This window comes from Mugil cephalus, chromosome 12 (genome assembly GCF_022458985.1).
Source record: "Mugil cephalus isolate CIBA_MC_2020 chromosome 12, CIBA_Mcephalus_1.1, whole genome shotgun sequence".
Taxonomy (NCBI): Eukaryota; Metazoa; Chordata; class Actinopteri; order Mugiliformes; family Mugilidae; genus Mugil; species Mugil cephalus.
In genome coordinates this window covers 2,589,084-2,661,172 of record NC_061781.1, presented here as the reverse complement: position 1 = coordinate 2,661,172, position 72,089 = coordinate 2,589,084, and the positions used below count along the sequence as shown (strand labels likewise).

The 72,089-nt window shown below is 40.0% G+C and overlaps 6 protein-coding genes and 1 pseudogene across 6 annotated transcripts; all 7 read left to right on the top strand.

Annotated features, from left to right (window-relative positions):
- Window positions 1–150: 150 nt before the first annotated feature.
- LOC125017883 lies at window positions 151–1,445 on the top strand (annotated as a pseudogene).
- Window positions 1,446–5,180: 3,735 nt separating this feature from the next.
- Window positions 5,181–6,433, top strand: LOC125017963 (trace amine-associated receptor 13c-like). The gene is made up of 2 exons (XM_047601537.1): window positions 5,181–5,353; window positions 5,623–6,433. Exons 1-2 carry the CDS (start codon window positions 5,181–5,183, stop codon window positions 6,431–6,433), a joined length of 984 nt encoding a protein of 327 aa, XP_047457493.1.
- Window positions 6,434–16,614: 10,181 nt separating this feature from the next.
- On the top strand, window positions 16,615–17,871 carry LOC125017926 (trace amine-associated receptor 13c-like). The gene is made up of 2 exons (XM_047601497.1): window positions 16,615–16,787; window positions 17,061–17,871. The coding sequence occupies exons 1-2, from the start codon at window positions 16,615–16,617 to the stop codon at window positions 17,869–17,871; spliced, it is 984 nt and encodes a 327-aa protein (XP_047457453.1).
- Window positions 17,872–23,183: 5,312 nt separating this feature from the next.
- LOC125017872 (trace amine-associated receptor 13c-like) lies at window positions 23,184–24,441 on the top strand. The gene is made up of 2 exons (XM_047601398.1): window positions 23,184–23,356; window positions 23,631–24,441. Exons 1-2 carry the CDS (start codon window positions 23,184–23,186, stop codon window positions 24,439–24,441), a joined length of 984 nt encoding a protein of 327 aa, XP_047457354.1.
- A 5,631-nt stretch (window positions 24,442–30,072) lies between these two features.
- Window positions 30,073–37,424, top strand: LOC125018167 (trace amine-associated receptor 13c-like). Its single transcript, XM_047601913.1, has 2 exons — window positions 30,073–30,245; window positions 36,457–37,424. Exons 1-2 carry the CDS (start codon window positions 30,073–30,075, stop codon window positions 37,283–37,285), a joined length of 1,002 nt encoding a protein of 333 aa, XP_047457869.1. The 3' UTR covers window positions 37,286–37,424.
- Window positions 37,425–47,584: 10,160 nt separating this feature from the next.
- On the top strand, window positions 47,585–48,696 carry LOC125017824 (trace amine-associated receptor 13c-like). Its single transcript, XM_047601337.1, has 2 exons — window positions 47,585–47,757; window positions 47,880–48,696. The coding sequence occupies exons 1-2, from the start codon at window positions 47,585–47,587 to the stop codon at window positions 48,694–48,696; spliced, it is 990 nt and encodes a 329-aa protein (XP_047457293.1).
- A 7,445-nt stretch (window positions 48,697–56,141) lies between these two features.
- On the top strand, window positions 56,142–57,253 carry LOC125017839 (trace amine-associated receptor 13c-like). The gene is made up of 2 exons (XM_047601353.1): window positions 56,142–56,314; window positions 56,437–57,253. The coding sequence occupies exons 1-2, from the start codon at window positions 56,142–56,144 to the stop codon at window positions 57,251–57,253; spliced, it is 990 nt and encodes a 329-aa protein (XP_047457309.1).
- The last annotated feature ends 14,836 nt before the right edge of the window (window positions 57,254–72,089 follow it).

Sequence of the window (72,089 nt, the reverse complement as noted above, 5' to 3'; positions counted from 1 at the left end):
TGGTGTGGTTAGCTGAGTATGGGAAGGAGGACTGTCTTTTGTGTCCAATAGATGGCGAAAGAAAGGAGGGGAGTGGTTAAAGTGAGAGAGTTCCAAGTTATATGGGTTATTTTATGTTCAGAAAACTGACAGAGCTGCAGGTCTCTGAAGATGGAGACACGTGACAAAGCTGAGCTCTGCTTTCCACAACTCCTCAACACCTCCTGCACGAAGCCTGCTTCTCCACCGTCTGAACTTGTGTTTCTTTACATCATGCTGTCATGCATGTCTGTGATCACTGTGGCTCTCAACCTGCTTGTCATCATCTCAGTCTCCCATTTCAGGTAATGGTACATTGCTCTTGATTCTTTTTTACAGCTATTTTTGGGTTTGAGCCGGTAATTAAAGACTTCGTACTTGGACCCACTGTTTTTGCAGAAAAAAAAAAAAGGTCAAATGATTGGCACCAGAGACCACTGATCATTTTGTCATTGAGATGTGAGGGTTCCCTGGTTTATTGATTTGTCTTCTTTATTTTATCTATGCAGGACGCTGCACACTCCCACGAACATCCTCCTCCTCTCCCTGGCTGTCTCAGATTTCCTTGTCGGTGTCCTGTTGATGCCAGGAGAAATCCTCCAACAAACAGCTTGCTGGTTTCTTGGTGATATGATGTGTTCTCTGTATAATTATGTGTCCTATATCATTACTTCTGCCTCAGTAGGAGATATGGTGCTCATATCAGTTGACCGCTATGTGGCTATTTGTGACCCTTTGCATTACCCCACTAGAGTCACTGAGAAGAGAGTTCAACTACTGTATGTGTTTGTCTTTGTTGGCTCTGTTCTGTTTTCTACACAACTTTCATTTTAAAGGATGATTTGATTCAACCAGGCAAGCACAATTCCTGCTATGGAGAATGTGCTATTGTAATCAGCTACACTGCAGGAATTATTGACCTGATTTTCACCTTTATTGTTCCCATCTCTCTCATCATAGTTGTATACATGAGAGTTTTTGTGGTGGCTGTGTCTCAGGCTCGTGCCATGCGCTCTCACATTGCAGCCGTCACTGTTGAGGTTTCATTGACTCTAGCAACAAAGAAATCTGAGTTGAAGGCTGGCAGGACTCTTGGTGTTCTAATAGTTGTATTTCTAATGTGTTTCTGCCCATATTATTGTGTTGCACTTGTTGGGAACAACTCAATCAGTAGCTCTTCTTTGACTTTTGTCCTGTATCTGTTCTATTTTAACTCCTGTATAAACCCTCTAATCTATGCACTGTTTTACCCCTGGTTTAGAAAAGCTATGAAACCCATTGTCACTCTACAGATTCTGCAGCCTGGCTCCCGTGACACCAACATACAGTAGCAAGTCTTTAAAATGAGATGTGCTTTATAGACTTAGACTTAGACAGACTTTAATGATCCACGAGGGAAATTACTTTGTCACCATATATTTATTGCAATAAAAGTAAACACTCAAAACCACAAGAAAGATAAATAAAATAAAAAATAAAATGACTTTAAATTAAAATAAAATAAAAATGAGCAGTGTAATCAAAAAATGCCGGGCACAGACATACTGTGGTCCTATGAACCAGGTCTCCAAAGTACTTCTCACGACACACTCCATCTGGGTCCCATCAGTACACATAGACATACCGTACATTTTGCTAAAAGCTGATGAGGTAATGTTGTTGTGTGAAAGAATGACAAGTTTGGACTCCATCTCATGTAGAGACCCTGTGGTGCATTCAGGTACCACCGGCTTGATGCCACGGACCACAACATCTGCCTGAATGTAGCACATTTTGGTATGAGATGGATGGATCACAGTTGTCCGTTCTTTTCTGTCCACATACTGTCCCACTCCTGTTCAGTCCAGAGGACAACATCTCTGTTGATGAGCAGCTGGTAACAGTATGTCCCCAACAAGCGAAGTACGGGTTAGAAATCAGTTTAATCTTAAATACACACATGTACGTCACATATCACATTTAGCCTTTGTTTTCAGGTCATATGTTTGTGTTATGTTGTGTTCTTTTTTGTTGTTGTTTTCAATAATTGTTCACATCGATGAATCAGATGTTGATTTAAAAGTTATTTCACCATAAAATTTCATGCAAGACTCAAGAAAAACATCAATCAAAATGCTCTTTATCAATGATGAAATGAGCAGTTCATGCTAAACACTGTCTCTCTTTCCATGCACACAAACCCATACATACACACACATACAATCTGATGGTGTAAAACTTAAACTGGTCCTCAGAAAGATAGCTGTACAAGTACACACACGCATCGACGCACAATGAGAAAATGAGAAATAAAAATGTCCAATATTACTACATTTCATCTAAATGAAATGCTAATATTACAGAATACATGGTTTTACAGCTAGATTAAAAAGTTAAAATGAAATTATAATTGAAGTCTATGGGGCATTTTTGGCCACAAAGGTGTCTAGAGGGAGTATCTGACACTACATAAAAAATACTAATGCAATCAAATCAATTTTAATTGCTAATCTTTCACATATCCAAGACTCAATTTACCACCAACGTCTCATCCACATACTGCTTATGTTATGAAAATAATTCAGTTTTTTCTTTTTTGTGAAAAAACATTTAACTTTGTATTTTCAGACTGGTATTTAAAGGGTTAAAATCCTGAAAACTATTGAAACAAGCTGAAAGTGGGTGCAAAAATTTAAATCTGCCACTACATAAAAAATAATGATGCAATCAAATCCATTTTACTGCAAATCTTTAACATATCCAAGACTCCATTTACCACCAAAGCCTCATCATCCTACTGCTTATTTTTGATGTAGAATATAGAACTTATTACTGGCTGATGTTGACATGTATTTCAGTCTGGTTAAGACACAGAGAGAGATGGAGAGTCCTATGTGAAATACAGTCAGGTCCATAAATATTGGGACATCAACACAATTCTAACCTTTTTGTCTCTATACACCACCACAATGGATTTAAAATGAAACAAACAAGATGTGCTTTAACTGCAGACTTTCAGCTTTAATTTGAGGGTATTTACATCCAAATCAGGTGAACGCTGTAGAGGAATTACAACAGTTTGTATATGTGCCTCCCAGTTTTTAAGGGACCAAAAGTATTGGGACAATTGGCTGCTCAGTTTTTCCATGGTCAGGTGTCTGTTATTCCCTTATTACCCCATTTAGAAGTAGCAGATAAAAGGTCTAGAGTTCATTTCAATTGTGCTATTTGCATTTGGAATCTGTTGCTGTCCACTGTAAATATGAGATCCAAAGAGCTGTCACTATCAGTGAAGCAAGCCATCATTAGGCTGAAAAACCAAAACAAACCCATCAGAGAGATAGCAAAAACATTAGGTGTGGCCACATTAACTGTTTGGAAAATTCTTAAAAAGAAAGAACGCATTGGTGAGCTCAGCAACACCAACAGACCTGGAAGACCAAGGAAAACAACTGTGGTGGATGACAGAAGAATTCTTTCCCTGGTGAAAAAAAAAAAAACCTTCACAACAGTTGGCCAGATCAAGAACATTCTACAGGAGGTAGGTGTATGTGTGTCAAAGTCAACAATCAAGAGAAGACTTCACCAGAGTGAATACAAAGGGTTCACAACAAGATGTAAACCATTGGTGAGCCTCAAAAACAGGAAGGCCAGATTAGAGTTTGCCAAAAAACATCTAAAAAAAAGCCTTCACAGTTCTGAAACAACATCCTATGGACAGATGAGACAAAGATCAACTTGTATCAGAGTGATGGGAAGAGAAGAGTATGGAGAAAGAAAGGAAACGCTCATGATCCAAAGCATACCACCTCATCAGTGAAGCATGGTGGTGGTAGTGTCATGGCGTGGGCATGTATGGCTGCCAATGGAACTGGTTCCTTTGTATTTATTGATGATATGAATGCTGACAAAAGCAGCAGGATGGATTCTGAAGTGTTTCAGGCAATATTATCTGCTCATATTCAGCCAAATGCTTCAGAACTCATTGGACGGCACTTCACAGTGCAGATTGACCATGACCAGAAGCATACTGTGGAAGCAACCAAAGAGTTTGTTAAGGCAAAGAAGTGGAATGTTATGCAATGGCCAAGTCAATCACCTGACCTGAGTCCGATTGAGCATGCATTTCACTTGCTAAAGGCAAAACTGAAGGGAAAATGCCCCAAGAACAAGCAGGAGCTGAAGACATTTGCAGTAGAGTCCTGGCAGAGCATCACCAGGGATGAAACCCAGCGTCTGGTGATGTCTATGTGTTCCAGACTTCAGGCTGTAATTAACTGCAAAGGATTTACAACCAAGTATTAAAAAGTGAAAGTTTGATTTATGATATTTTAATTTGTCCGATTACTTTTTGGTCCCTTAAAAAGTGGGAGGCACATACACAAACTGTTGTAATTCCTACACCTTTCACCTGATTTGAATGTAAATACCCTCAAATTAAAGCAGAAAGTCTGCAGTTAAAGAACATATTGTTTGTTCCATTTCAGATCCAGTGTGGTGGTGTATAGAGCCAAAAAGATTGGAATTGTGTCGATGTCCAAATATTTATGGACCTGACTGTATGACCATGAATGTGCAGGGGAGAATCAAATATTCTGCTCCACAAATGTAATTGTTCTGACATGTTTTCATGTCCTGCACCCATACAAACAGAGTCAGGAACATCTTAATGGTGTGCACCCAACACACACATTCACACACCTACACTCACACTCTATGGCTTTAGTTACACTAGTTTGAATAGTTTGTGTAAATGGTAAATGGTCTTGCTCTTATATAGCGCTTTTCTACCTACTCAAAGGTACTCAAAGCGCTTTTACAGTCAGAGACACATCCACCCATTCACTCACACAAGCACACATGCATTCACACACCAGTGCCAGTTGCACTAGGAGCAACTAGGGGTTTAGTATCTTGCTCAAGGACACTTCAGCATATGGCACACTCAGGGAGATCGAACCTCTAACCCTTCGGTTCATGGACAATCCGCTCTACCTACTGAGCCATAGCCGCCCCGTGTGTGTGTGTTTCATTTAATTTCATATTTTAGCACAGACATTGCAAATATTGGGTCAGACCCTTTTCCCTTGGCAGAGTGAGTGAGGGAGTGAAGTGTGTAATGACCAATGAGAAAGAGGAGGGTTAGAGTGTGTCATCTGTTACCTAACGTTTTTGTACTGAAGATGGAGACCAAGGATGAAGCAGACCTCTGCTTTCCACAGCTCTTCAACAGCTCCTGCAAAAAGCCAGCGTCTCCTCACTCTGAACTTGTGCTCCTTCACATCGTGCTGTCCTCCATCTCGGTGCTGACCGTGGTCCTCAATCTGGTCGTCATCATCTCAGTCTCTCACTTCAGGCACAGAGTGTTTTGTTTTACAGCTACTGTGGTTTTAATGTGAAGTGTCTTTGAGCTAGCAGTGATCGACATGGAGGAATTAGACTTTTACCAAAAACTGAAATCATGTTTTACAACAATGAACTTTCCGTCTATTGTGACCTCACTAGCTTTATGTGTCTGCATTTCATATGGTACAGGTGTGAAATATCAGTAAACATTCAAAGTCATTTTTTTTGGAAATGTCATGAGGATTTACTGGTTTATTTCTTTTTTGTATGTCCCTGCAGGAGGCTCCACACTCCTACTAACATCCTCCTCCTCTCTCTGGCCATCTCAGACTTTCTTGTTGGCCTCTTGTTGATGCCGGTAGAAATCCTCAACACAACCTGCTGGTTTCTTGGTGATCTCGCATGTACTCTGTATAATTATGTCTCTTACGTGATTACCAGTGCCTCAATAGGAGCCATGGTGCTCATATCAGTCGACCGCTATGTTGCAATTTGTGACCCCATGCACTACTCCTCCAGAATCACTGAGAAGAGAGTTAAACTCTGCGTTTGTCTGTGTTGGCTCTGCTCTGTTTTCTACACCTCTCTCATTTCAAAGGATGATTTTACTCAACTAGGTAAGAATAAAACCTGCTACGGAGAATGTGACGTTTCGATGACCTACACTGAAGGTCTTACTGATGTTATTTTAACGTTTATTGTTCCCATCACTGTCATCGTAGTTCTATACGTGAGAGTCTTTGTGGTAGCTGTGTCTCAGGCTCATGCCATGCGCTCCCACATTGTAGCCGTCACAGTCCAGGTTTCATTGACTCTGACAAAGAAATCTGAGTTGAAAGCAGCCAGGACTCTTGGTGTTCTTGTAGTTGTCTTCCTAATATGCTTCTCTCCATATTATTGTGTTGCTCTTCCCGGTAATGACTCAGTCAGTAGCTCGTATATAACTTTTATCTTGTATCTGTTGTATTTCAACTCTTGTCTAAACCCTTTAATCTATGCACTGTTTTACCCCTGCTTTAGAAAAGCTATTAAACTCATTGTCACTCTGCAGATACTGAAGCCTGGTTCCAGTGACACCAACATAATGTAGAGAATGTGGAACTTGATCAACTAAATGTACAGATACTGACATGTTCTTATGATCATGTTGTTCAGTGAGACAATGATCACATTCAAATGTTTCAGTTTAATCTGTTGTGTGTAAGTGAGCGCTTTTTTCCCCTCTCTAGCAGTCTTTCATAGTTTCATTTCATTTGTGTCCAGCAGTGTTGTTTTAAGGACGATTTGCCTCAACCAGGTGAACATAATTTCTGCTACAGAGATTTTTTTTTCATATATTATATGAATATATACATTTTTCATTGATTCTATACAGCAATGTTCCATCAACATTTTACATATACTATTTTCCAAAAATATGGAACATACACATACTCCACCAGTGAAGAGCAGAGACAGACATGTAAAATGTATGAATAAAAATTCTCCTATCCTTATTTTCACACCTCCCTTTGCAGAGTTCATTTTCTCCTGTTGGAGGGTGAACACAACAAATAAAGCATATGAATGAATAAATCAATCAATAAATCTGTAGCCTGAACCAAGGGGATCAATAATCTACAATACACAATGTAATTACTACACAAAGTCTGCCCTCACTGGACAAACAAAATCAATCACGTTTTTCTAGTAATTCTTAAATGTATCTGTTTTTAGTCTAGTTGAGAACATCAGCTTCTTTGAAGCATTAACTCTACCTCCATTTTAGGTGCATTTCCTGGTCCTCACTCAAATTAGTCAATATCCCTGTCATTTCATTTTCATGTTATAACTTGACAAATACAAAATTTTGAACAAATTGTGGAGACACACATCATTAACATGAACTGGTTGCCAGCCTTAGTTCTAGGCAATGGACCCACACAATCAACAATCACATGCTCGAAAGGCTCACCAACGGCTGGAACAGGACGAAGAGGAGCAGGGGGCACAGGCTGATTCGGTTTCCCTACAATCTGAAAAGTATTGCAACACTTACAAAAATTCGTCACATCATCCTTTAAACCGGGCCAATCGGCCAAATCTACCTCCTGGTCCTGAGCCTGCCCACGGGCCTTAACTCTCGTTAGCACACTAACCGTAAACACATCAGGATGTTTTTCAGCCAACTCATCAGGATCAGACTCTGGAATGGGCTCAGCAACGACCTTAGGAACAGGATAAACCTTTCCACCAGCAATATCATTACCCATGATGAAATCGACACCACTAATAGGAAAACACGGGCGAACCCCCACATGAAAATAACCAGTCGCCAGATCCGACTGCACATGGATTCGGTGCAGAGGGGCGGGAATGAAACCCATCTCAATCCCCCTAACCCAGGCATGTCAAACATACGGCCCGCGGGCCGGACCCGGCCCGTTGGGTCATTTAATCCAGCCCGGCATAAATTTCTGAGTATGTCAAAAAAAGAAGCTAGTCTTTAGCTAATTTCTATTAAAAGTTGTGATTTTTTAAAATAAATACAAACCAAATGCTCCCTCCGGCCGCTAGAGGGCAGTAAATGTGTAAAAGCGCTCACGACAAGCATGCGGCACTGACACGAGTTAGTCACAGGAAATAAACATTCGCAACGTGATGTGTCCAAGTAAAAATAAACCGGCAATCTTGCTTCACCATTCACCACTACTAAACAAGTTATCGGTCAACACACCCTTCCCAAAATGGCACTGTCAAAAAAAAAAAAAAAGACGAGTGGACACGGAGTGCAGAGTTTTCCAGGAGAAATGGACCGAGAAGTATTTATTCACAGAAGTGAATGCAAAACCAGTGTGCTTGGTATGTAATCAGCAAGTTGCAGTGTTCAAAGAGTTTAATATTCGGCGCCACTCATCATAAAGACAAGTATGTCATATTAAAGACAATTAATATTGTGCAGTATATTCTCAACTTCAGTAGGCCCAGCCTAGTAGTTTGATCTGATGTAGTCTAATCCTATTGCCCATGCACTGCTATAACTTTATTTATTTTGTATTTCTTTTTTCATTTATTTCAAAGCAGTATGACAATTAAGGCGAAAATATTTTTTTTATAGCTCCCACTTGAGTTTGTTTAGTGTGGTGAGTTGGTTCAGGTGTAAAACTGCATTCACTCAACTGTTAAAATAAACCAGTTGTTAACACATTCACGGCCAAACATGAAAAATCATTTTTTTCCCATTGTTTTTGAATAAATGTGTTGTGCTTAGAAAAGATCCCTTGTCATCCGTGATTATAATATGTAGGGTAGGCTACAAATGTAGGCTGAATGATAAAGCATAGTACTGAAAAACAAAGCTAAATATTTGGAGTTGACATTCTTTTGCTGATCCGGCCCACCTGAGAACAGAAAGTCTGGATCCGGCCCCAGAGCCAAACTGAGTTTGACATGCCTGCCCTAACCACAGCACTGGCGTCAGACTCAGCACCAGATGGCAACACACTGGGCAAAATGAGGGACTGCGAGCAGGCCGTGTCACGCAGCGCAGTCACTAAGCGCTGGTCCCTGGCCTGTCCCGCAAGAGACACCCAACACTTGAATATGAAAGGCCTAAAACAGTCTTCAGGAACCTCTGACACTATGGTCTCGCTACTGATGGACGTTTTAATAAGCCCCACGCCTTTTGGTGGCCTCGCAACAGGCTGCTTACGCTTCCAGGCAACACAATCCGCGATCAAATGACCCGACTTATGACAATAAAAACATTGCCGATCAGCTTTGGAAACAGAAGGAACAGCAGCTCCTGACACCTGCGAACCAGACTTTGGCAAAACCTCCCGAGGGGACTCACTTGTGTGTGAGCGCAAACTCATCTGCCAAGGTGGCAGCCTGCTCCAAGGTGGACACTTTCTGTTCGTTCAGATATACAGCAGTACGCTCAGAAACACAACTTTTAAATTCCTCCAGCAACATAAGTTCGCGCACCGAGGCAAAATCATCAGCCTTACAGGCCGCACATCACCGGTCGAAGAGAATGCCCTTCTCTCTGGCAAAGTCAATATGGGTCTGGTTGGATGTCTTACGAAGATTTCGAAATCGCTGTCCGTACGCCTCAGGTACCAGCTCATATGCCCGCAGAATAGCACCTTTAACTTTGTCATAATTGAGACCATCCTCCACGGACAAGGAGGAGCAGGCCTCCTGAGCTCTACCTGTCAACCTGCATTGTAGCAAAATAGCCCACACATCCTCTGGCCAGCATAACGCAGCAACTATACGCTCAAAGGCGCCAAAATAAGTTTCTACCTCTGCCTCACGAAATACAGGGACCAAGGAAATGTGTTTAGTCACATCGAAAGTGATGGATGGAAGTGACACAGGTGGAGCCTCGCCAGCAGGAGTAGTACGAGCCTGAAGCTCAACTTGGCGCAGCCTAACAGCTGTTTCCCCTCTAACTTTTTTAATTCCAACTCCCTGCGAAACTGAAACTCACGCTCGCGCTCCTCTTTTTCTAACTGAAAACGAGCTAAACGGACTTTCAGTCTGGCTTCCACTTTTGAGCCAGGAGTAGACTCAACAGAATGGGACAAACTGAGGTATTGTGACCGGCCTCGCCGCCGTCCCCACCTCTTTTACAGCAGGAGTACCCTGATCAGCCACTTCCACAGGGCCGCCTTTAGCTCAGCTTTTACAAGGGACATAGAAACCGGAACACCATAATACTCGGCAATCACACGTAGATCACTTTTTGTACATTTATCAAACACAATTAATGAGGGATCCGACACAAATGTGCCAGCGTCAAACGCTGCCATTACCAAAAAACTCCGTGAGGAAATAACAGCAGACCACAAACAAAACAATCAGCTGGGAACCACCAGGAACACATGCACCACGTATGATGTCCACACACAAACAGCCGCCACGAAAGACAAACTTCCCCAGATCCTACCTAACATGAACTTCACCTACCTATCTTCTGGGGCGTGCCGGGCTCGAGGTGTCTTATTGGCAACACATCAGCGGCCGAAACCCTGAAACGCCAGCCCCCACCGGAGACCAAAGCCTCCGCCCGGGATTAACCCCGAAAATAAAAAAAGCAAAATAACAAAAGAGCACCCGATGGAACGGATGAGTTCAACTCAACCCAACTGGGCACTCACCTGTGTAATCCGGAGAAGCTGCCACTGACGTCGCCACCGGCTGCAGGCACACAGACACCAATACGCAGGACAAACTGAAAATGAACAACAAAAGAAACTCTCCGGTACAGCTGCGAGCACGATCCCGGACGAGCCCCCAAAATTGTTACGACCCGACAGGGCAGAAAATGTCTAGGGGAACACAAGGAGGTAACATTTGAGGTAAAATGAGAAAACAAACCAAAGAAGCCAACCAAGGACCGTCTGCAATCGCAGGGATTTATTTACAATATACAATAAACCAAGAAGAAGCCTTTTCAGACACCACAATGCCGGCCAGAAACAAACAAGCTGCACACGGTGGCTGCAGGATCACTCTCCCAATGACGCACCCAGGTAGGAGCTTTATGGAATACAGCTGGCAATCAGCTAATCAGCTGATTGAGGTGGAGGGGGGGAGGCGGTACCTGAAATGAGAGAACAAAAAGACAAGGCCACACACACACACACACTGGTCCGTAACAAAATTATTTTGAAATTCTTTTCATTTGAATCTACTGAATTTAAAAAAAAATATATATATATAACGTCTGTATGACAATGACATGATATAGTTAACATGACAATTCTGCAGTTTCATCACTTTGGTATGACTTCACCATTGTTTACACTTAAGCATCTGTGTCTCTATGATTTAATGCTGCAACAGTGACCTACTGCACTATAGTAACCTGAGGATCATTGGACCTGTAACAAGTGTAAGCACACATTAAAATGCCAAACATCAACTGATGAAAGGACATTTATTTTAGTATGACCACTCTAAACAAGAGAATACAACACGTTACACGCTGAGCAGAAAGAAAAACACAAAAATTGAAAACAAAATGTTGATATAAAAAGATCTTACTTAAAATTGAAACCAGACAAACAAAACAGAGTTAAATGAGATAAAATGTACAGTGCAAAGAAATTCAATGAGAATTATAAATGATCTGAATAGTTGTGATGTAATTCTGAGAAACACTGACATTGGACAGATTTATCCTTTCACGATCCAGGCTTATAAATGCATATCCAGTTCTAAACGGACAATCTCCCAGTGTGTGTGTCTGGAGCACTCTGACTCAAACCAGAACATTCGGAGACAGTTTACCCATAAGCCATTAGGCTACTGAACGGCTAAAATACCTCACATACACAGACACGCGATATTCTGCCTTTATTCTGATTTTGTTCCATTTCTATTCTATATATTTTATTTTATTTTATTATACACGTTTATCCTGTTATTCTACTTTTCCTCTGTGAAGTTAATTTATTACTGTTTCTTCGTTGGCTTACCTGACTCTGTCAGTAATTGTTTTGCATTCTTTGTCCTCAATCCTTCTTATCTGCTGTTTCAAAAAATAATTTGTAACTTGTTCAGATTAGACAATATCAAAATTCAAGTCGTGTCACTTCCACAATGTGTTCATGAAAGCATAGAGGTGTGAAATACCGTTTCTCCCAGTACAACCATGCTAGATATTTATTGACTCTACTTTCACTCTGTTTTTACCACAATATATTACAACACTGAGAACAAAAGAAATATATGAACAGAAGATATACAGGGGGACTCTATGAATGGAACTTTAACTGTACAGTGAAAGTTCACTGTTATTGATACAAACGACTGTACTCTGTAATTGATCTCTACAAATACACAGTTTAAGTGTAGATGCAAAAGTTAACTAACAATGAATGCATATTGGTGATTGTTACAGAATAGATACATATTCTTTTTGAGAATGCAACTTTATTGTGAACTGTAGGTCCAAGATTTAATTTTATAGTGAATGAACATTGTTATTGACATATATACAGAGTACAGAGAACATTGCTGCGAGTAGAAGATAGTATTTGTTGTATTTGCATATAGTTGTTTCATAAACCAAGATGGTGTAGTTCAGACACATCCTCAATGATGAAGCAATGGTCATAGGGTTTTTCTGGACTCAGACTATCAGACACCTTCACCTTAATGACCTCTGTGGCCTCACTGATGGTTCTGATGGCATCTCCCACAACCCTCTGATTCTGAGGAACCTGAATGATCGGTGCAGAGATTGCCCCAAGAAACCCCTGCAGCCCACCTCAAAGACTTACAACAGGCCCTCCAGTCATTCTCCCGACATGCCGCCATCAGCTCCAGGTATTTGACCTTCTTTTGCTCTTAAGCCTTGTCCATCCATTCTTCCCAGGGGACTGTAAGTTCCATCAGCATGACTTGCTTCGTAGAGTCTGATGTTAAAACCAGATCTGGCCTAAGTGATAACCTCCCCAGGTCCACCTTCATTTTCCAATTGTGAGCTGAGGCCAGCAACCTGGTTGAGACCTTGCACTCTGCTTGAGGTTTCTCTCCTGCCCCGATAGAGATGATGATGTGCTATAACCCTCAAACATGATTGAGGGAGCCAAATGCTGAACACAGTGGACATGTTTCTTGGTTTGAAAGACTGGCTAACGGCAAGTGTAGCCAAGAATACAACATGGATGCAGCGCAAGTCACATCTAAAACAGCGTTAAGCTATTCATGTTATGAAAATACTGATTCAGTATAGACTCCTTCATGGCCTATGTCACTGTGACGTCACAATGTTAGCTGGAGGCAAAGCAGAGGGAAGCTTAAGGGGAATACTGTGATTGTCAACCACGAAAATGTCACCTTGCTGTATTTTTTGATTCCATAACCGAAAAATTAAAAAACACTACTTTTATCACATACCAGCCACTGACAGTCTTTAGACAACTTTGGTTTGGCTTGGCGATCGAGTACTTGAGACTTCCTGATTCTACAGTTCTGTCCAGGTAATCTTTCAGGTAGATGCATGGTCCCATTTCATCCAAGCACCTTGCTGCAGCATGGCCACTGTCCTGCTGTGGTGTTCCTCTTCTACGCAGACCTCATCCTGCACCCACTGCCGTCTCTCTTTCCCCTGTCGTCTGTCAAACTTTGGTCTTGTGTGGCTATCAAGACCTGCTCAACCCACTGCCACAGTGCCTAATAAGACACCATATGTCAGCCTTGATTTTGCCTGAACGACGGCCTCCTGAGGATGGCACTTACTTCCCATTTTCACCAAAATGCCTGCAGAGGAGACTCTCTGTCTTGTGAGTCTCCTTAGACTAGCAATTCTCTGGCTGTTGTGACACAAATCACATATCCATGTGTGTATTGGTATTGGGGTTTGGTGGGTGTTTGGAACAGGGACAGTAGGGAATAGTTCTGACTTAGGGCTCGTTTAGTCCACGTGAAACAGACCTTTTGGGTATGTGTGAATACAAATCAGCTCTGGTGCGGACCAAACAAGTAACCGAGACCACTTCTGCAGCTGGGACTCGGTTCACTTGTTTGGTCCACACCAGAGTCTGTAATGAACCCTGGTACGCTTTGTTTGTCCTGTAAATGCAATCAGAACCTTTTCCGAATCAAATGCAACATCTGAGCACCTTTTAGGATTAAATGGGCTTCTGTTTGTAACGATTCACCATACACACAAATGGGATCTTTTCAGAACAACAGTAATTTTAAATGTTTTAATTGAATGTAATTAATATCTTACGGAAAAACTGACCCCGTAACTCCAGGTATCAGTCGGGCAGTGGGGAAGAGACACGCCAGGACAATTCATAATGATATTCAAGTAGTCTGTTTGCCTGTATATTCTTGAAGGCTATTTATGTTTATTTTTCCAGAGTAACTAAGTAGCTACGTTTTTTTCAGGTCCTATGTTAAAGGTCCACACGTCATCCATTGTTCTTTCCTGGTCTCCTGCTTCTCCACCCCTTCCCTAAGACACATCCTCCCTATATCACCTTGTTCTTTGTTTATGTTTTGTAGTTATAAAATGAAGCAATAAACAATAAATCAACAATCCCACTGACAGAAAGACCACACATACCACACCCCTTCATATACAGGGAACAATTTCCTCCTCACATGGCAAAGAAAACATGCCGTTTTCCTATATCTTTAATTTTACTGCGTTAAGGGCTACTTTCCATTATTTATTTATTTTTTTAATTTTTTCTTTTGGTGACACCATCACACGTTGTTATTGTTAAATGCGAGGATTTTCTGAAGACAATTGCAGAAGTCATCGGTCGTTTCACGTTTCTATTTTATACCAAGAATGAGCCATAGGTCAACGTGAGGCACAGAAGAGACACACTGCCTCCTCGATAGCTGCTTGAAAAGACGCACAAAAATGCCGCCGTCTATGGCCAAATTGCAGAGAGAATGTGCTAGGCAGGCTTTACCCAGACGCCTACTCAGTGTCGGCTTTAAGTGAAAAAACTTCGGCAAAGATCTCACCAATAATTTTTTACCAGTGATTGAGCAGCTACGGGACACACGTCGGTTTGTTTACAATGTTGGTCTGCTTGTAAAAAAGTGCAATGTGAATACCAGTGATGGGAATAACGACGTTAAAATAAATGGCGTTACTAACGGCGTTACTTTTTTCAGTAACGGGGTAATCTAACTAATTACTATTTCCACCTGTATAACGCTGTTTCCGTTACTGAAAATTAAATGGGGTGCGTTACTTGGTTCTCAGCCACGGGAGCCGCGAAGCTGTTTTTTTGCGAGGACAGGAGGGAGGGGCGAAACAACCGCATAGGTGATGATGATTCGCTAAGGTGGAGTAGGCTTTCACGTTAAGCCGATCACAGACAGTGTTCAGTTTATACACAAATCACACCCAACTACCAGAGGTAAGCGGCGGCAATGCTGAATGTGGAGGAAAAGTTGTGAGCCGTCACTGGTTGGACCGGGTCGACCCGGGTTTTTCTCTCTGACGCTGATATATCTGCCTCTTAGATTCTGACTCGACGGCCTGACAGACTGTATCATTGTAGAAGCTTCAGCTCAAAAACAAGTTTTGATCTTCTCCCGTAAAGACAGATCTTTGGAATGTAAAGATTGTTGGATTTTTTTTTTCAATCAAACAAATCAAATGTGTTGTTACATGATTGTGAAGGGAAGCGCATAGGTGAACGGCGACTGTGCGACTGTGTTTATATAGTTTGTATAGCGATCTCCCACACTTTAACGATCATGGCAGCGCCCTGCATCCGAGAAAAGAGGGACTTTGGCGGCAGATATCGGGCTCTGTGCAGGACATAGTGATTTATTCTAATATTAGCAGCCTTTTGAAAGAGCGGGGGTTTGACCGGCCCATTCTTCACTAACTAAACTAACTTTATCTGCAATGTAGGCGATGACGTATGAGGGAGGAAACAACAGGCACGCAGCTCTCACAGCTGCGAGGTCCGACCTGGAATTTGTGCCAATGTGAAGGCGGTATATGTCTACAAGTTGGGGTGTGAGGTGCAATAAATATTAAAATTTCTGTGTAATTATGTGTCTATATAATTCTACTCTATGCAACTGGGTTGTGAAACCTGCTAAGAAAAAATTCAAATTATTAGACATATTTAAACTTTAAAAAAAACAAACAAAAAAAAAAAAACAGTAACACAACAGTTACTTTTAGAAATGAGTAATTAAGTTACTAACTCAGTTACATTTGGGAGAAGTAACTAGTAACTATAACTAATTACTTTCTTAAAGTAACATGCCCGACACTGGTGAATACAAACCAAAACATGTTTTTTTTAAAAGGGCTGGACCAAAGCAAGTGAACTATCGGACTTTCCTGGTGTGAATACGCCCTTCGACAGATGTATGTTATGTTTTTCTGCTGTGTGTCTGGTGTGAAATGGTTTTCAATTATCAGGGTGTGCTGATGTTTTGTCAAATATTCTGCTCCACAAATGTAATTGTTCTGATATGTTTTCATGTCCTGCACCCATACAAACAAAGTCAGGAACATCTTACTGGTGTGTACCCAACACACACATTCACACACCTACACTCACATTCTATGGCTTTAGTTACACTAGTTTGAATAATGTGTGTGCATGTGCGTGTGTGTGTGTTTCGTTTCATTTCATTTCATAATTTAGCACAGACATGGCAAATATTGGGTCAGACCCTTTTCTCTTGGCAGACTGAGTGAGGGAGTTAAGTGTGTTATGACCAAGGAGAAAGAGGAGGGTTAGAGTGTGTCATCAGTTACCTATGTTTTTTGTACTGAAGATGGAGACCAAGGATGAAGCAGACCTCTGCTTTCCACAGCTCTTCAACAGCTCCTGCAAAAAGCCAGCGTCTCCTCACTCTGAACTTGTGCTCCTTCACATCGTGCTGTCCTCCATCTCTGTGCTGACCGTGGTTCTCAATCTGCTCGTCATCATCTCAGTCTCTCACTTCAGGCACAGAGTGTTTTGTTTTACAGCTGCTGTGGTTTTAATGTAAAGTGTCTTTAAGCTTGCAGTGATCGACATGGAGAAATTAGACTTTTACCGAAAACTGAAATCATGTTTTACAACAATGAACTTAATTTTCCGTCTATTGTGACCTCACTAGCTTTATGTGTCTGCATTTCATATGGTACAGGTGTGAAATATCAGTAAACATTCAAAGTCATTTTTTTTGGAAATGTCATGAGGATTTACTGGTTTATTTATTTTTGTATGTCCCTGCAGGAGGCTCCACACTCCCACTAACATCCTCCTCCTCTCTCTGGCCATCTCAGACTTTCTCGTCGGCCTCTTGTTGATGCCGGGAGAAATCCTCAACACAACCTGCTGGTTTCTCAGTGATCTCGCATGTACTCTGTATAATTATGCCTCTTACGTGATTACCAGTGCCTCAGTAGGAGACATGGTGCTCATATCAGTCGACCGCTATGTTGCAATTTGTGACCCCATGCACTACTCCTCCAGAATCACTGAGAAGAGAGTTAAACTCTGCGTTTGTCTGTGTTGGCTCTGCTCTGTTTTCTACACCTCTCTCATTTCAAAGGATGATTTTACTCAACTAGGTAAGAATAAAACCTGTTACGGAGAATGTGATGTTTCGGTGAGCTACACTGCAGGGGTTACTGATGTTATTTTAACATTTATTGTTCCCATCACTGTCATCGTAGTTCTATACATGAGAGTCTTTGTGGTGGCTGTGTCTCAGGCTCATGCCATGCGCTCTCACATTGCAGCCGTCACAGTCCAGGTTTCATTGACTCTAACAAAGAAATCTGAATTGAAAGCAGCCAGGACTCTTGGTGTTCTTGTAGTTGTCTTCCTAATATGCTTCTGCCCATATTATTGTGTTGCTCTTGCCAGTAATGACTCAGTCAGTAGCTCATATATAACTTTTGTCTTGTATCTGTTGTATTTCAACTCCTGTCTAAACCCTTTAATCTATGCACTGTTTTACCCCTGGTTTAGAAAAGCTATTAAACTCATTGTCACTCTGCAGATACTGAAGCCTGGTTCCAGTGACACCAACATAATGTAGAGAATGTGGAACTTGATCAACTGAATGTACAGATACTGACATGTTCTTATGATCATGTTGTTCAGTGAGACAATGATCACATTCAAATGTTTTTAATCTGTTGTGTGTAAGTGAGCGCTTTTTTCCCCTCTCTAGCAATCTTTCATAGTTTAATTTCATTTGTGTCCAGCAGTGTTGTTTTAAGGACGATTTGCCTCAACCAGGTGAACATAATTTCTGCTACAGAGATTTTTTTTTCATATATTATATGAATAAATATATAAATTTTTAATTGATTCTATACAGCAATGTTCCATCAACATTTTACATATACTATTTTCCAAAAATATGGAACATACACATACTCCACCAGTGAAGAGCAGAGACAGACATGTAAAATGTATGAATAAAAATTCTCCTATCCTTATTTTCACACCTCCCTTGCAGAGTTCATTTTCTCCTGTTGGAGGGTGAACACAACAAATAAAGCATATGAATGAATAAATCAATGAATAAATCTGTAGCCTGAACCAAGGGGATCAATAATCTACAATACACAATGTAATTACTACACGAAGTCTGCCCTCACTGGAAAAACAAAATCAATCACGTTTTTCTAGTAATTCTTAAATGTATCTGTTTTTAGTCTAGTTGAGAACATCAGCTTCTTTGAAGCATTAACTCTACCTCCATTTTAGGTGCATTTCCTGGTCCTCACTCAAATTAGTCAATATCCCTGTCATTTCATTTTCATGTTATAGCTTGACAAATACAAACTTTTGAACAAATTATTTTGAAATTCTTTTCATTTGAATCCCCTGAATTTTAAAAAAAAAAATATATAATGTCTGTATGAGAATGACATGATATAGTTAACATGACAATTTTGCAGTTTCATCACTTTGGTATGACTTCACCATTGTTTACGCTTAAGCATCTGTGTCTCTATGATTTAATGCTGCAACAGTGTCTCATAATGCACTATAGCAGGGGTGGGCAATTAATTTTTAAAAGGGGCCACATGAGAAACCTGAATTGTGTCAGAGGGGCACACCAATGGTAACTTGAACTTAATTCTGCTCAGCTGTCTTCCATTGTAAAATGCACTTAATTACATAATGTGTATCATTCAGATCATGAATATCTGGAGCTTCTTAATAATGAGGAGAACTGTTGTATGTTCAAAACGTAACATTTAATCACTGAGACGCAGCTGCAGTTTACAGGGTGAGTGAAAAACAGAGGACACGTGCTCAGAAACATCTTACAAATCCAGTCAAGTCACCTGTATAAACACACAATTCCGTTCTTATAGCTTCACAATAAGAGCATCTGACTCGTTTAACCAGGCCTTTTCAGAATAAAATAAGTCTATGGCAGCTGAATTATTACCATTACTGCAGTTCTTCTTACATGACAATTGTCAACATTATAACTGTAAATATTGTAAATAAAACAATTCTGCTCAACTTTTATCCATTGTAAAATTCACTTAATTACATATTTTGAATAGCTGGTACTGGTAACTGGGAGAATAAAATGATTCTGTAACTATTTATATTAGGCTATGTGAAATTGTGGTGTTTAGGTCAGATACAGAAATACAACAATACAACAAACAATAACTTGCAATGTTTTCGACCTCATTTCACCTCTTCAGTGAGAATAATCCAGTCTGTTCTGGGCTTGAACAAGGGCATTGAAATCTAGCTGAATGTCTGAGGTGGCTATGCGAAGGACAGCTGAGAGGTGGTCATCAGTCAGTGCGTTTACATGCAGGTGAAAAAAACGAATTATTGCCTTAATCGGACTATAACAGCAGAATGTAAGTTCATGTAAACACGTTACTCCGATTAAAAATCAGAGTTCTCATTATCCAATTGAGACACCCAGATAATGCGAATGAATCGGATTTTTCAATCAGAAAATTTGGTGCGCATGCTCCATGACCGCTGCGCTGGCGTGTGACCCCGGAACAAAAATGTCCGAGAAAGTCGGCCGCAGAAGAGGAAGAAGAGAAACGGAGACGTCTGAGGGATAGCGTGGATCTTATCTGCACCAGAAGTAGCGCAAACATTACGTACAAGGTTAAAAAATTTACTAATATCCGTCAGGTTGTTGTTTGAGATGCCGGTCCGCCGCATGAACGACTCTAGTTTATTATATCACGTAATAGGTCACCCGGAAATCAGGCCGTATTAATGTGGTATTAACCTGCTTAAAAGATACGTATCACCACCTAGTGTGGAAGAGGAGAACAGTTGTTCGATTTTTTTGCGCTGCATGTAAACTGGGACAAGGACTTTAGCGAGAAAGTCGAATATAGAGCATAGCTCGATTAGGCTATGCATGTAAACGCATTGAGCAATAGAGGATCTGTGTTTGGATTTGTTGAACTTCATCACTTCATCGTCTGTTCACATACAAATGCAGATCCAAAGAGGACTAGAATCCTCTGAGGATGCCTCCTCAGATGTGGAAAGCTCTCCTTTTTGAGGGTTGAGTAAAAGTCCAGCAGTAAAACTGACCTGAAGTGCTCTGCCAAAAGTGTGTCAGACTGCAGGTCAATGAGTTCCATCTGAACATCACTTGGCGCATTATCCACACTGCAGTTGAAGGGAGAAGAAACCATGTCCATTTCACTCTCAAGAGTTTTGAAATCTTGAAATCGCCTTGAAAACTCTCCATGCAGAGCTTCTAACATGGTTGAGTACACGTGGAGGTGATCGGCTGATCTTGTGGCTTCCTTTAGTGTTGACAAGTGGGTCAGAATGTTGTCCTTCACTTGGCTTCAGAGAAGCTGCAACTTTCTCATGAAAGCCTTCACTGCACTGTACATCTCATGCATAAAAGTGCCCTTGCACTGCAGTTTGGCATTTAGTTTGTTCATTAGTGCAGGCACATCTACGATGAATTTGAGGTCTTCCACCCAGTCTCCATCTGAAAGCCCTGGGATGTCATGTCCTTTCTTCACACAGAAATCCTGAATCTGGTCTCTCAGGTCCCAGACATTTTTCAGTACTTTGCCCAAGCTGAGCCACCTGATGGTGCAGTGATAGCTTATGACACCATGTTCAATCTCATTTTCCTCCAGAAGTGCAACAAATTGTCTGTGATTTAATGCTCTCGCTCTGATGAAGTTAACTATTTTAGTTACAGCACCAACAACATGGTTCATTTTTAACACTGTCTTACACAACACTTCCTGATGTATAATACAATGCAAAAAAGTCAATTTCTGCACAGGGTTAATTTCTGTCACTTTATCCTGCATTCTCTTTAAAAGTCCCACATTTCCCTTGTCAGATTTGGACAACCGTCTGTTGTCACACCTGCCAGCTTTTCCCATTTCAGTCCTTATTTGTCCAAACATGTATTTACCTCTGTGTACAAGTCATTACCAGTGGTCGTCCCTTTCATTGACTTTATGGCTGCCGGCTCCTCTGTGATTTGAAAGTCCACAGTTATCCCAGGTAAGAAGATGAGTAGCTGGGCGGTCTCACGTACATCGCAGCTCTCATCCAAAGCCAGAGAAAAACAGTCAAAATCGGCCGCTCTGTTCTTCAGCTGAAGCTCTAAGTTTCCAGCGATGTCCTCAACCCTTCTCGTTACAGTGCATCGGGAGAGTGACACGTTCTCAAACGTGTCCTTTTCTCTGGGCTTATCAGTGAAACAGAGTCCAATAAGTACTCCTTAACAAACTCTCTGTCGGAAAACGCCTTACTTTTTCTGGCGACTTTGTGAGAAATTACATAACTTGTCCTGACGGCTGCATCTCTGGGGGTGTGAAGTTTGGTAAAAAGTCCTTGTTGGGTTTGCAGTTTTGCTAGCAACGCAGCAACTCCCTTGCGTGCTCTTCATCGGACAGATTTCTGTATTTATCCTCATGCTTGGTCGTGTAGTGGTGATTCAAATTATAATCTTTAAACACAGGGTCTTCCGTAAAACAAATTAAGCACACGGCTTTACCTTTAATTTCTGTAAAGAAATACTTGGCAGTCCACGTCTTATTGAAAACACGGCATTCGTTCTCAACTTTTCTCTTCTTAGTGTGAGCTGACATCTTGAGGGTGACCTGGCTAGCATTACATATTGCTGTTCACCTTCACTGACAGCTCACATACGGAAAGAATGCTAACGCTGTTGCATTTGTATTTGCATTTGTATTTCACGCATCACATAGATATTTTTTTTAAATTTATATTGTAATTTATGATTGGCCTCACGCGGACCGGACAGGGACGCACAAAGGGCCAGATGCATTATACGCCTTAATAGGCCTGCACTGTTGTAACCTGAGCATCGTTGGACCTGTAACAAGTGTAAGCACACATGAAAATGACAAACATCAACTGATGAAAGTATGACCACTCTAAACAAGAGAATACAACGCGTTACAGGCTGAGCAGAAAGAAAAGCACAAAAATTGAAAACAAAATGTTGATATAAAAAGATCTTACTTAATTGAAACCAGATAAACAAAACGGAGCTAAACGAGATAAAATGTACAGTGCAAGATATTCGATATGAGAATTATAAATGATCTGAATAGTTGTGATGTAATTCTGAGAAACACTGACATCCCTTCATATACAGGGAACAATTTCCTCCTCCATGGCAAAGAAAACATGCCGTTTTCCTATATCTTTAATTTACTGGTTAAGGGCTACTTTCCATTCTTTTTTTTCTTTTTTCTTTTGGTGACACCGTCACATGTTGTTATTGTTAAATACAGGGATTTTCTGAAGACGATTGCAGAAGTTATCGATCGTTTCAATCATTCATTTCTATTTTATACCAAGTGGGTCAACGTGAGGCACAGAAGAGACTGCCTCCTCGATATATTGGAGATTATATAGGATATATAGGAGAGCATCAGCTGCTTGAAAAGACCCACAAATATGTTGACGTCTACAGCCAAATCGCAGAGAGAATGTGCCAGGCAGGCTTTACCCGGACTCCGACGTGGTGTCAACTTAAAGTGAAAAACCTTCGCCAAAGATTTTATCATTTTAGTGAACAACAACAGTAAAACACGAATATGTGATGTTATTTCTTCACTGACATTACGAAATTCAATCATTTTCCAGACTTTTGTTACACTAGTTTGAATAGTGTGTGTGTGTGTGTGTGTGTGTGTGTGTGTGTGTGTGTGTGTGTGTGTGTGTGTGTGTGTCTTTCATTTAATTTCATAATTTAGCACAGACATTGCAAATATTGGGTCAGACCCTTTTCCCTTGGCAGAGTGAGTGAGGGAGTGTAGTGTGTAATGACCAAGGAGAAAGAGGAGGGTTAGAGTGTGTCATCAGTTACCTATCTTTTTTGTACTGAAGATGGAGACCAAGGATGAGGTAGACCTCTGCTTTCCACAGCTCTTCAACAGCTCCTGCAAAAAGCCAGCGTCTCCTCACTCTGAACTTGTGCTCCTTCACATCGTGCTGTCCTCTATCTCGGTGCTGACCGTGGTTCTCAATCTGCTCGTCATCATCTCAGTCTCTCACTTCAGGCACAGAGTGTTTTGTTTTACAGCTACTGTGGATTTAATGTAAAGTGTCTTTGAGCTAGCAGTGATCGACATGGAGAAATTAGACTTTTACCGAAAACTGAAATCATGTTTTACAACAATGAACTTAATTTTCCGTCTATTGTGACCTCACTAGCTTTATGTGTCTGCATTTCATATGGTACAGGTGTGAAATATCAGTAAACATTCAAAGTCATTTTTTTTGGAAATGTCATGAGGATTTACTGGTTTATTTCTTTTTTGTATGTCCCTGCAGGAGGCTCCACACTCCCACTAACATCCTCCTCCTCTCTCTGGCCATCTCAGACTTTCTCGTCGGCCTCTTGTCGATGCCGGGAGAAATCCTCAACACAACCTGCTGGTTTCTTGGTGATCTCGCATGTACTCTTTATAATTATGTCTCTTACGTGATTACCAGTGCCTCAGTAGGAGACATGGTGCTCATATCAGTCGACCGCTATGTTGCAATTTGTGACCCCATGCACTACTCCTCCAGAGTCACTGAGAAGAGAGTTAAACTCTGTGTTTGTCTGTGTTGGCTCTGTTCTGTTTTCTACACCTCTCTCATTTCAAAGGATGATTTTACTCAACTAGGCAAGAATAAAACCTGTTACGGAGAATGTGATGTTTCGGTGAGCTACACTGCAGGGGTTACTGATGTTATTTTAACGTTTATTGTTCCCATCACTGTCATCGTAGTTCTATACATGAGAGTCTTTGTGGTAGCTGTGTCTCAGGCTCATGCCATGCGCTCTCACATTGCAGCTGTCACAGTCCAGGTTTCATTGACTCTAACAAAGAAATCTGAATTGAAAGCAGCCAGGACTCTTGGTGTTCTTGTAGTTGTCTTCCTAATATGCTTCTGCCCATATTATTGTGTTGCTCTTGCCGGTAATGACTCAGTCAGTAGCTCGTATATGACTTTTGTCTTGTATCTATTGTATTTCAACTCTTGTCTAAACCCTTTAATCTATGCACTGTTTTACCCCTGGTTTAGAAAAGCTATTAAACTCATTGTCACTCTGCAGATACTGCAGCCTGGTTCCAGTGAGGCCAACATAATGTAGAGAATGTGGAACTTGATCAACTGAATGTACAGATACTGATACTATGTTCTTATGATCATGTTGTTCGGTGAGACAATGATCACATTCAAATGGTTTCAGTTTAATCTGTTGTGTGTAAGTGAGCGCTTTTTTTCCCCTCTCTAGCAATCTTTCATAGTTTCATTTCATTTGCCTGGTTGACGATTTGCCTCAACCAGGTGAACATAATTCCCACTACATAGATTTCTTTTTTCATATATTATATGAATAAATATATACTTTTTTCATGGATTCTATACAGCAATGTTCCATCAACATTTTACATATACTATTTTCCAAAAATATGGAACACCACTGAAGAGCAGACAGACACATATAACTTCTCAAGTAAACATACAGTAGAGCGAATGTGATGTAAAATGCATGAATAAAAATACTCCTATCCTTATTTTCACACCTCCCTTGCAGAGTTCATTTTCTCCTGTTGGAGGGTGAACACAACAAATAAAGCATATGAATGAATAAATCAATGAATAAATCTGTAGCCTGAACCAAGGGGATCAATAATCTACAATACACAATGTAATTACTACACAAAGTCTGCCTTCACTGGAAAAACAAAATCAGTCACGTTTTTCTAGTAATTCTTAAATGTATTTGTTTTTAGTCTAGTTGAGAACATCAGCTTCTTTGAAGCATTAACTCTACCTCCATTTTAGGTGTATTTCCTGGTCCTCACTCAAATTAGTCAATATCCCTGTCATTTCATTTTCATGTTATAACTTGACAAATACAAACTTTTGAACAAATTATTTTGAAATTCTTTTCATTTGAATCTACTGAATTAAATATATATATATATATATATATATAACATCTGTATGACAATGACATGATATAGTTAACATGACAATTTTGCAGTTTCATCACTTTGGTATGACTTCACCATTGTTTACGCTTAAGCATCTGTGTCTCTATGATTTAATGCTGCAACAGTGACCTACTGCACTATAGTAACCTGAGGATCATTGGACCTGTAACAAGTGTAAGCACACATTTAAATGCCAAACATCAACTGATGAAAGGACATTTATTTTAGTATGACCACTCTAAACAAGAGAATACAACACGTTACACGCTGAGCAGAAAGAAAAACACAAAAATTGAAAACAAAATGTTGATATAAAAAGATCTTACTTAAAATTGAAACCAGACAAACGAAACAGAGTTAAACGAGATAAAATGTACAGTGCAAAGAAATTCAATGAGAATTATAAATGATCTGAATAGTTGTGATGTAATTCTGAGAAACACTGACATTGGACAGATTCATCCTTTCACGATCCAGGCTTATAAATGCATATCCAGTTCTAAACAGACAATCTCCCAGTGTGTGTGTCTGGAGCACTCTGACTCAAACCAGAACATTCGGAGACAGTTTACCCATAAGCCATTAGGCTACTGAACGGCTAAAATACCTGACATACACAGACACGCGATATTCTGCCTTTATCCTGATTTTGTTCCATTTCTATTCTATATATTTTATTTTATTTTATTATACACGTTTATCCTGTTATTCTACTTTTCCTCTGTGAAGTTAATTTATTACTGTTTCTTTCCTGGCTTACCTGACTCTGTCAGTAATTGTTTTGCATTCTTTGTCCTCAATCCTTCTTATCTGCTGTTTCAAAAAATAATTTGTAACTTGTTCAGATTAGACAATATCAAAATTCAAGTCGTGTCACTTCCACAATGTGTTCATGAAAGCATAGAGGTGTGAAATACCGTTTCTCCCAGTCCAACCGTGCTAGATATTTATTGACTCTACTTTCACTCTGTTTTTACCACAATATATTACAACACTGAGAACAAAAGAAATATATGAACAGAAGATATACAGGGGGACTCTATGAATGGAACTTTAACTGTACAGTGAAAGTTCACTGTTATTGATACAAACGACTGTACTCTGTATTGATCTCTACAAATACACAGTATAAGTGTAGATGCAAAAGTTAACTAACAACGAATGCATATTGGTGATTGTTACAGAATAGATACATATTCTTTTTGAGAATGCAACTTTATTGTGAACTGTAGGTTCAAGATTTAATTTTATAGTGAATGAACATTGTTATTGACATATATGCAGAGTACAGAGAACATTGCTGCGAGTAGAAGATAGTATTTGTTGTATTTGCATATAGTTGTTTCATAAACCAAGATGGTGTAGTTCAGACACATCCTCAATGATGAAGCAATGGTCATAGGGTTTTTCTGGACTCAGACTATCAGACACCTTCACCTTAATGACCTCTGTGGCCTCACTGATGGTTCTGATGGCATCTCCTGCTACCCTCTAATTCTGAGGAACCTGAATGATCGGTGCAGAGATTGCCCCAGGAAACCCCTGCAGCCCACCTCAAAGACTTACAACAGGCCCTCCAGCCATTCTCCCGACATGCCTCCACCAGCTCCAGGTATTTGGAACTTACAGTCCATGGCCACTGTCCTGCTGTGGTGTTCCTCTTCTGCGCAGACCTCATCCTGCACCCACTGCTGTCTCTCTCTCCCCTGTCATCTGTCAAACTTTGGTCTTGTGTGGCTATCAAGACCTGCTTGACCCACTGCCACAGTGCCTAATAAGACACCATACGTCAGCCTTGATTTTGCCTGAATGACTGCCTCCTGAGGATGGCACTTACTTCCCATTTTCACCAAAATGCCTGCAAAGGAGACTCTCTGTCTTGTGAGTCTCCTTAGACTAGCAACTCTCTGGCTGTTGTGACACAAATCACATATCCATGTGTGTATTGGTATTGGGGTTTGGTGGGTGTTTGGAACAGGGACACTAGGGAATAGTTCTGACTTAGGGCTCGTTTAGTCCACGTGAAACAGACCTTTTGGGTATGTGTGAATACAAATCAGCTCTGGTGCGGACCAAACAAGTAACCGAGACCACCTCTGCAGCTGGGACTCGGTTCACTTGTTTGGTCCACACCAGAGTCTGTAATGAACCCTGGTACGCTTTGTTTGTCCTGTAAATGCAATCAGAACCTTTTCCGAATCAAATGCAACATCTGAGCACCTTTCAGGATTAAATGGGCTTCTGTTTGTAAAGATTCACCATACACACAAGGGGGATCTTTTCAGAACAACAGTACCTTTAAATGTAATTAATATCTTATGGAAAAACTGACCCTGGGAAGAGACACGCCAGGACAATTCATAATGATATTCAAGTAGTCCGCTTGCCTGTATATTCTTGAAGGCTATTTATGTTTATTTTTCCGGAGTAACTAAGTAGCTACGTTTTTTTCAGGTCTTACGTTAAAGGTCCACACGTCATCCATTGTTCTTTCTTGGTCTCCTGCTTCTCCGCCCCTTCCCTAAGACACATCCTCCCTATATCACCTTGTTTTGTAGTTATAAAAAATAGTTATTTATTGTTTATTGATTTAATAAACAATAAATCAACAATCCCACTGACAGAAAGACCACACATTCCACACCCCTTCATATACAGGGAACAATTTCCTCCTCACATGGCAAAGAAAACATGCCATTTTCCTATATCTTTAATTTTACTGCGTTAAGGGCTACTTTCCATTATTTATTTTTCTTTCATTGTTCTTTTGGTGACACCATCACACATTGTTATTGTTAAATGCAGGGATTTTCTGAAGACAATTGCAGAACTCATCGGTCGTTTCATTCATTCATTCATTCATTCAGTCATTCGTTTCTATTTTATACCAAGAATGAGCCATGGGTCAACGTGAGGCACAGAAGAGATGCACTGCCTCCTATATATGGCCGAAGGAGAGCATCAGCTGCTTGAAAAGACGCACAAAAACGTCTATGGCCAAATTGCAGAGAGAATGTGTTAGGCAGGCTTTACTCAGTCTGAGTAACTCAGTCTGAGTAAACCCTGCTTGTAAAAAAGTGCAATGTGAATACCAGTGATGAGAATAACGACGTTAAAATAAATGGCGTTACTAACGGCGTTACTTTTTTCAGTAACGGGGTAATCTAACTAATTACTATTTCTATCTGTATAACGCTGTTTCCGTTACTGAAAATTAAATGGGGTGCGTTACTTGGTTCTCAGCCACGGGAGCCGCGAAGCTGTTTTTTTGCGAGGACAGGAGGGAGGGGCGAAACAACCGCATAGGTGATGATGATTCGCTAAGGTGGAGTAGGCTTTCACGTTAAGCCGATCACAGACAGTGTTCAGTTTATACACAAATCACACCCAACTACCAGAGGTAAGCGGCGGCAATGCTGAATGTGGAGGAAAAGTTGTGAGCCGTCACTGGTTGGACCGGGTCGACCCGGGTTTTTCTCTCTGACGCTGATATATCTGCCTCTTAGATTCTGACTCGACGGCCTGACAGACTGTATCATTGTAGAAGCTTCAGCTCAAAAACAAGTTTTGATCTTCTCCCGTAAAGACAGATCTTTGGAATGTAGAGATTGTTGGATTTTTTTTTCAATCAAACAAATCAAATGTGTTGTTACATGATTGTGAAGGGAAGCGCATTGGTGAACCGCGACTGTGCGACTGTGTTTATATAGTTTGTATAGCGATCTCCCACACTTTAACGATCATGGCAGCGCCCTGCATCCGAGAAAAGAGGGACTTTGGCGGCAGATATCGGGCTCTGTGCAGGACATAGTGATTTATTCTAATATTAGCAGCCTTTTGAAAGAGCGGGGGTTTGACCGGCCCATTCTTCACTAACTAAACTAACTTTATCTGCAATGTAGGCGATGACGTATGAGAGAGGAAACAACAGGCACGCAGCTCTCACTGCTGCGAGGTCCGACCTGGAATTTGTGCCAATGTGAAGGCGGTATATGTCTACAAGTTGGGGTGTGAGGTGCAATAAATATTAAAATTTCTGTGTAATTATGTGTCTATATAATTCTACTCTATGCAACTGGGTTGTGAAACCTGCTAAGAAAAAATTCAAATTATTAGACATATTTAAACTTAAAAAAAAAAAAAAACAGTAACACAACAGTTACTTTTAGAAATGAGTAATTAAGTTACTAACTCAGTTACATTTGGGAGAAGTAACTAGTAACTATAACTAATTACTTTCTTAAAGTAACATGCCCGACACTGGTGAATACAAACCAAAACATGTTTTTTTTAAAAGGGCTGGACCAAAGCAAGTGAACTATCGGACTTTCCTGGTGTGAATACGCCCTTCGACAGATGTATGTTATGTTTTTCTGCTGTGTGTCTGGTGTGAAATGGTTTTCAATTATCAGGGTGTGCTGATGTTTTATCAAATATTCTGCTCCACAAATGTAATTGTTCTGACAGGTTTTCATGTCCTGCACCCATACAAACAAAGTCAGGAACATCTTACTGGTGTGCACCCAACACACACATTCACAAACCTGCACTCACACTCTATGGCGTTAGTTACACTAGTTTGAATAATGTGTGTGTGTGTGTGTGTGTGTGTGTGTGTGTGTGTGTTTCATTTAATTTCATAATTTAGCACAGACATGGCAAATGTTGGGACAGAATCTTTTCCCTGGGCAGAGTGAGTGAGGGAGTGAAGTGTGTTATGACCAAGGAGAAAGAGGAGGGTTAAAGTGTGTCATCAGTTACCTATGTTTTTTGTACTGAAGATGGAGACCAAGGATGAAGCAGACCTCTGCTTTCCACAGCTCTTCAACAGCTCCTGCAAAAAGCCAGCGTCTCCTCACTCTGAACTTGTGCTCCTTCACATCATGCTGTCCTCCATCTCTGTGCTGACTGTGGTTCTCAATCTGCTCGTCATCATCTCAGTCTCTCACTTCATGCACAGAGTGTTTTGTTTTACAGCTACTGTGGTTTTAATGTGAAGTGTCTTTGAGCTTGCAGTGATTGACATGGAGGAATTAGACTTTTACCGAAAACTGAAATCATGTTTTACAACAATGAATTTAATTTTCCGTCTATTGTGACCTCACTAGCTTTATGTGTCTGCATTTCATATGGTACAGGTGTGAAATATCAGTCAATTGTGTCCTTATCCTGACAATCTTTGTGCGTGGTGTTTCACACAGTGCCTAATCCTGTTTGATTATGAAGGGTGGCAATGGCGATTCCAACATTAGGCCCTAATTGTTGGAATGGCAACACATAACCCTTTAATCAAACGTCCCATCATTCCGAAAATGTTTGCCTCCTAAGGTCGGAATGGTGGTATGTTATTGTTATGATCGTAGGGGTCATAATTTGTGTTCTATGTTGGTTTTCTCTCTGTTTTCTCTGGATGCTGCTTATAGGAGTGAGTCCTGGAGGCTGCTGATTGGAGGGAGTCCTGGAGGCCGCGGTTTTAAAAGTGGAGCCGGCAACAGACACTCTCTCTCGCTGCTAAAGATAAAGATTAGATTAAAGATTAGAGAGAAATATAGCCCTGATGTAAGCTTATATATAGTAATTATGGCATGCCATTCAGGAAATTAATCTTTGAATTGAATGAGCCCTCAATATATTGAATGAAACTTTGAATATATGAAATGAAACTTTGAATATATTGAGTGAATCCCTGAATATATTCAATGAAACTTTGAATATGTTGAATTTATACATATTTATTAATATTTACTGTACTTTAATTGCACCCTACTTATATCCTTTTTGATCTACAGTTTTAGTTTTATTTAGTTTTTACTGATTTATGTTAGATTTACTATGTATTCTCTTGTTTTCAAATGAGCAGTGATTGTATCTTCATGTATCATGTTTTGGAATGACAATGAAAAACCTTGAAACTTTCAAATACCCTGAAATAGCATCATAAATAGCATCTTAATTCACATTTCATTTTGTGGTTGAATGTGCCTTTAAAAAAAAGGTTAGTTTGGCAGCACTAAGATGACAAAGGAATCAAAAATTCCTTTTTAACAGGACATCTTGAGCAGAACCTGCCTCGTATTGGGGGAACCATCTGCTTGAGGCTGGAGAGAAAAGAGAAAAAAAGAGTGCAGCAGATTGATAATGAATAAAAAAAAGAATGGGTCTAGTTGGAAGGCCTAATGGTTATACAAAGTGCTCATAAAGTTATCACTGCGATAAAACAGAGAATGGTGGCATGAAACTGTCAGTGACAACAGTAGGTCTGTTACAGGTAAATTAGTTGGTATAAATATTCATGTAAGAGGTGTTAAAAACAGGTTCAAAAAATATGCATTGAGAGAAATGGATAAATATAAACCCTCTGCACTTTTCTTTTCTGAGAGCTGAGTCTTTTGCCATTGCTCCTAAAGAAGAGCCATCTCATTCAGCTAACCTAATCGCTCATTATTTAGTACAGTTCATAGTCTAGTATTTTAGCCGAACACAGCAAATACATATCGTTTGTATGTTGATAAACCCTTTTGCATTCAGTGTTTTCAAGAGAAGCCTAATACGCCTAATGTCTCATTTTGTGCAGTTACTCTGACGAAAGAAGTATTACTTTTAATATTTCAATAAAACTTTAATTAAGCAAACAAAGCAGTGACGGGCAAAAGAAAAAAAGAAGTAGGGAATAGGAATCGGCTTATTCAATTCAATTCAATTTTATTTATATAGTGCCAATAACAATACAAATTGTCTCAAGACACTTCACAAAAACCAGCCTGCAGCCCTTTGTGCAGCACTTTGTGTTGCATGTCTATGCATGAAAGGTGCTCTATAAATAAAGTTTGATTTGATTTGATTTGATTTGATGATGATGAATTGGATTTGAAGCTGGATTCCACAAAGTTCTATACTGATAGCAAAGTGGTCCTTGGCTATATCTATAATGGATCTAGACAATTCTATATCTACGTTTATAATATAATTCAGCGCATTCGCCAAACCACAAAACCTGAGCAATGGCACTATGTGCGCTGCACCAAGGTCTATTCCTGCCTCACTCTTGACACAGGCGGCATGGTTACAAGGCCCTAACTTCTTGCTCAACTCTCCCAGCGAAGCAGAGCCAGTTCAGTCCTTTGACCTGGTCAAACCATATTTGGACATAGATATCCGTCTACAAGTGTGGAGCTATGCCACAAAGTCAAGGAGACATGAAGGTGGTGGTGGGGGAAGTGGGGACTGCCACTGCTACTTCTTAGTCAGACTGAATTGGGTAACGTTTAACGCCTTTATCATTAAAAGTGCTAAAGAAAAAACACATCAACATGAAGTCTGATGTGCTTAAATCCAATTTGTTATTTCCTAATATGGACACAATTGACTGATTACCTTTAAAAACGATATTAGATCGATGTATGTCGTCCGGAAGGCCAACTTGCCGAGCACAGAGTGCTGCAGTTGGATTGTAGGAAAATGTAGTGAGTGGATGAATCGTTACACCCCTAATTATTATTATAATATATTTCGAATTTATGAAAGGTTTTTATATTGATTGATATTTGAATATGACAGAGTGGACAACATCCAACTGGCTTGACAACATCCAACTACATACTACAGTACTACAGTACTTTGAAACGTTTCACTGTTTCAGCCTCCATGGAAGAAAGACATTGGTAGTAATGTCACTAACAACATCAGAGGTTTCTTCATTATTTATATTTCTGAAAACATTCTTAGTTTACAGCACACCCCCACACACACACCTGCATAGAACTTTTGCACAGTGCTGTACATGTTCAAAATTACTAGTTTTGTGAAATAACTTGTTGTGAACAATAAAAAATGTAATTTATTATTACTTAATCACTTATTACGCACACTGTAGTTAGCAGTGCAGTCTGTGGGACATGCCAAAATCATGTACACCCAGTGAAACTGTGAACATTTCTTACTTGGTACACGGAATTCAGGGAGAAAAGGCAGACAGGGCAGAAAGGGGCTAGAGACACAAAATCCAAAAAAAAAAATAAAATAAAATAAAATAAAATAAAACATTCTAAGTCCAAAAGACAAAGACATGCAGACAATCTGAAAGTAAGTCCTGGAACGCTTGATAGAAGACAAATCCATTAATGTTGGAGTGGATGAATTAATTTGAAACACTTTACCAGCAAACAGTATTTCTTGGTGCATTAATTTCATGACTGTTTCAATTTCCTAAATTAATTCACAGCATAATAGCTTAAACTGAAGACATTTTGACATGATTAATGTGTAGCTGACGTTTTCCCGTCTCCTTCCAGGCAACTTCACACACCCACTAACATCCTCCTCCTGTGAGTGAGGAAAAGCTACCTAACTTCTAGAGTGGCCAGATTATTACACTTTTCAAACTCATTAAGGCCAACAAACAACCCCAGATTTCTTTTATCCACAATCCATATTTTAACCAAATCCAAATTTAATAAACTCGCCATGCCAACAGGGATTATCTGCGAAGACATTGCAGACCGCTTCAGAAGTAAAATTGATAATATCAGATCCAGTCTTTTAACTCTCCAGAATATTAATTTTAACACACCTGAACCATTGTTTTCACTTGAGGAAATAAAAGAGAGCTTAGCCCTGGTTGATGCAGGGACCCTGGGGCAAGTTTTATCCTAAGCAAACCCAACAACCTGCCTTTCAGATGCAATTTCCAATTAAGAAAATTTCATGAATTCTTTGGAGAACAGATTTTAAATATTGTAAATTGCTCTCTTCAGATGGGTGTCTTCCCCACTGTCTTCAAAGCAACGGTGGTGAAGCCCCTCCTGAAGATGAGTAATTAAGAAAAGAAAAAAAAGTTTTTAAATCACCTTAAGTATTTCTTGATTAGAAAAACTTCAGACTGGTTTTAGGATGAATCACAGTACAGAGATAGTCCTATTAAACTTATTGGATCTTGGTGTTGCCTTTGTCACAGTTGGCCATAACATTTTATTAAAGACTCCGTAACCTGGTCCGCATCTCTGTTACTGTTTATAACTGGTTTAGTTCTTGTCTCACAGATCGACTTTTCTTTTTAAGTATGGAAACATGTTCCTCCAGAACACATAAAATTAAGTGTGGCGTGCCCCAAGCAAGTTACGGCTTGATGGCAGTTGTTGCTGCTCAGGGTGGTCCAACCAGTTATTAGGTTTAGAAAGCAATCACTTTTTCACACATTGTCATGGATTTGTTTTCTCTTACTGATGAAAACCCTAATTTAAAAATTTGATTTTGTGTTTTTTTCTTGTAGAATCGTTGACTAATATTTAAATTTATGTGATGATCTGAAACATTAAGTGTGACAAACATGCAAAAAACACAAGAAATCAGGGGGCTGACACTTTCTCACATCACTGTAGATAGGCCAGCTTCGCAGACAGTTGCATCTAACTTTAACTTATGACAGACAAATGGGCAGGGCACAAAGGAAGCATGACTTGTGTAGAGAGAAAGAGGATGGACATAATTCTACAGAGACTAAAACAGATGAGGGGAGGGATGTAGAACTAGATAAAGCAGCTATATGACGAAGAGTTGGTCAGAGAGCTGCTGGTACTGTAGCTGTCTGATGATGGAGATCCAGGACCAAGTGGAGCTCTGTTTTCCACATCTCCTCAACACATCCTGCAGGAAGCCCATGTAACGGGTACCGTAGCAACGGCACCCTGGTTAACAGTTAAGTTCCTGAAAACAGGAGAGGGATGAGGACGCGGCTTGTCAGTTTCAAGGCACTTGCAGTAATTTTTATTAAAGTTTCACTTTTAAATACACTCTTGTGTTAAATGTCTCTTTTTTATATTCAACATATTCAGTGTTCAATGTCCTTTGAGCATTCTCAATGAATTTCAGTGTCCATGTCAATACAAAAACTCAAAATGTTCTTCAGTACAAAGTCCATAACAGAATACATCTCTTTTCTCCAAAATACATGTTCACTTACTCTTCAGCTTAGTATTTTAACCTATTTATCAAAAATGAAATACATAGACCATGGTATATTAACCAGCATAATGTTCAAGTTACTTTTTAACTCTTCATCAAAGTATTTTACTTCGTTTCAAATCAAGACAGTACTGCATTTTACCACTGGAAACCCAAAGTGCTTAATGTAAACAAAACTCGTTTTAAACAGTCACCTTTCTTTCCTCCATGAACATTCCTAGCCAAATCACATTTCAAAACGAATGGTTGGGACCTTACAGACGGCAAAGTAAACGCTACACATCAACATTGTAAGTTTCTAAAACATTACTGAGGCGTACGTTCACGTGGGGGAGGCGTGTGCATTAAACTGAGTTGCTTTCAACAACCATGTAGACAGCGCGTGATCACTACACTTTTAAACGGTTAGACTTCACCTCCGTGTTTCAAACTTACTTCAAACAAAACCGCCAAAAGTCTCCGACGAAAATTACTTGACTAAAATAGTTCACAGACATCCCCAATACATTCCGGCATGGCTAAATCCTAGTTTCAAAGCATATTTGAACATTTACAAACCTGAAAACAGGAGAGGGATGAGGACGCGGCTTGTCAGTTTCAAGGCACTTGCAGTAATGAGGGGAAAACGCAATGCAAGTCACTAAAACCGAACCCGCCCTCGCCCCCTGCTGGCATGGAGCAAACATTGCAATATACACATTGAATAGGAAAATAAACCACCGCAAAAATAGATGCAATCTCTTTGGGGTACCTTTTTTCAAAATGGATTACAATAAATTGTATTCAAAATAAAAGACAATTTTTCTCTTTTTACTCTTTTTCAAAAACACAAAATGTGACACTTTTGTGGTCGTCACACCCACACTTCACTGGTCTGAAGCTGTGCTCCTGAACATTCTGCTATCGTCCATCTCTGTGATCACGGTGGTTCTCAACTTGCTGGTCATCATCTCAGTCTCCCACTTCAGGCAGAGATTCGCTCCTCAACGAAACCTAGAGTTCACTTGATACATAGGATGTGCATTATCTGTTAATGTTGGAGTGGATGGATTAATTTGACACACTTTACCTGCGAACAATATTACTTGGTGCCTTTAAAGTTAAGATTGTTTCAGTTCCCTAAACTAAAGCACAGCGTAATAACTTAAACTGAAGACATTTTGACGTGACTTATGTGTAATTAATGCTTTTCTGTCTCCTTCCAGGCAGCTTCACACACCCACTAACATCCTCCTCCTCTCTCTGGCTGTGTCAGACTTTCTTGTGGGCCTGCTGTTCATGCCGGTAGAAATCTTTAGGACAACAGCTTGCTGGGTATTTGGAGATACCATATGTGTTTTTTATTGTTTACTCTCCTCGACCATTATCTGCGTTTCAGTAGGACAAGTAGTCCTCATATCAGTCGACCGTTATGTGGCTATTTGTCATCCTCTGCATTACCCCACCAGAATCACTGTGCCAAGAATCAGACTCAGTGTCTGTCTATGTTGGCTCTGTTGTGCTTTGTACAGCAGTTATTATGTGAAGGATGTCCTGACTCAACCAGGCAAAAGTAAATCCTGCTATGGAGAATGTGTTTTACCCTTAGACCAAATAACACTATCTGTTGATGCTGTTTTAAATTTCAGTATCACAGTTGCTGGTATCATAGTTCTCTATCTGAGAGTATTTGTGGTGGCTGTGTCTCAGGCTCGTGCCATGCGCTCTCTTATTACAGCTGACACAGTCCAGGTTTCATTGACTCTGACAAGAAAGAAATCAGAGTTGAAAGCAGCCAGGACTCTTGGTGTTCTTGTAGTTGTATATCTGATATGTTACTGCCCTTTATACTGTTACGCTTTAATTGGGGACAGTGTGATCAGTCAGTCATTTGTCACTGTTGTCATCTTCTCTTTTTATTTAAATTCTTGTTTAAACCCTGTCATCTATGCACTGTTCTATCCCTGGTTTAGAAGGAGTATTAAACACATTGTCACTCTGCAGATACTGAAGCCTGGGTCCCGTGAGGTCAACATACTGGAGAGAGACTGTTAAAGATCTGAAATAACACAAGCATTACAAAACTGATGTCATTGATACTGCAGCAATTTTATTTAAACTAAAGACAAGAGAGACAAATAGCTCTGATGTAAGCTTTTATCTTTACACATATGCACAAAAGTATAATTTTATGGGTCGCTATACAGAAACTGATGATGAATTTTCATGTAAAACGTGTAAAACATAGATTTTTCGTTTCCCAGGTGATGTAGTGCCATTTAGATGTTTGTAATAAACTGTACAGATACTTTGGACTCCTGAATGAGAACGTTGATTTATAATTTATGGAGGTTCAAGCGAGGTAGCTAGAGAAGTGTAGTCCTCTCATCCATCTACAGGTACATGGTACAGAAACTGCTCAGTTGCAGACAGAAAGTCTTTGCAGTGAGTAGTGTAGTCAGCACAGAGGATCACCAGCTTTCCTACAATCGTTGACATTTACAACAGCAGATGGAGGAAAAGTACAATATATCTTTAGAAGTTCAATATCTGTATATTTATACATATTCATTAATGCTTACTGTACTTTAGCATTTAGATCTTAATGGGCCCACTTTGCTTCAGCCCAAGTTCACATTTGTAGGATGTGTTTAAGGCTTTTTTAATGTTGTCCACAACTGCATTGTTTTTAATCATTGTATATTTGTTTTGGTTTAATGTGCCTCTAAGAAAATGTTTGTTTGGTACACAACCCAGAGCCTGACACCTCTATGGCAACACTAAGATGACAATGTCTCATCTCATCTTCTACAGAGACCTGTCCAGGGTCTACCCTGGACAGGTCTCCAGTCTATCGCAGGGCTAACACAGAGACAAACAATCATTCGGACACACACTCACACCTAGGTTCAATTAGGAGTCACCAATTAGCCTAACGAGCATGTCTTTGGAGGTGGGAGGAAACTAGAGAAAATATATAATTTCCTTTTCATAAGACAAAATCTTGGGGGACCCATCTGCTTGAGGCTGGCCAGATAGAGACAAAAAAAAGAGAAAAAAGAGTGCAGCAGGAGTAATAATATCAGACAAACATCTGTGCAGCTTCTAATCATGATACAAATGAAAGTACAAGATTGAGATGATCCATGCGACAGGAGAAACTGATAATGAATTAAAAAGTATGGGTCTAGTTGGAAGACCTAAAAGTTATACAAATTGCTCAAAAAGTTACTGTCACCGGGATAAAAAAGAGAACAGCTGAAGAGCTTAGGAAAGAGGCCTATAGGTCATAGTTGGATTTCAGCAAGGCTACGTAAGAAGACTATCTGTCGGCTCCAAAAACTTTCTGGCAAACCATCTGGTGCCTGGGGCAACCAGCAGCAACTGGCCCTGCACCATTTATTTAATCATTTTTTAATCAAATTTTTTATTAATTTTCTTTCCTATATCGATCCAGTAGAACAACCAATAACAAAGACATGATATAAATAATGACAAGACAGGGAAAACAGACAAATAAACATACATAATGTTTCTTTCTCTGAAGCCAGTTGAGAGTTTCCTTGGCTCTGTGTCCTTGGCTCCTCGTTTCATCTTCATCACGCTGGTAGATGGCAGCAGATTTTTCTCAAGAATATCTTGGTGCATTTTTCCATTCATCCTCCCTTCATTTATATGAAGTTTGCCAGTACCATATGCAGAACAACAGCCCCACACCATGATGTTAACACCTCCAAACTTCACTGTCCGTATGGTGTTTTTGGGGTGATGTGCAGTGCAACTTAGTCCAGCAGATAAAAAACACATCAAGATCATTTCCCTTCCTAATTGGAAGATTTCCAGCAGTGTCATCAGCTCAGAACTGTCAGTATATTATCACAACCCTCTTTTGTCTTTTGTCTCTTTATATCATTTGAATTTACTATACTATTATTACTATACTATACTACTATTTACTGCTACTAAGAGATTACACTGAAAGTGGAAAGACATTTTGTTATGGTAGACACTTATCTGATGATGCTGTAACTAGATATAAGGAATTAATTCCTTCAGTATTTACCTCAGTGCCTTATGTCAGTGATGTGGATGACAGCAACCACAATCTAAATCCATCACAAATAAATTATTTTGTTGACAGCACAACAGCATCACTTAGTACAACTCTAAATCTAGTTGCTCCTCTGAAAAAGAGGGGTAGAAGAGCGTAGCTCCATGGTATAATTCACAGTTGCATAGTTCAAAGCAGGCAGTTCCGAAAGCTGGAAAGAATTTGGAATTCCACTAATTCTGAAGAAGCTCACATAGCCTGGAAAGATAGTTTAACAACTTATAAAAAAAAAAAAAACTCTCCATAAGAGTAGAACAGAACTCTTCATTAATGGAGAGTAATTAATTAATTAATTAGAAGAAAATAAGAACAGCCCCAGATTTCTTTCAGCACTGTTGCCAGGCTGACAAAGAGTCACAGCTCTGTTGAACCATCTATTCCTTCAGCCGTCATCAGTAATGACTTCATGAGCTTCTTCACTGATAAAGTCGTTGGCATTAGAGACAAAATTCATAGCATCCTTTCAGCTGTCAAAGATGTAAGTACAGTGACATTAGAAACTTCTGTAGGACCCAGGCAATACTTGGATTCTTTCGTTCTAATTAATCTTCCAGAGCTCCCTTCAGTTATTACAGCATCTAAACCATCAACTTGTTTTAGACCCCATCCCAACTAAAGTGCTCCAGGATGTTTTTCCATTAATTAATACCTCCACATTAAATCAGATAAACGTATTTTTATTAACAGGATATGTGCCCCAGTCTTTTAAAACTGGGGCACATATCCTGGGGCTGTAATTAAACCTTTATTTAAAAAACCCACTCTTGACCCAGATGTTTTAGCCAACTATAGGCCAATTTCCAGCCTTTCTTTTTTTTCTAAAGCTTTAGAAAGGGTTGTTGCCAATCAGTTGCTTGATCATTTAAACAGGAACGGTTTGTTAGAAGAATTTCAGCCAGGTTTCAGAGTTCATCATAGTACAGAAACAGCTCTGATTAAAGTTACCTATGATCTCCTCATGGCTTCAGACGATGGACTTGTCTCTATACTTGTCCAGCTAGATCTTAGTGCTGCATTTGACACTATTGAAAGTGTGATCAAGATTACAGGAATTGTCTGGTTTGAATCATATCTGTCAGACAGATTTCAGTTTGTCCATGTAAACAACAATTCTTCTATATATATCAAAGTAAGCTATGGAGTTCCTCAGGGTTCTGTGCTAGGACCAATATTATTCACATTATACATGCTTCCCTTAGGCAATATTATTAGAAAGCATAAACGTCCATTGCTATGCAGATGATACCCAGCTATATTTATCCATGAACCCAGATGAAACTAGTACAAGCATGCTTTAAAGACATAAAGGCTTAGATGACCTGTAATTTTCTACTCTTAAACTCAGACAAAACAGAAGTCATTGTATTTAGTCCTAAATATGTCAGAGATTCATTATCTAATCACCTGGGATGACATTACCTTGGCCTCCAGTACTACTGTGAAAAACCTTGGTGTTATATTTGACCAGGATATGTCCTTTAATTCTCACATAAAGCAGGTGACAAGGACTGCTTTCTTTCACCTTTGTAATATCGCCAAAATTAGGAACATCCTTTCTCAGAGTGATGCGGAAAAACTAATTCATGCATTTGTGTCTTCCAGGCTGGATTATTGTAACCCATTACTGTCTGGTTGTGCAAATAGTTCTTTAAAAAGCCTCCAATTGATTCAAAACGCTGCAGCAAGAGCACTGACAGGAATTAGCAGAGAGATCATGTTACCCCAGTTTTACATAGAAGGCCTTGAAAGGCCTACCCCCATCATATCTGAAAGACTTCATGGTACCATATTGTCCCAACAGATCACTATAATCTCAAAAGTGCAGGTATACTTGTGGTTCCTTGAGTTTCAAAAACTAAAATGGGAGGTCGAGCCTTCAGCCATCAGGCTCCCCTCCTGTGGAACCAGCTCCCAGTTTGGATTCAGGAGGCAGACACCATCTGTAAGACTTTCCTTTTTGACAAAGCTTATAGTTAGGGCTGCCTAAACCATCCCTTAGTTATGCTGCTATAGGTCTAGGCTGCTGTGAGACGATGCTCTCTCTTCTCTGGCTCCTGTCCTCTAATATGTTATAATTTATTTTCTATTACTAACTGCTGTGTCTCACTCACTCAACATGGGAACTGGGGTGCAGGAAAATGGCAGCAGGTGCTCTGGACTGATGAGTCAAACTTTGAAAATCTGGCTGTAGCAGAAGACAGTTTGTTCACAGAAGGGCTGGAGAGTGGTACAATAATGAGTGCCGACAGGCAACAGTCAAGCATGGTTCCTTGCATGTTTGGGGCTGCATTTACGCAAATATTTTGTGTCTGAATAGCAGGATGTCGGAATGGCAGCATGTAACCACAGCTAGCAGGAGCTATGCTAACGGGAGCTGCACTTGGTCGGCCCGCACCGGCTACAAGGGCGCTGGCTAGCTATTGGGTTTTCCAGGGTGCGGAGCCGTGCTTCCAATTCAGAGAGTCTCGTCTCCAAAGCTACAAATAAACTACATTTATTACCATTAACACTAAAGGAGGCAGTGGAGTAACTAAACATGTGGCACGATGAGCAGGAGAGAGAAGGAGAAGCAGAGGGAGAGAGTGGCCATAGTTAACTGCTAAATACACCAAAGCTGATTAAACTGAGATGAAATGTGAGACTGACAAGGAGCTACAGAGGACAGGTGGTTGGGTAAAGCGAAAACACGAGTTTCACCGCTTGTACAGAAAACGTTTATGTGATTTCAACAGAGCTAAAACAGTCTACAAGCACACAGCAGCGGTGCAGAATCAGAAAGTGATGCAATACGCTTACTCACGTGACAAACATAGGAACCGACACATTACTGAGAATTGTTTTAAGAAATATTGTTGTTAAATAAACTTTTGTATAGTTACTTTGGATTCCTGTCTCTGTCAGCATGTTGGCGAACCTGTGAGACTTGTTATTGGTCTCCCATGTAGGGGTTAAATCAATACTTTCTTGGGGGTGACATTCCCCTAGGTGGCATTGTTGACGATACAATACCATCTCTTCGTATATTGCCCGTCATCAACTCCCCACACTTAGTCTTGTTCATCCAGAATGGAAAACACAAAAAAAACATTCTTTTTGTTGTGGCGTATCTCCCATCTGCTGAATTTTGAGCCAAATCACATCGTATCCTAACATATGGCATGAAGGTTTGACGGTATTTACTCATAACCCTCTTTTGTCCGATCATTTCCTCCTTGAATTTACAATAATAGATTACACTAAAATAGGAAAGACATTTCGTTATGATAGACACTTATTCGATGATGCTGTAACTATATATAATTACTGTTTCCCTCTGTGCCTTATGTCAGTGATGTGGACAACAGCAACTACAATTTAACTCCAACACAGATTGTTTTGTTAGCACTACAGCATCCCTAAGTACAACTTTAAATTGAAAAAGGTTATAAATCAGAGGAGGGTAGCTCCATGGTTTAATTCACAGTTGCGCAGGTCGAAGTGGAAAGAATTTGGCATTCCATTAATTCTGAAGAAGCTGACATAGCCTGAAAAGATCCTTCAGCCCTCAGTAGTAATGACTTCATGAGATTCTTTACTGATAAAATTGTTGGCATAAGAAGAAAATATTCAAGACATCCTTCCGACATCTGTCAAAGATGTAAGTACAGTAGCACAAGAAACGTCTGTAGGACTTCATCAATACTTAGATCCTTCTTTCCAATTGATCTTTCTGAGCTCACTTCAATAATTACAACATCTAAACCATTAACTAGTCTTCTACATCCCATCCTGACTAAAGGAGGTTTTTCTATTACTTAGCACCTCCGTATTAAATAAGAAAAGCTTATTTTTATTAACAGGATATGTGCCCCAGTCTTTTAAAATTAATCAAACTTTTACTAAAAAAAAAAAAAAAAAAAAAAAAAAAAAAAAACTCTTGACCCAGATGTTTTATCCAACTACAGGCCAATTTCCAACCTTTTTATTTCTTAAGTTTTAGAAAAGGTTGTTTTTTACAGTCAGTTGTGTGACCAGTTAAAAAGGAATGGTCTGTTCGAAGAGTTTCAGTCAGGCTTTAGAGTTTATCATAATACAGAAACAGATCTGGTTAAAGTCACCAGTGGTCTCCTCGTGGCTTCTGACAATGGACTTTTCTCTCTACTTGACCTGCTAGATCTAAGTGCTGCATTTGACACTCTTCACCGTATTCTACTACCAGACTTGAAATTGTGATCAAGATTACAGGACTGGTTTGAATCCTAACTGTCAGATTCTAATTTGTCCATGTAGACGATGATTCTTCTATATATGCAAAAGTAAGCTATGGAGTTCCTCAGGGTTCTGTGCTAGGACCAGTATTATTCACATTTTACTTCCTTCCCTTAGGCAATATTATTATAAAGCAAGGCATAAATGTCCATTGCTATACAGATGATACCAGCTATATTCATCCATGAAAACAGTTGAAACTAATCAGCTGGTTAAACTCTAAGGATGCCTTTAAGAGCAGAAAATTGCAGGCCATACAAGCCTTTATGTCTTTAAGGGATATGCCACCCCTATGTGAAATTTAGTCAATCCAGAGTTGGATAAGTGAGAAAAGGCGTTTTTATTCCATTGGATTCCTCGAAAATGAAGCCTGATGTGGGCCATATTGAATGAGCTTTAGTCCGCTTAGACTCAGATACTCCAAGTATGGACTTGGGGGTCATGTTGTACATTGAGACCCCCGTTTTCGGTGAGGGTAAAAAAAATCCCTTCATGCATTCTTAAAGGCCTTCTTGCTACCATATATGGTCAATGACCCAAACCATGGACGAGCATGGTAGTTAAGAACAAGTGGGATTTATCATCACCGATTACTTATCACTGTGCGTAGGACCGGTGTCAGATGTTTGATAAATCTGGATTTTTTTTAACTTGCACACATAATAAATTTTATTGGTATGGCAGAAAGAAAGTCTTGACACATCTTAACAGAAATACTAATTTGTACAGTAAACTTTTTCATGGGACTAAGTGGTGTTATAGATACATGGTTGTGCCATCTGCATAACTATGACTATGACCTTTCATTTCGTTTTATGATTTATATTTTTATTTTGTTTTACAAGACAGACAGAAGCGAACCAATACAGTTCCAACCATACAACAAATTAAAGAGGCTGTGGGCCAGATGACAGTAACAACAACAACAAAACAAAACAAAACAAGAAGCCCAAGGCAGCATTGGTGTGTCCAAAGTTAAACTTCAGCATAGAGATCGGACCGGTAACCACTGTACCATTGGCATATGATGAATCACAATCCTTACATAAAAGAGTAGTGTCCATATTATACTGTCCACATGATTACTTCTGAAGCGCCCTCACCACCTTCATCCTACCTCTATAGTAAAAAAAAATAAATAAATAATTAAAAAAACAAAGAAAAAGTGACAGGTCTAAAAGAGAATAGATTAAAAATAAAACAGTATACACTCATATACACACATGCAGTCACACATGCATATACATATATTGCTAGTACAGATAATTTGTCAAGACAGAGGTTGACACAGATGGATGGAATACAACTTAACAACAGTAAGGTAGGAGAAACAAAACTAAAGAGTCTGGAAATGAGTCCGTTAAGTCATGTGTAGTGAGTGAAATTGCAAAAACTTTCCCCATTTTACTTTGTACTTCTCCACCTCATTTACCAGACTGTACGATATTTTCTCAAATGCTGCCACCTTACCCAGTTCTGAGACCCATTCCTGAAATAATGGGCCTGCGGCATCTTTCCACTTTCTCATTATTATCTGTTTGCCAATCATAATGCTCGTTTGGACCGAGTTAGCTAAGGGTTTTACCATGTGGTTGATAACTGTAGGGTTCCCTAGTATGTAGAGTTCAGGACAGAGTTTATAGTCCGTCCCTGCTATCTCTGAGATATACTTATGAATCCTGGTCCAAAAAGCCTGTACTTTTGGGCATAACCACAATGCATGAACTAAGTCACCTAACAACCAGTTACACCTCCAGCAATCTGAGGAGTCTTTCAGCCCTAGTCTAAATAACCTGCTGGGGTACCAGTAATAATGATGAAGAATCTTGAACTGTATTAATCTTATTCTGATATCTCTGGAGACACGTTTAGTAATACCAATAATTTATCCCATTCCTTTTCTTCAATGGAGACGCCCAGATCTTTTCCCCATGTTGCTTTTAGAGTTGTGGTGATATCATGGCCAGAAGTGTTTAAAAGCATAGAATAAAACTGGGAGGCCTCATGTCCTGCCTCTGCAATGCGTAAGACTGAATTTAAAAGGTCTAGGCCCTGGGGAGAGGATTGTGGTGAGCCAAAGATGCTAACCAGGAGATGTCTTAATTGAAGGTACCTCCAAAATTGATTATTGGACAGACCGAACTGCTCAACCAGGTTGCCAAAAGACTTCCTTCATATAAATGACTCAAAGTAAAAATCCCTTTATTCACCCACTCATTCCAAATTACTGGGGATTTGCCAATTAGGGTTGTCCCAAATCCCAGATAGTTAAATATGGGTTTATTTTAGTAATACGGGCTATTCTCCTCCATATTTCCTGTAAATGTGATATGATGGGATGAGATCGAGCATTTGGTGGCATTCTGGCAGACAAGAACAACAATGGGGGAAACGATGTGCAGATTGACTGTTCTATTGAGTACCATGGAGGAGCTCTTTCTGGGGGAAGCGCCCAGTGTGCCAGGTGTCTCAAGCTAAAGGCATAATAATAAAACAGCATATTTGGAAGACCCAAACCACCTTTTTCTGTCGTTTTTTGTAGTTTTCTCAGATGCATTCTCGGTTTTTTGTCGATCCAAAAAAACTTTTTACAAAGTACATCAAATTGTTTAAAGTACTTGGTAGGGATATCCAAGGGAAGGGACTGAAGAATATAATTTATTTTGGGAGCACAGTTCATCTTGATAACATTAACCTTGCCCCACAGAGAGAGATAAAGTGGAGACCACCTCTGCATATCTGTGTTGATTTTTTCTAGGAGCGGTTCCAAATTACATTTCACTATATCACTAAGTTCTGGGAATAAGCATTCCTAGGTATTTAATTCCCTCGAGAGGCCACTGGAAAGAGCTGGCTTGGAATAACGATTTAGGGCAATATGAAGTCAGGGGGAAGGCCTCCGACTTTGTCCAATTCACCCGATAGCCAGAAAAGCTTGAGAATAACTTTATAATTCAGAGTAGAGCGAGAACAGATCTGTCTGGGTTCGTAATAAAGACTAGAGTTTCATCAGCATAAAGCCGAAGTTTACATGCATAGCCTCCAATGGTAATACCAGGGATATCAGTGTCCTTACGGATTGCTGCAGCCAGGGGCTCTATTGCTAGGCAAAATAACAGGGTAGAAAGCGGTGAACCTTGCTGGGTCCCGCGGCCGAGTCTGAAATAAGAGGAGGCCACTCCATTAGTTTGAACAACTGCCTGAGGTGCATTGTATAATAATTTCATCCACTTCATAAATGTCTGTCCAAAGCCCAAAATCTCCAACATCTGAAAAAGATAGTGCCATTCTGCACAATCAAAAGCTTTTTCTGCGTCAAGGGAAACCGCAGCTATTGGCGAGTTATTGTTCCTGACTGTCCACATTACATTTATCAATCGCCGAATATTGTCAGAAGAAAATCTATTGCAAATAAATCCTACTTGGTCAGGGTGTATAAGTATGGAAATTACTCTATTAAGGCGATTTGCAAGTATTTTAGAGAGTATTTTGATATCAAGTGATATTAGAGAGGAATATCAGGCTATAAGGGTTATCAGGGCCTGACACAAGGTAGGGGGCAGTCTTTATGACCTTTCATTTCAATAAGGAGGGATCAAGTGGGTTAAGAATAAGATCCTTTTAAGTAAAACTTAACATACAAAATAATAGTTTAGCAGTTAGATCTCTAGTGCGACAGTGTCATAGGAATAGATCTCAGATGGATACCCGTGGAGGATAAGGGATAAGGAGGATAAGGGCTGTGCAATAGACAGCCTCGGAACAACTCCACTTCCTCCTATTGGTCACTAGTATCCTGGGAACTAGAGTTGCCATCTTGCGAATTTGGAGCAAGAGTCTGTGAAGTACTGGGAAGTGGGAGGTTTGATACATAACTGTGCACCAGAGTAACTATCAACAGAGTAGTCCCTGTCAGGAAGTGGAGTGGTTAGGATTATTTCTCAGTTTTCTATTTATTTTTTTCAAGAAGCTGACAGAGGAGCAGATCTCTGAAGATGGAGACCACGGATGAAGCAGACCTCTGCTTTCCACAGCTCTTCAACAGCTCATGCAAAAAGCCAATGTCTACTCATTCTGAACTTATGCTCCTTCACATTGTGCTGTCCTCCATCTCTGTGCTGACTGTGGTTCTCAATCTGCTCGTCATCATCTCAGTCTCTCACTTCAGGCAGAGATGAACTTTTTTACAGCTACTGTAGATTTTAAGACTGTTTATGAAGAGGCAGAGAATGATTTGGGTTGTTGTTTTATTTAAACATAAAGATTTACTTATGTCTTTGTGTCTTGCAGGAGGCTCCACACTCCCACCAACATCCTCCTCCTCTCCCTAGCTGTCTCGGACTTTCTCGTTGGCCTCCTGTTGATGCCTGGAGAAATCATTCGGAACACAGCCTGCTGGTTTCTCGGTGATCACCTGTGTGCTTTGTATAATTATATGTCCTTCATTGTTACCTCTGCCTCAGTAGGCAACATGGTGCTCATATCAGTTGACCGCTATGCTGCAATTTGTGTCCCCATGCACTACTCCTCCAGAGTCACAGAGAGAAGAGTTAAATTCTGTGTTTGTCTGTGTTGGCTCTGTTCGGTTTTCTTCAGCAGTTTCATTGTAAAGGACGACCTGAATCAACCAGGTTTGAACAACTCCTGCTACGGTGAATGTGTTATTGTTGTCAGCTACATTTCAGGAATCGTTGACCTTGTTTTGTCTTTTGTTATTCCAGTAACTGTCATCATAGTTCTATACATGAGAGTCTTTGTTGTGGCTGTCTCTCAGGCTCGTGCCATGCGCTCTCATGTCACAGCCATCACACTCCAGGTTTCATTGACTCTAACAACAAGGAAATCTGAGCTTAAAGCAGCCAGGACTCTTGGTGTTCTCATAGTTGTGTTTCTAATATGTTTTTGTCCATATTACTGTGTTGCTCTCGCTGATGAAAACTCACTCAATAGCTCATCTGCAGCTCTTGTCTTGTATCTGTTCTATTTCAACTCTTGTCTAAACCCTTTAATCTATGCACTGTTTTACCCCTGGTTTAGAAAAGCTATTAAACTCATTGTTACTCTGCAGATACTGCAGCCTGGCTCCAGTGACACCAACATAATGTAGAGAATGTGGAACTCGATCAACTGAATGTACAAATATTGACATGTTTACATAATCACATTCAGATAGTTTCCATTTAATCATCTCTAAGTAGAAGCGTTTTCCACCCTTCCTAGCAGTCCTGGTGTTCATTTTCAGCTTTTATTTTAAAAGTGGGATTTTCTTTCATAGTTTAATTTCACTTTAATTAATCAACATCCTTCACCAATATTTTCAACATGTTTGAATCTGATAATCTGTGACTTTTTAACTCTGACTTAGCGGATAAGTAGACAAAGTTAGTAAACCCAATGTCAGTCTTCAGGTATTGCAGCCTGAGTCATGTGAGGCCAACATACTGTAGAGACTATCAAGTCAACTTTTTTTATATAGCACATTTCATACAGCAGGCGTAAACTCAACTTGTTTCCAAATAAAAGCAAAGATGTATGTATAAAACATAAAATGACGTACAAGATCAAACATCACATAATATACACAGATTGATTTGAGAAGGACCATGACTGAAAGTGACTGAAAGTGACAAAAGGCACCATAGGTTTTTCAGAGTGTATCGTAGGTACAGTGAGTAAATCTACAGAGGGATCTCTCTGGTTTATATTTGGTGAGCATTTCAACAACATAGGAAGGAGCTACTTTAAAACTTTAAAATCAATTCTTTGTTTTACTGGGAGTCAGTGACGAGATGATAAAATAGGAGAGATGTGCTCCGACCTTTTGTTTTTTGTTAAAACCCTGGCTGCTGCATTCTGAATAAGTTGGAGTTGTGTCATTCTGGCAAAAAGTGCATTACAGTAGTTCAGTCTACTAGAAACCAAAAAATGAACCAGCATTTCAGAATCTGCCAGAGACATGAAACGTCTAACTTTTGACACATTTCTGCAGTGATAAAAAGTGGTCTTAGAAATATTAAAATTGTCTCTGCAAGTTAAGATCAGCTTCTAGAATTACACACACGTTTTTGACATGCTTACATGGGTTTGGCAGGCATGGGATTTGGCAAAGGTTGAGTCTAACACCTCAAAGCATTCAGACCAACTGGAGGAATTTCTGTTTTGCCATGATTAAGTTGTAAAACTTATTAGCCATCCAAAATCTGATGTCTGTGGTGTATGGAAGCCCTAAGGCCATGGCCTCACATATTATTTTTTTCTGATCTTGAGGTATTCATCTCATTATTTGGTAGCACTTTCTATGAAGGTTGTATTTATAATGCCCTATGAATGCGCTCATAATGTTTTATAAGGTGTCTATAAAGCATTATAATGGTCATTATTACCATCTATACATATTCACAAGTCGTTATAACCAACTTCATGATGCATTATGACAACTGGTTATGAATGATTGTAATTTTAATCTGAATAGTTCATTATAAATATGTCAATATCTGCCTTGTCACTTGTTCATTTTATAATGCATCATAACTACTTTGCTTTGCTAAATGTGTATAGTGATGCATAATGAGTTTTGACTTCGCCTATAGTGCTTTATATCTGTAGTTATAAGTATATGTAATAAAGTTATAATAATGTATACATCTCCCTACAGCACACTGTTATAAACAGCTATGCAATATCATAAGCGCTATTTGTCAGCGCTAAGTAAAGTGACAAGAATATGACACTATTATTAACAGATATAAGTTACTATGAGTAATTAAAAGGTGCAATGAACTAAGTCCTGAGTCTGGCATCTTTACCCCATATGCACAGTGTTAATATCATAGGTGTTCATTGCACCTTTTAATTACTCATAGTAACTTATATCTGTTAATAATAGTGTCATATTTTTACCCATTATTTCAATATATTTAATAGACCCTTTTCACGTGACCTCAGATAATGTCCGGTTTAGGGCAAACACGGTATCCTGACTTCCGCTATCTTAGTGAGTGGTGTTTCACACAGTGCTGAATCCTGTTTGATTTTGAAGGGTGGCCATGGTGATTCCAACATTAGGCCCTAATTGTCGGAATGGCAACACATAACCCTTTAATCAAACGTCCCATCATTCCGAAAATGTTTGCCTTCTAAGGTCGGAATGGTGGTATGTTATTGTTATGACCATAGGGGTCATAATTTGTGTTCTATGTTGGTTTTCTCTCTGTTATGTTGTCCCTCCATGTCCATGGGGGGGCGCTGATTGGACGGAGTCCTGGAGGCCGTGGTTTTAAAAGTGGAGCCGGCAACAGACACTCTCTCTCGCTGGCTCGTCTTGGCTTTCTGGTATCCCCCGCACCGTGATCGTCTCCCCCGCAGATCGCCGACTCCAACCAGACCTGGCCTTCCTGTTATGGGTGTTGTCTCGTTTATGTGCGGATGAGATATTGTATCTCACTTGTAAATATTGTAAACAGCATAGACATTGTGCAGTCCCATTTAGTAGGGGTGAGTAGCCTTTTTATTTTGTTCCATCTTTACTCCTGTTTTGTTGGATAGGAAGTGAGGTTAGAAACCTGTTTTTCTGTTGACTCCTTTTTCTTTGGGTATAGGCAAGTCAGATTTCAACCCAGCTTGTTTTGTTTATTGTTTTAGACGATGCTCACTCCGAACACCTTATTTTTATTTGGGTAAATAAATCCCTTCGTTTTTGGATTGCATTTCTCCGTGTTTTGTGTTTCCTTTTCATAAGTGTGGAAAAGGGAGAGTTTTTTAATGTTATGTTTAGGTATCCCTAGGCCGGGCAGTTATCTGTTTTTAAAAGTGTTGCCATTCCGACAAATCTTTTGTGCACCTTTACGCTGGCATCATATGCAACATTAATTATTACAATTAACATGCAGAGACTGACAACTGTGATGCCCGCTCCATTAGCCAAAAAGTCGGAATCTGATAACAACATTACGATCACCACCACTGACGAGCGATCTCCTCCCTGTACTTTTCTGAAACTGTTAGGTTATGATCAAACATTAATGACAGACAGCCATAGACATCGGAACTAGGGGTGAGGGGGGTGCGGCCGAAGCCCCTCCCATCTGCCCCCTGCATTCCACAGCCTCCCTACCCACAGCACACACACACACACACAAAAAGGAATCTTAATTTAAACTCAATTTGCCTGCCTGGCTCCATGCAGCAGCCTGGCATCTGGCATAGTATGGATGGAGTCGGTCTGCATCTGACAGCTCGGTGTGACGTAGGCTATGGCCGACAGCCTTTGTTGGAGGCAAGCTTCTATCTGAGGGAGGCTTTTATGTCTAAATCCCTCCTCGTCGTTCAGTAGCTCATCTTCATCTTCCTCACATGCTGCTTTCCTCGCTGTGCTGTCGGACCTGGGTCTCTGTTTCTGTTGCGCCGTAGCGTTTCACTCCTGTCAATCAGAGCATTTTCCCAGCGTGCACTACACTCCATCTCTGGTCCATGAATCTATTATAATACATCCATGCTCCTGTCCCGACCAGGCTCCGGACACAGAGCAGAGACCCACGTCCGACAGTAGGCTGTCCCTCTCTGAAGCAGAGTTTCGGCTTCACTCCCCCCAGTCTTCACAGAATTGAAAGAGTTTCTGATCATATCGTTGTCAGTTTTTTTTCTTCTTCTTCTTTTTGTTTGACCCGTCTTCTATTTAGGGCCGGCCTTTATTTGTTCGTGGAAGCAACTGAATACCAGGTATTATTTGAGGAAATACCGTATGCTATTATAAAATAACTTCAAATCAAATCTTTAATCAATGATAAGTGTGCATCTCTCTCTCTCTGTTTGTCTATGTTTATTGCTTCTTTTGCGTAATAAACTATTTGCATATAATTAATTTGCTTTTGGAGTGAAAATCACCCCAACCTCACTAAAACATTGTCAGGATCTGTATCTGACACACCTCCATGACAGCTGTGACACGAACACATTAGATTTATACTGAAATAGTGATCGGAGTGTGTGATTGAAAACCACAAATCAATGCACCTCCTCCTTCGGATGGCGAGACTTTGTGTTTGTTTGTTTATTAAGTTTCCACTCACTGTATCACAACAACGTCTTAAAACATGAAAAAAAGAACACACACACACGCGGAAGTACGCACATTTCCCTATGGAAACCAAAACCGTGTCAGAATGCCGGGACAAAACTTTGTTGGAATGGTGCGATGTCCGTATGTCGGAATAGTGATATGTCGGAATGGTGACATGTCTGAATAGCAGGATGTCGGAATGGCAGCATGTAACCACAGCTAGCAGGAGCTATGCTAACGGGAGCTGCGCTTGGTCGGCCAGCACCGGCTACAAGGGCGCTGGCTAGCTATTGGGTTTTCCAGGGTGCGGAGCCGTGCTTCCAATTCAGAGAGTCTCGTCTCCAAAGCTACAAATAAACTACATTTATTACCATTAACACTAAAGGAGGCAGTGGAGTAACTAAACATGTGGCACGACGAGCAGGAGAGAGAAGGAGAAGCAGAGGGAGAGAGTGGCCATAGTTAACTGCTAAATACACCAAAGCTGATTAAACTGAGATGAAATGTGAGACTGACAAGGAGCTACAGAGGACAGGTGGTTGGGTAAAGCAAAAACACGAGTTTCACCGCTTGTACAGAAAACGTTTATGTGATTTCAACAGAGCTAAAACAGTCTACAAGCACACAGCAGCGGTGCAGAATCAGAAAGTGATGCAATACGCTTACTCACGTGACAAACATAGGAACCGACACATTACTGAGAATTGTTTTAAGAAATATTGTTGTTAAATAAACTTTTGTATAGTTACTTTGGATTCCTGTCTCTGTCAGCATGTTGGCGAACCTGTGAGACTTGTTATTGGTCTCCCATGTAGGGGTTAAATCAATACTTTCTTGGGGGTGACATTCCCCTAGGTGGCATTGTTGACGATACAATACCATCTCTTCATATATTGCCCGTCATCAACTCGCCACACTTAGTCTTGTTCATCCAGAATGGAAAACACAAAAAAACATTCTTTTTGTTGTGGCGTATCTCCCATCTGCTGAATTTTGAGCCAAATCACATCGTATCCTAACATATGGCATGAAGGTTTGACGGCATTTACTCATAACCCTCTTTTGTCCGATCATTTCCTCCTTGAATTTACAATAATAGATTACACTAAAATAGGAAAGACATTTCGTTATGATAGACACTTATTCGATGATGCTGTAACTATATATAATTACTGTTTCCCTCTGTGCCTTATGTCAGCGATGTGGACAACAGCAACTACAATTTAACTCCAACACAAATTGTTTTGTTAGCACTACAGCATCCCTAAGTACAACTTTAAATTGAAAAAGGTTATAAATCAGAGGAGGGTAGCTCCATGGTTTAATTCACAGTTGCGCAGGTCGAAGTGGAAAGAATTTGGCATTCCATTAATTCTGAAGAAGCTGACATAGCCTGAAAAGATCCTTCAGCCCTCAGTAGTAATGACTTCATGAGATTCTTTACTGATAAAATTGTTGGCATAAGAAGAAAATATTCAAGACATCCTTCCGACATCTGTCAAAGATGTAAGTACAGTAGCACAAGAAACGTCTGTAGGACTTCATCAATACTTAGATCCTTCTTTCCAATTGATCTTTCTGAGCTCACTTCAATAATTACAACATCTAAACCATTAACTAGTCTTCTACATCCCATCCTGACTAAAGGAGGTTTTTCTATTACTTAGCACCTCCGTATTAAATAAGAAAAGCTTATTTTTATTAACAGGATATGTGCCCCAGTCTTTTAAAATTAATCAAACTTTTACTAAAAAAAAAAAAAAAAAAAAAAAAAAAAAAAACTCTTGACCCAGATGTTTTATCCAACTACAGGCCAATTTCCAACCTTTTTATTTCTTAAGTTTTAGAAAAGGTTGTTTTTTACAGTCAGTTGTGTGACCAGTTAAAAAGGAATGGTCTGTTCGAAGAGTTTCAGTCAGGCTTTAGAGTTTATCATAATACAGAAACAGATCTGGTTAAAGTCACCAGTGGTCTCCTCGTGGCTTCTGACAATGGACTTTTCTCTCTACTTGACCTGCTAGATCTAAGTGCTGCATTTGACACTCTTCACCGTATTCTACTACCAGACTTGAAATTGTGATCAAGATTACAGGACTGGTTTGAATCCTAACTGTCAGATTCTAATTTGTCCATGTAGACGATGATTCTTCTATATATGCAAAAGTAAGCTATGGAGTTCCTCAGGGTTCTGTGCTAGGACCAGTATTATTCACATTTTACTTCCTTCCCTTAGGCAATATTATTATAAAGCAAGGCATAAATGTCCATTGCTATACAGATGATACCAGCTATATTCATCCATGAAAACAGTTGAAACTAATCAGCTGGTTAAACTCTAAGGATGCCTTTAAGAGCAGAAAATTGCAGGCCATACAAGCCTTTATGTCTTTAAGGGATATGCCACCCCTATGTGAAATTTAGTCAATCCAGAGTTGGATAAGTGAGAAAAGGCGTTTTTATTCCATTGGATTCCTCGAAAATGAAGCCTGATGTGGGCCATATTGAATGAGCTTTATTCCGCTCAGACTCAGATACTCCAAGTATGGACTTGGGGGTCATGTTGTACATTGAGACCCCCGTTTTCGGTGAGGGTAAAAAAAATCCCTTCATGCATTCTTAAAGGCCTTCTTGCTACCATATATGGTCAATGACCCAAACCATGGACGAGCATGGTAGTTAAGAACAAGTGGGATTTATCATCACCGATTACTTATCACTATGTGTAGGACCAGTGTCACATGTTTAATAAATCTGGATTTTTTTTAACTTGCACGCATAATAAATTTTATGGGTATGGCAGAATTTAGAACCTTTTCTACACACGGTTTGATAAATGAGACCCCAGGTCTACTTTCCTTCACCTGCGTAATATTGTCAAAATTAGGAATATCCTGTTTCAAGTGATGCTGAAAAACTATGTTCTCTTCTGCAAGAGTCTTAAGACTTCCGACACCTGCCATACTGTCACCAGACAGACACACATAATATATCCAGTTAGTTTCCACATCAAGAAACAAAGAAAGAAAGTCGTGACACATCTTAACAGAAATACTAATTTGTACAGTAAACTTTTTCATCGGACTAAGTTCTCCTGGTGTTATAGATACATGGTTGTGCCATCTGCATAACTATGACTATGACCTTTCATTTCAATAAGGAGGGATCTCTAGTGCGACAGTGTCATAGGAATAGATCTCAGATGGATACCCATGGAGGGTAAGGGATAAGGAGGATAAGGGCTGTGCAATAGACAGCCTCGGAACAACTCCACTTCCTCCTATTGGTCACTAGTATCCTGGGAACTAGAGTTGCCATCTTGCGAATTTGGATCAAGAGTCTGTGAAGTACTGGGAAGTGGGAGGTTTGATACATAACTGTGCACCAGAGTAACTACCAACAGAGTAGTCCCTGTCAGGAAGTGGAGTGGTTAGGATTATTTCTCAGTTTTCTATTTATTTTTTTCAAGAAGCTGACAGAGGAGCAGATCTCTGAAGATGGAGACCACGGATGAAGCAGACCTCTGTTTTCCACAGCTCTTCAACAGCTCATGCAAAAAGCCAATGTCTACTCATTCTGAACTTATGCTCCTTCACATCGTGCTGTCCTCCATCTCTGTGCTGACTGTGGTTCTCAATCTGCTCGTCATCATCTCAATCTCTCACTTCAGGCAGAGATGAACTTTTTTACAGCTTCTGTAGATTTTAAGACTGTTTATGAAGAGGCAGAGAATGATTTGGGTTGTTGTTTTATTTAAACATAAAGATTTACTTATGTCTTTGTGTCTTGCAGGAGGCTCCACACTCCCACCAACATCCTCCTCCTCTCCCTAGCTGTCTCGGACTTTCTCGTTGGCCTCCTGTTGTTGCCCAGAGAAATCACCCGGAACACAGCCTGCTGGTTTCTCGGTGATCACCTGTGTGCTTTGTATAATTATATATCCTTCATTGTTACCTCTGCCTCAATAGGCAACATGGTGCTCATATCAGTTGACCGCTATGCTGCAATTTGTGTCCCCATGCACTACTCCTCCAGAGTCACAGAGAGAAGGGTTCAATTCTGTGTTTGTCTGTGTTGGCTCTGTTCTGTTTTCCTTAGCAGCTTCATTGTAAAGGACGACCTGAATCAACCAGGTTTGAACAACTCCTGCTACGGTGAATGTCTTAATGTCGTCAACTACATTTCAGGAATCCTTGACCTTGTTTTGTCTTTTGTTATTCCAGTAACTGTCATCATAGTTCTATACATGAGAGTCTTTGTTGTGGCTGTCTCTCAGGCTCGTGCCATGCGCTCTCATGTCACAGCCATCACACTCCAGGTTTCAGTGACTCTAACAACAAGGAAATCTGAGCTTAAAGCAGCCAGGACTCTTGGTGTTGTCGTAGTTGTGTTTCTAATATGTTTTTGTCCATATTACTGTGTTGCTCTCAGTAATATAAACTTGATCAGTAGATCAGCTGCGGCTTTTGTCTTGTATCTCTTCTATTTCAACTCTTGTCTAAACCCTTTAATCTATGCACTGTTTTACCCCTGGTTTAGAAAAGCTATTAAACTCATTGTTACTCTGCAGATTCTACAGCCTGGCTCCAGCGAGGCCAACATAATGTAGAGCTTGTGTGTGTGTGTGTGTGTGTGTACTTGTACAGCTATCTTTCTGAGCACCAGCTTAAGTTTTATACCATTACATTGAGGACATTTGTGAAAAATGAGGACACTTTGGCCAGTCCTCACTTTTTTGGCCTCACCTTTTGGTTGTTTTGAAGGTTAAAACTCAGTTTTAGGGTAAAGGTTACAATAAGGTTATAGTTAGGGTTAAACATTTAGTTGAGATGGTTAGGGTTGGGGATAGGGTTAAGCAGCTAGGGAATGCATTATGAGACATAATGAGTGTCCTCACAAAGATGGCCATACAAACGTGTCTGTGTGTCTGTCTGTCTGTGTCAGGCTGCATTAAGGAGTGTCATTACTGTGGGGTGGGGGCGTCTGGTCTGGTTAAATTTAAGTTTTCATTGCCAGCTTTTATGAGACAATAACAGATATTAATTCAACTATTAATCTGCATAAGAGAGAAGCTGTAGTCCGTGATTAGAACTGTCAGCTCACTGTCTTAAAACCAATGGGACATCCAGAGAATGTGGTTAATTCACGAACGAACCACTTTCCTTTGGCAGGAGGCAGCAGTTTATCAAACCATCTATCCCCATGATAATTAGTCACGCTGTGTCCTTGCATTTAAATTCAAAAGGCCTGTAATAGAGGCAACTGGACTTGTAGAATTTCTTTATTTATTGAATGCCTTTTGGATTACCATGACTTGGTTGACAGAGAACCTTCACAGACATCTTGCATCACACTATGGACATTTTTTTGTTAATGAAAAATCTGTACAGTTTCCTTTCAGTTTTTAACAGCTCATTCTATAATTATATTGTTCTTATTTTCTTCTGAGATATGCTTCTGTTTATTTCACTAAACACCAAGGCAAATTACTTGTCCTTTTTTCCCATATAAATAATATATATAACAATATGCTGTAGTCTTCGATAAAGACGCTCATGACGTCAACTGTAGTTCCTCTAATGGCCACTAGATAGTGCAGTTTCCTCATCCACTTTGGGAATCTTTTTACTGAAGACGTAGACGTAACCACACACTCACTCTGGATTGTCCCACTGTATTTAGAGACAGCGAACAAGACACATTCATGGCTGTCCTGTAGAATCAAATAACCACAGATTGAAAACCTCAAACAACTATCGACTTCTCACCAAGCAGGCACTTGGAGACATGTCAACAAACGTTTCTGGAGTATCCATCCAATATTTATTATTGTTAATTCCTGAACTACATCTTTGAATTTGATGGCAACACCTCATTGGTCTGAGAGAGACTCTCTTCAGACTATCTGCTGTTCCTCAATAGACCACCATATGGTGCCGTTTCCTCATCCAATCTGTGAATCCCTTTATCTAGTCATGGTGGATAAATTAAATATCAGCGTGTCACATGTCTTTATTAGGAAAATAACACATGAAGCTGTTAACTGAATACTCTAGAGAAAGGAAATAAGAAAGAAAAGCTGCCTGAAGACCTGAAAAGAACATACATCAGATAAAAAGAAATAGTGATTTTTTTTATTATTATTATATTTTTGAGTAAAACATAGTCATCAGCGATTAAAAACTCAAGCAAGCTCTGAGATTCATCACAAACTGATCTCTTATTCATGAACTAGTGTGCTTTATGTTAGGCCTGCCTTAGTCTTGAAAAAAATCAATTTTTTGCACGATTTTTGTATATTTATCTTATTTTTAAGCTTCGCATGCAGGAAAAATAGTCTCCATTCTATGAATGTACTTCAGTTTGTGTTTCCTAAGGTACGACCTCAATTGGGAAAGACATCTTTTTAGTGTTCTGTTCCTGGTTTATGAAACTAAAAGTCTTACATTAAGCTCCCAAACTAACCCTGAACAAGTTTTAAAAAGATGGTGAATTCAGTTGAGTCCAGCTTGTCTTTATATGTCTATATATGTTTTACCTGAGCATTTCAGTGTAATGCAATGCTGTGATTTTTCTCATTGAAACTGTGTTGCTTTCCCTCCTTTATCTGCAACAGTAAGTGTGCTGTACAAGAGATGGAAGAAAGTCATTGTGTTGTGTCACTCAGGTGAGATGAGATGAACTACAGATGTCAAAAGCAGATATTCAGAGTATAATAACTCAATGGATTCATTGATGATGATGCTGTGTGCTGGACTGAAGGGTCAGAACTGGTGAATGGAGACCCTGAAGTCAATTCACCAAAAGAAACTGTTGTAGGTGTTATTTATCCATTTCAAATCATCGACTGACCTGTCAAATGCTTTGGAGTTCATACACTTTCAGTATTTCCATGAGCACATATCTGTTTCTCACATGTTCAGTTTTTCTCCAAACAGCTCAGTTTTCCTCCTTCAGCTTACAAATAGAAGTTAAACATGAAGTCAAACACGTCATCTACATGATTTTCCAGAAGATGGCGCTGCTGACCCATTTTTACCATGACAGAAATGTACTGAAACCATCAAGGAGGAGTTCATTGAAAGTTAAAGCTGCAATAACTAAATGATCAAAGCTACAGTTCTTTCAACCAGTAGCTCTCACAACAAATTACCCAGCAACTATTTGAGCCACAAGAGGTCTGTTTCTCCTGGAACACTGCAAGCCTCACTGAACGCATGCACACCTTTGTTTGTTGAAGGCCTGTTTTCTCTGTCAGCTGTGGGACTGGGTGCCTCCTCCTGTCTGTCATCTGGACTTTGAAGCATGCATACGCCCCGCTGTGCCATATATTTATCTCAAGTCTGAACAAGCCTGAGAGCCAGCAGCAGCACAGCACGGGTGTTTACAGAAGTTGTACATATGTTTCCTCAGGTTTTGTTGGGACATTCCAACATTACCAGAACTATACCGGGACCATTTTTCTCACTCTTTCCTTTGTTTGATTGAATCACAGTAATCGATAACAATAATTTCTGATGCCCTTAACAGATTTGATTTTATCACGAAAAAATATCTAGAAATGCAATACAAACTTTCTGCAGATTGGTTTTGATGACAAAAGTTGTCCAATGTGATGTATTTTTGGATAATATGACCGTGACAAGGAGTAACTTATCTGCAAATTTGAGTTGAAGAAAGAGAGATGCGTTACCCCCTGCCTGGCACGTAGCACTCCAATCCTTACAAGTCCAAATTTAATATTTGTAACTATAATTTCCATATAAACTTGATGAGAAAGCGTCAGCAAGCTCCACAAATGTTGACAACTGACAGGAATGCATGAGAAACCGCTGACTTGTCATAGTGTTTCATCATGTGACTTGAGAGCAGGACATCCAGTAATATATAACAAGCTTATCAGGGATGGAGGGAATTTTCCTCTCATGGCCTCAATGGTTTGTTTTATCCACTATACATGTCAGATTATCAGTATTACTTGATATACCAGGTATTTACCCATGGTTTCAGGGCCTATTTGATATAAAAGTGCAAAAATACAGTAGTTTGCCATTTGACTGACCATGAATAAAGCAGTAGTTTCATTCATATGGCCAAGCCTCCTTGTTTATCCCTGAGGCCATTACAATTTCAGGCATACAGAATAGCTTTGATTTTAAAATGCACTGTCCTAGTGTGTGATTTTTTTTTTTTTTTTTTCCCCAAGTTATTGGCTCAAAAAAATATTTCTTCATTTCCCATCTGGTAGCACTGCAGGGTATGTCCATAAAATAATACAGTAAATGAATAACTTCATTAGTTCAATAGTATGAGGTCTGAAGTCTTGTGTGCCCTCTACTGGAATAAAATAAGATAAGATATGCCTTTATTCATCTCACAATGTGGAGATTCTCATTGTTAACAGCAGCTGAGGCATTCACACACAGACACACAGCCCTACAGTTGAGGGTGATGCAGACAGTGCAACACAGCAGGTATAAATATATGTGTATATGTACATGTAGTTGCATACAGAACAGTGGACGAGGAGGGATCCAGTAACACATGATAAAATAAGGAACAAGTCTCCATCAGGCCTTAACATCACCAGATAAGGTGAAGAAATAGGAAAACTCTTATGTGGAGTAGTGGTTAGAGACGTCTCCTACTTTGTCCATGACTGTGGTGCCCCGAACAAGCATCCAGTCCCCAAATTGCTCCCCTGACGCAGCCAACTGTCACCACAGCCGCCACTCCAACTGGGATGATTTAGGGTTACAATAATTATTATATTGTATGCACGTTTGTTTTGCAAGATATTTTTTTGTGAAGTGCAAGATCCCTCTTACGTGAGGCAGAGTCAATCGTAAAAGTGGCGTAGTACCATCAAATAAAAACACTGTGGTAAAAGTAATACGTTTCCTCACAGCCTCCTAGACAAAGTCAACAAATAGCCATGTTTAAGTTTTAAACCACTCTAATGAAACATGGATGTGATTTTAAAAGGCAGCGTCCTAACAATCAAACAGGATAAAACATGCAACCAAAGCAAATCTATTGTGGTTTAAAATGTTGCTGAAGAAATAAACTGTATAAACCATTGGCTAAAAACAACAGCAGCACCTAATCCTAAAAAACTAACAAACAAACAAACAAACAAAAAAAAGCCACAACCTTTAAAAGAAAGCTAGAAAGCTCAATGTACCTACAGTTTGTGCAACACACACAAACGCTAACGCCTCGGGCCTGTGTTTAACCCGACATGTCTGGAGCTGCTGCAGCACATTCCTCCGTCTGCCGGCATGACGTCCGCTGCCAACCGGGGCATCCGGCTGTGCAACAGGCAGGAGGCTCAGCAGGCAGAGCAGAGTCAGACACTTTCCTCTAAGGGATTTATTAAGGGATGTCTTAATATGTAACTCTGGCTTGCCAACCAAACAGTTTGAAAAGCAATTTCTAGTGGTGTTTGCTGCTTTAAAATCAAGATATAAGTTTAAAGATCAAAATGTCTTCCATGATACAATGATCTGCAGTGGAAGTTTGACCTGTAAAAAAAAATAAAATCTAAAAAGGTTTATTATCAAAAAGAGTGGGGGGACAGAGGAAGAATGTTTACAAGTATCAGTTGCAGGACATCTTGTCGTTGTTGAGGCTGTGCTGGTGTACTTTGGTTTGCTGACGGCTCATCAGAAAATCATCAAATGTCTTTGTCTGGACATTGCCAGTTTCAGATAGCTCATATACATATATATATGTGTGTGTGTGTAAATATATATGTAAATATATATACATATATGTGTGTAATATTTTAAAATCACAAATCACATCTCAGGTATTGCAGGTATTATATTTGCAGAAAAAAAAGGGTTTATATTCATGATTCAAGTCATGTGTGTTGTTACTTCCACAGTATGTTAATAAACACTTTTGCTCCTGGTCTGACCGGTCAATCAGGAAGACTTATAACAGAAAAGATTTCATTTAAATGTCAAAAGTCGAGATAAATGTTGAGAGAAGAATGTGCACTTTCCTGTTTCTGACATAAAAAATATTTTACGAGAGGATTTAAAATAAAAAAGTGAACCAGCCTACGTAATGTGCAAAGGCAGGTCATCCCACAGTTTGGGGGCAGTGGCTGAAAAGGTGCAGTCACCTCTCAGTATCCTCTCTTTTTTAGGGACAAGCAGTTGACTTAAAGTTACTGCTGGAGCCCTGTGATCCTGAAAGTAATGGTTTTCTTTTTTCATTTTGACATTTTAGTAACTTTCTGCGTTAGTGTTGTAAGCCTGTAACGTAGCAGCAGTTCAGTGGTCTCAATCTCGCTGTCAATCACATACATGATATTCTCCTTGGGACAGGGGGCAGTCCAAGAGGTTATCAGTTCAGGTTACAGCTGCAGGAAGCGGCCAGAAGGAGGAACTGCAGGAACTGTCAAAAAGTATTTTACCCTACTAGTTCACACAAACACAATGTTTACTGTATCCTCGACAGACCTGTTGGCACTACTCACAACATGGCTGCCTTCGATGGAGAAACCAGGAAGAAAGTACAGTAAACTAATCCAGATCAGGAAGTTGCCTAAGTTTGTTGACACAAAGAGAAAAGTTGAACACACACAAAAATACTCTGAATTATAACAACAGCCAGGTATAAGAAACACGTTTGGTCTCTGCGTAGTCCACTCCACCTCTTGATCCATTGTTGAGTTGGGCAGAGAGAGAAAGTCTCCGTCCAAGAGGGCAATCCCAGGTACCACCCATATAGAGCTTCATAGTTACCTTTCAGTAATCCTGTGGGTGATGTCACAAGTTTTCGTGCAGCTTTATAAACAGACAATGGTTGTGATTGTTGAAAGGTGTGTGCTGAACAGTAGTATGTGTCCTAAGAGCTTATGTCAGATTTTTGTTTTCCGCTGGAATGCTGATGAGATGACTTAATCCCTTTCAAACTGTCGCCGCAACGTGAAGACTAGTGGATCCCATCCCGGGTCTGCTATCCGAAGGGCATGTTTGAGGGTGTGAACATGTCACGACAAGTTTCAGTCAACAAAATATTTTTACGTAACTGCTGAGCACAAAATCAGTGTGGAAAGGTGACTAATACTGCAGCATGCTGGAGGCAGTCAGATGAACTGATGAATGAGTTAAAGGCCAAAGACACAAGGGCCATAAATATCTGATATGATTGGTTTCTGATGCTTTCTGATGTAAACAGGAGGTCAACAACAGACTGTACTGAAGAGCTCCTGCTCATTTTACTTTAAATTATATGATGAAAAAAACATTTCAGTGGTGAATTAGTCAACACAAGAAGGCATCAGTAAAGATATTGGAGATTTACTTGCCTTCGATTTTGAAATTGTAATTTGTTGATTGTTTGTAGGACACCTTCCTAATATTGTGTAGGTCTCCCTTGTGTCTCCAAAACATTTGTGACTCATCAGAGAATGGACATGGATCTTCTGAGGGTGTCCTGTAGTGTCTGGCAACAGAACGTTGTTAGTGGGGGTCTTTGGGGCCTATGGGCTGAGGGGAGGGGCCTCTGTGGATCATCGCACAGATACTTGATTAGTTTGGGATCTGGTGAATTTGGAGGCAAGGTCAACACCTTGTGCTGCTCTTCATATTTTTTGTGTGTGTGTCTGTGTGCAGGCTGCACCCTGCTCGGGATGGCCACTGCCATCAAGGAGTGTCATTGTTAGGCGTGAGTGTCTGGTCTGGTCTAGGTGGATAGTACATGTAACAACCACGTGAATGCAACGCTCAAATCTTTTTCTAGCAGCTGAATCGCATAGGATGGTCAATGTTATTTACTTCTTTACCTCCTGTTGTACTCTGGCGCCTCCGGTGTACACCTTCAGTATTAAACTAGTTTTAAAATAATGAAAACTAAACTAAATCGAAACCAAATCATTGCATGACTGTTTCTGTCACTGCTTATTTGTGCTATAAATAAAGCCAAATGCTTACTTGAAACTAGTAAACAGGAGAATGCATCACATAAAATTTCTTTTATTTCATAAAAGGTCTTACTATCATGTTGCAGTAAATGTGGCTTGGTAGGCTCAGTTTCCATACTACCATCAGTGCACTTTTTCTTTTCAATAAATTATCTTTTGAGTTTAATAAAAGAAGGAAGCTTGTATTTCATCCCTCCCTCCTTTTACTCTGAAATGCCCTTAAGCCTTTGAAGTACAAGTGGTAGCCAGCACATTGAAATCAGTGGGACACTCCAATTATGAAGGTTCCCTGCTGGGTTACAGGAACTTCAAGGTCCGCTGTGTATAGTCCGACTGAACCTGGTTCACACAGACCTCCCCCCTGCAGTGTGGAGGCTATGGGTCATACCTTTTTGGGGAAAAAAAATAAAAAAATTAGTCACAGTGTGGTCTTGTCAAGTGTTAAATCTAGGCTGAATTGCGTGTTCGAGAGAGGGCCACTGAGAAAAAAAGAAGGAGTGGTTTAAGCTCACCTGCTTAGCATAAGGCAGAGGTTTAAAGCCCATGAGTTATTGTGACCACTGTTTATTTTAAACCTTATTTACTTAGGTTTATATAGAAGTATCAAACCTGAAAATGTGTAACATTTCTTAACATCACAGGTAAGCATCAGTTTCGAATTCCTCAATGCCCACTTGAGGCTAACTTCATCACTCAGTCAAATACTACCAGGGTGGTGTTATCCTGTGTCACCACGCTGGCCTTCAAAACTGCTCTGCGAGAATCCTGTGCGTGACACGATGTGATGTAAGGTTCAAGCATCTTTTACAGACAATGGTTAGAGGACACAAAAGAAGAATTATGGAATAATCTAGTATACCTATGAGAAGCAAACATGCAAACCTTCCAACAATGTTTATAACCTGCGATTAAAGCACAAATTCAGTAATTCCACACTTATTTGTACATTTGTCTATGTGTTAGCCCTGCGATAGACTGGTGATCTGTCCAGGTTGTACCCCACCTCTCGCTCGATGACAGCTGGGATAGGCTCCAGCAACCCCTGCGACCCTAGTGAGGATAAGCGGTAGTAGATAAGATGATGGTAAATGGTAAATGGTCTTGCTCTTATATAGCGCTTTTCTACCTACTCAAAGGTACTCAAAGCGCTTTTACAGTCAGAGACACATCCACCCATCCGCTCACACAAGCACACACACATTCACACACACCAGCGCCAGTTGCACTGGGAGCAACTGGGGGTTCAGTATCTTGCTCAAGGACACTTCGGCATATGGCACACTCAGGGGATCGAGCCGCTAACCCTTTGGTTCATGGACAATCCGCTCTACCTACTGAGCCATAGCCGCCCCCAGGTACGACCAGATGAGTATGCCAATAAGGCATAACATTATGACCACTGGCAGGAGAAGTAAATAACACTGACCAGCTTGTGACAATATAACATCCACCTTGACCAGACAAGACCCACCCTATAGCAATGGCATTCCTTGATGGTAGCAACCATCCCCAGCAGGCCCCACTAACAAGATTCACACACTCAAAAACCACCACAGAACACCCTCAGAAGGCCCATGTCCATTCTCTGATGAGTCAACTGTTTTGGAGGAACAAGGGAGACTTACAAAATGTTAGAAAAGTGGTCATAATGTTTATGCTTGATAGGTGTATGAATGCAAGACACTGCACTTATTAAACTCACACCTACATCAGTGCCACATTCTTATTTATTGTCATTTTCTGTAATTCACATTATCGTATGTTTCTCAGACATCTTTATCTGGAGAGTACTGAATCGTTCATGCGAAAACATCTACCTGCAGCTTCTTATTGAATATTTCTTTAACCTCTCATTATTCCTTGACAACAGACCGTCTGCGTTGATTGTTCTCAGGTGGCAGATCTACTGTCCGTCTTTTCCCCGTTAACATTTTCTGCTCTACTTCCACCTCCCAACCCCGCAGGGCGCAAACAACCCTGGCAACAAGCGACGGTGTCGAAAGGGGACTGGATGTTTCCATCTGTGACTCCATGCTGAGCGACTCGCCTGATTGGCCAGCCGGCTGCCACTGATAAAATGCAATATGTGAGTCGAGCTCCCGAACTAATGGTTCACGTTCCTCGACACCTCTTCACCAGCACATTGTCTCGGCCAGCGATTCCTGCTGTGCTCAAGTAATCACGTTAACAGGATAACAGAGATGAACAGAGGGTCTGATCTCCTTGTTAAACATGTTCGTTGACGCACTGACCTATAGACATACACTGGAACAAGCATCTTACAGTTTCCATGTGTTTAAAATATTCACCCCTTTCAGCTTATGTCTTTGAACACTCACCTTCTCCTTTGAACTTTTCTATCTTCTAAGTAATCCGATTAGCTTCAGTGATTGTGGTGTCTGGATATAAAGCATACAAAATGGTTGGCTGCTCTAACACTCTTACGAAATAAAGTGTCAGTCATCAGGTCACCTTCAAGAAGAGAGCACGTATCAATCTACACAGTAGCACAAGCTGTACAGGTGACATTACAGCTCAGACGTCAGAGTTAGTGTTTTTATTGTAATTTATACAAATAAACCATGTATTTCTCCAACATGACTGGAGCGCTGGTGTTCTTCCATGGCTGAACAGTGGCATCCTCTCAGGTCTCAAGTCCTCAGTCATGACAGTTATAAACATCCTCTCAGGTAAATGGGCAGCGCATGGATGTAAGGATGTCCTTCTAATGTTTCTATTGACGTTTACTAGCTTGAAGTGTCCCTCATATATAATTGTGCCTTCCAGGCTATGTTACTGCCTCCTTTTGAAACAATGAAACGATGTAAAACCATTAAAAGAAACAGGGACTCGTTCACAGAACAGCTGCTCCACAGTGCAGCTGAATGTCCCGTCAGTGTTTAATTCCAATATTTACTGACTAGCTCTGGCACAACATATGGAGGAACATGTGTGATGGGTATTTCATCCGACAGTTGTATATCTGTTTCTGTTTAAATCAAACTAGAGGATCAGTGAACCACACGATTCCCTATCACAAGTAAAAGAGTGACCATATATAAATCACACCTGGAGCTTTGGAACACAAAATGAAAACTAGGTCCTGGGTACAGATGCCTCAATGTGTCCCTGACCTACCTAGAGCATAACCAGAAGCACTCGTTTCATGGCTGGTTCCTTGCTTTTAAGGAGGAAATTTATCTTTCCATTGATTGTAATAGTATCACACACAAACTTCAGATTCCAGGCCCCTTGAGTTTTTGAGCAACTAAGGCTTGTTACACACTCTGCAGGCAGCAAGAAATTTGTTCTTGTTCTCACTCCTAGGGATGCGAGAACAAGAACATAGTTCCAGCCTGGTCATTTATACTTCACTAGACACTCCATTGCCATACTCAGGGAAAGTCCTCATAGGCTCGATGCCTGCCAGACTACTTGTTTTTATGACTGATTTTGATTTCATACTTTGGAGGGCCTTTAACCCTTCCTTGCAATTCTAATTATTGACTTTTCAATTAGAGGAGCTGCACGGCAGACTGCGTTACCTTTGGTCGGAGCATGGCTAGCTGCTTTATCATCTCCAGGCTAGCAAAGCCAACCAATTTCTGGTAGTACAGACGGACATGACATATCAATCTTCTAATCAGCCTTTTATGTGCAGCTGCTTATACCAAACAGTACAATTATGACAGATGGGGGGCTGCTTTGAAGAGTTCCTGCTAACTGTGAGGAGAGATCCTGATGGTTCAGTCCAGGAGACACATGGCATGTCAACATCCCTCTCTGCCTCAGAGATCAAAAGCTCTTTGAAATCATTGAAGGTGAATTTCTTGCAGGTTTAGAAAATAGGCGATGCTTAGTGCAGCTCACTGGGTAACCCACCCCCCCCTTTTAAATCTTCTTGTTCTCGGTGGTTCATCAGGTTCAACATCAAAGATCAAGAAAAGTAGCTTCCAGTCAAACGAGGTTTAAAGACTGACAAATGTTTACTAGATTCAATGAAACACTGAAAAAGAGGTACACTTCGCAGTAAATAAACAATCAAAAGCTTGTAGTCAAATTGTGCCAGACTTCCAAACAGCTCACTTTTGATTTACACATCATGATTAACGGAAAATGAATGAACAGAGGTACGACCAGGCACGGCTGGTATAAATGGGCTAACAGGTCTAAGCCCTCCCAAGCTAACACAAAAAAGACGAGAAAATTAACTTACAATAGATTGATTTAAGTTTTGTTGAAACCAAAAGTAGCACCACCAAAAAGTCAAAAGAAAAACATAGAATATCTCTAAATTTTTTAAAACCCCAGCACCCCCAGTCTGCTTCCATTTGTTTAATGCTTGTAAGTGGTAAACAGGTGTCATATCACGCCCCTGTCATTCATCATTTGGGCTAAATCCAGTCAGCCCTCAGGCTGCTGGTCATTGGTCAAAAGTGCTGCTGGTGCCAGAGTCGAAGGAGGCAGAAGAAGTTCACCTATCTAATCCATTTTCTTCGATGTTTTTGGAGGAAGTTCGAAGTTAACAGACTGGGATAATAAGAACTCAAATAACTCAAAGTGACAAATGACAAAATCGTAAGTTTTGTGTTTCTTCTGCAAGTGTAGCCAAGAATTCACTTTTCTGTTTTCTGTGCCTCCTTTTAGGAGGTGATACACCATGAACCCAACAAGGTATTGTGTATTTTAAACATTTGTCAGACAAAATTAGAAAACATGGATGCAGCGCATATCACATCAAACTGTCCATGTTAGGAAAATGCTGATTCAGCATTGCAAGGAGTACGGTTGGATAGCACAGTGGTTTGTGATGCTGGCTATCACATGTGACATCAGGGATTTCCAGTCAAAACACATCCTATGAGCATTGGTGTTGGTTGTCATAGTTTTAGTAAGTGAATATTCTCAGCTAAAGCTACAAAGGTTTTTAGTTTTTATGTTAATATTTCCCACAAGCTCTTCGCTCTTTTTTATTTCACATTGCATGAAAACTTAGAGTCTGTTCTCAGCTAAAGCTGCATATTTAGAGGCTTTTTGAAACTTCTTCCCAGTTGTTGGACTTTTTTATTCAGTGTCTGTGCATGAAAGCTCTGTTGACTCTGTTAAAAAAGGCTAAAGATACTGAAGAGGAAGAATTCTGGTTTGAATAAAATGCAGCTAATTTAGTGTAAAATGAAATAGTTTGCACTCTAGCAACGTCACTTTCTGGTCTTTTTGGTTTATCATTACTTTTTTTGTGTTTTCATTGTGTGATATTCTATTCTACCATCTCAGGTTCAAAATGCATGTCCATGTACCTTGCAACCATTTGTTTTTTGTTTTGATGCAGGTAAACAAAAGCGGAAAACGATCTGATTTTCGTTTGTTAACAAACGGATGCAGGTGTCCAAGTATAATGTTTGATTCGTACTGTTTTCTTACACAAAAGCTGGCAAGGAAATTAAAAGGCAATCTCTATGTAATGTTCAAAAACAGATTCTCTGTATTTAGAGAAGGGTGGATGGGATACTAACAGTAACAGAATACTAATCCGCTTTAATACTCTGTGTCATTTTTTTAACAGAGCCTTCCACTAACAAAAAAAATAAAAAATTTAACTTTGTTGGTGACCCAATTAATAAAGGCTTGTATGACCTACAGCAGACCTCCAGTAATTGAAATGAGTGTCTGCCTGTTGGTGGTGAGCTTAAGTGACTTTGTGCCAAGCGATTAAATGAAAATCTGAAAAATCCTGCACCTCTTTCATCAGATGACCTGCACGAAAGCTATCCGCGTCCTGCAGCGCTGCAGGTCAGCTGCTGAGCAGATTGGCTTCATGTAAACCCGGCTTAGTTTTCACATGCACGCCACATTTAACCCTGTCTGCTGCATGCATGCATGGAAACATTAAGTCTTTCAGATGCATGAGTCAAAGATTTAAAGCTGTGGACTGGGGACTACTGTTGAGCTGGTTCTCAACATAATTTCGTTGTGATGACTGGTAGGATCAAGTTAGGATCAAATCTGAAAATGACTTGGTCTAGTTCTACTTTACTGTAACGTTCCTGTCAGTTTGACCGGCAGAAGATTCAATTTTTGTTGGAAAAACAGGCTTGAGACAGAGAAAAGTTGTCGGTTGGTCCTCTCTCTTTTCTTTCATTTGGGCTTGGATCTACTGCATCTACTGAAACGGGTGCAGCATACTTTCGCATACTTTAAGTTCTTCAGACTCTGGCTCCTCTTCTAGCTGCTTGGTCATCTGTAGTATCCGCTCCACCATCATTTCATTTAAATAACTGTTTTTCCCTACCCTTCGTCATCATAAAATCCATTGTGTAATAAAATCCATTACACAAAATAAAAGTGATATTTCTGAAATTTCGACACAGTACAATTACACTTTTGTACATGTTTCCATTGAAAGGTGTGAATGAGCTGTAACTCTTGTAAAGTACTCTCATAATTCTCTTAAATTCTTGTCATGTTAAACTTCAGTTTTAGGAAATGGACTTCAAATGAACTGGTCACTCTCCAGTGACAGAGAATTGCAGAAAAAGCGTTTCCATTGCGCTTTTGCAATAAACTGTTATAGCGATACATCTGAAAAAAACACCTCATGAGAAAGTGTAAAAGGGTTTCAGCAATATTTGAGAGGTTTTTCAAAAATGTAGGTGTTTCCATTACCAGATTTTTATTGCAATATTTGGGTTTTGCGCTTTTCTAGGGGTATTGTAAATGCAGCAATTGTTTCAAAGCCCACACATCTGACAGTTTCACTAGTAATCAGAATAAAGATGTCTCATGAAACTTCGTCAATCAGAGCAGAAATGTCTGATCAGAAGGAATTTTCAAGCAGACATAGAGGGGTGTGTAAATCTTCGATCACCTTCAAGAGGAAAATATGAACTCCTAACAAGCAAGCAAACTATTGATCTGGTGGTTTCTCTCTGGTTGGAATAAATCTATTCTTTCTGAGAGAAACCTGGAGGTAGCATAACAACCAGTTCAAACATGTGTTTGAAAAGATGTACGAACTCTGAATCTGTGTAGACATTACCACTGAAAATCTTCCTCTTCCTCTGACACATTTCCATAGATTCCATGCTCCATTCATAGTGGAGCGCCCAGTGATTGATATTTTTGTTTAGAGTCTCAACTGCTGTTGACCTCGGTGTTAAAATTCAGTGTGTCATCCAGAAATTCATCACCATTGGTCGCACGTGTTGCTATGGCTGCAAATCGTTGTGGTTCAGAAAGATTCTTTAATAATCAGTCTTTCATGTGTTGTTTCTGTATTGTCCGTTTTGATTGTTAATTTTTAGTAGCTTTGCAGCACAAAAACCTTTTTTACTAGAACTGCCTTCATGTATCCAGATTCTCCTCAGTCGAATGAGGTCGGGTGTCATATAACAGCCACATGTCTTGAGCCTGTGTCCATTACCACAATTGATCTATACACTTCATGGCCTACATCATTGTGATGTCACGATGTTAGAGGAGGAGCTGGAGGCAAAACAGAGGGAAGCTT

Coding starts and splice junctions, on each gene's coding strand:
- LOC125017963 (XM_047601537.1), top strand. CDS start 5,181: ATGGAGACCAAGGATGAAGCAGACCTCTGCTTTCCACAGCTCTTCAAC. Junction 5,354..5,622: donor ATCTCAGTCTCTCACTTCAG/GCACAGAGTGTT, acceptor ATGTCCCTGCAG/GAGGCTCCACACTCCTACTA.
- LOC125017926 (XM_047601497.1), top strand. CDS start 16,615: ATGGAGACCAAGGATGAAGCAGACCTCTGCTTTCCACAGCTCTTCAAC. Junction 16,788..17,060: donor ATCTCAGTCTCTCACTTCAG/GCACAGAGTGTT, acceptor ATGTCCCTGCAG/GAGGCTCCACACTCCCACTA.
- LOC125017872 (XM_047601398.1), top strand. CDS start 23,184: ATGGAGACCAAGGATGAGGTAGACCTCTGCTTTCCACAGCTCTTCAAC. Junction 23,357..23,630: donor ATCTCAGTCTCTCACTTCAG/GCACAGAGTGTT, acceptor ATGTCCCTGCAG/GAGGCTCCACACTCCCACTA.
- LOC125018167 (XM_047601913.1), top strand. CDS start 30,073: ATGGAGACCAAGGATGAAGCAGACCTCTGCTTTCCACAGCTCTTCAAC. Junction 30,246..36,456: donor ATCTCAGTCTCTCACTTCAT/GCACAGAGTGTT, acceptor GTCTCCTTCCAG/GCAGCTTCACACACCCACTA.
- LOC125017824 (XM_047601337.1), top strand. CDS start 47,585: ATGGAGACCACGGATGAAGCAGACCTCTGCTTTCCACAGCTCTTCAAC. Junction 47,758..47,879: donor ATCTCAGTCTCTCACTTCAG/GCAGAGATGAAC, acceptor TGTGTCTTGCAG/GAGGCTCCACACTCCCACCA.
- LOC125017839 (XM_047601353.1), top strand. CDS start 56,142: ATGGAGACCACGGATGAAGCAGACCTCTGTTTTCCACAGCTCTTCAAC. Junction 56,315..56,436: donor ATCTCAATCTCTCACTTCAG/GCAGAGATGAAC, acceptor TGTGTCTTGCAG/GAGGCTCCACACTCCCACCA.